This window comes from Marmota marmota, unplaced genomic scaffold (assembly GCF_001458135.2).
Source record: "Marmota marmota marmota unplaced genomic scaffold, marMar, whole genome shotgun sequence".
NCBI lineage: Eukaryota > Metazoa > Chordata > Mammalia > Rodentia > Sciuridae > Marmota > Marmota marmota.
In genome coordinates this window covers 628,349-696,419 of record NW_026000130.1, presented here as the reverse complement: position 1 = coordinate 696,419, position 68,071 = coordinate 628,349, and the positions used below count along the sequence as shown (strand labels likewise).

Here is a 68,071-nt window from a genome sequence, read left to right as displayed (position 1 = left end):
AAAAAAAAAAAAAAAAAAAAAGAAAAGAAAAATGACATCACCTCTCTATGCCTTGGTCTCCTCCTCTGTGAAACAGAGATATTAGAATTTCCTCACTATTCCCAAGGTCATCAACAATCAAGATTTGGGTACTCACCATTTATTTTGCACTGCAAAAAAAAAAAGGTTTTGGCTTTGGACTTCTGGTTTCAGACCTGGTTCGATTACTTATCAGTTGTGTGACCTTGGGCAAGTTACTTAACCTCTCTGTGCCTAATGAGGAAAACAGTGGTGTTGTGATCATAAAAGCAAGTTATTACGTGGGAGGTGCTTAGGATTGTCTGTTCCAGGTACACGGGAGCCATTAAGAGGAAGATGCTGACTAAATATGCTGGGAAGATGAACAAATGAGCAAATAGATTATCAAGGTTTTAATAGTCCCACACCCTCCTTGTAGATCCTGTGTGGGGGCCTGCTCTGGCCTCCCCTCCTCCTGCTCACCCCTGAGCTGAGATCCTGCAGATCACCTGGAGGCACCATCCCAGGTGCCGCACCACCACCACCACCTTGACTACAAATTGCCCTCCAGCAGCCAATTCCTCCCTGTCTGGACTGGACAGCCTCTGGGAACCAGGCTGGGAGATGTGGGGCCTGGCCTCAAAGGGAAGGAAGTAACTTAACTGTCACCTGTTAGAGCTCAGGTCTGACTCTCCCTAACTTATGGATGAGGACACAGAGCTTCGGAGATGGAGGCAGTGGCCCCAGGGGGAGGGAGGAGCCTGGACTCCCAAGCTGGGCTTCTCTACCACCCCCATGGCCCACTCCTGTCTTGCTTGCCTTGGCTGCCAAGGTCCTGGTACTCAGTGCCAACGCAACAGACTTGGGGGAGAAGGGAACTGAAGGGCAATTAGAAGCACGGTATCAGTGATGGCAGTTTCAAGGTCATTCACACTGTACAAATGGGGAAACTGAGGCCCAGAGAGGTCCCACAAGCTACTCCAGGCTGCCCAGCCTAACACTGCACTGCTAAGATGGATGCCTGTCCTTCTCACTCCACAACCTGCCCCGATGTCCCGAGTACCCGCTGTGGCCTGAGACAACCTGACTGCCTGCAAACAGGGACCCAGGCAGGAAGGGCCCAGAAGTGGTTTGTAGGCAGTTCTGCTGGAGAGAGCCCAGAGGGAGCCATAAATCAGGCACTGCGGCTGCTGGGCTGGAGCTGGGGAAGCAGGTCCCTATCCTCTGCCCCCGCGGCATAGTACAGATGCTGGAGAGCTGGGATGGCCCTGGCTGGGTTCTGGGCCAGCTGCAGCTCTGCAGAGGGAGGGATGCAGCAGGAGAGGCTGAGCTGGGCTCCCATCGAAGTGAGAGCAGAAGTCCAGCAAAGCCGGCTGGGCGGGCAGGGGTGGTGGTGGCCTGGTGACCTTCCCCTGTAGCTGGGTGGAAGGAGACAAAGAGGAGGCTTCAGTCCTTGCGGGACCCACGGGCTGTGTCTTCGGTGGCTGAACTTGGAGAAAGGGGCACAAAGAAGGAAGCCAGGGTCTCCTTGAGCTTCTCTTAGCCCCCTTAGGTTTGGAGGGAGCATCTCGGCCCTGTCATGGGGAACTTGACAGTCTGGGTAGCACTGGGGAGATGGAGCCTGTGTGAGAAGGTAGCTGGGGTGGGGTGATAAAAGGCATCTGCTGGATGATGACGGCAATCAAGAATAAGGATTGTTAAAAAAAAAAAAGCAATGTACTAAGTGCAGACGCCATGCCAGCCACAGTGAGCCTCAGCACAGCCCTAGGAAGGCCCTATTTCTTTATGCCCCATTTTACAGATGAGGTAACTGAGGCCCAGAGTGGTGACATGCTGGTCTCCACTCCAGCACCAGGAGAACCTTCTCTGGGGCTCTAAGCTCCAGGTGGCTTTGGACACTGGTTCCTGCTCTATTCCCTATGCAGTGTCCTGAATGAAAGCCACACTTAGGACATGAGGAGTGGCTGCATGAGGCCAGTCCCTTGAGGGGCAGATAAAAGGGGCACTACACCTTCCCCACTCCCTGCTCTTCCACATTCAACCTTGTTTCTGTATCTGTCAAAACCTATGGTCTCCTGGGAGCTTCCTGATGTCCCTAGAGGTGGCCAATGCCTGGAAAGTCACCCCCACGTTGCAGATGAGAAAAGTGAGCCTCAGGGAGGTTATGTGCCTTATGTACCTTGCTTGGAGACCCCAGCCAGCCCCTGGCCAGCCAGGCCCCTTCTCTTCCTCCCAAACCCTATCAGCCTTCCCTGGGGGCGGGTGGGACTGGCTGCAGGGAACACATAACACCAGGGGCAGCTAACATTTAAGGACACTTAAGAGTGTGTTAGGCATGTAGCCGCTCATCTGACCCTCCCAACAACTTGGGTTTTTTTGGGGGGTGAGGGGGAGGGAAACAGATTTATTGAGATATAATGAACACATCAATCATTCAAACCATTCAAAGCCTCACTCTTTAGCTATCATCCCACAACCCGCTCGCCCTACCCCCACAGCTCTGCATAACCACTCTAATCTACTTCCTGTCTCTCTAGATTTGCTTATTCTGGAGAGTTCATATAAATGGAGTCATGTCATAATCTGACAATCTTTTGAATAGGTATGTTTACTAAGCCCATTTCCCAGATGGAAATAATGAGGTGTGAGTAGGTGAAATCCTTACCCAGGGTCCCTGATGAAGCAAAGATGAGAGGGATTCAAACCCAGGTCCATCTAACCCCAGAGGCCCTGTTCTCTGTCATTACCTCACCAGTTAGTGAGTGTGGAGTAATGGAGCCATCCTCCCAGGACCCTACTTCCAACTTCCTCCATCACATCCAGAGGTTCTGCCAGGACTCCAGGTCCAGGGAGCCCACTCAGTTTTTGTGACCCCTGCTCAGTCCTCAGCTATGCCATCTCCTCTGGAAGCCCCCTGACTGCTCACCTGTCTTGGCACTTCCCCCACCTGAATGCATTTGCCCATGGCCGAATGGGCAGCCTGGTCCTTTCTGTGTAGTGGGAAACTTAAGCCCTTGGGAAGTGTCAGGGTCACTTGGTAAGTCCAGGTAGAGTGGGGACAAGGACCAGATCCCCAATTCCCACACCAGCGCTCTTTTCCCTGGAGCATTTTAAATGGGTGCCCTTCTGGCTCCAGGGAAGGGGAACGAGCATTGTGCTGAGCTGGGACCTGGGTGAGTCCCATATCCAGGGGTTCCAGCACAGTTCCTGGGCCAGGATCCAAGATAGACCCTCATCTCTTCCACTTTTTTTTTGGTACTGGGGATTGAACTCAGCAGCATTTAACGACTGAGCCACATCCCCAGCCCTTTGTATTTTTTGAGGTGCTGAGGCTGGCTTTGAACTCATGATCCTCCTGTCTCAGCCTCCTGAGCTGCTGGGGTTACAGGTGTGTGCCACTGCGCCCGGCTCATCTCTTCCACTCTTGCCCCCTCCTGAGAAGTAGTGCCATCAGCTCATGGGAAACAAAAGAACTGTGGCTCAGCAAGGCTGGAGTTCTTCCCAAGGTCATGGACACTGAGCTGAGACTCATCTGCTGACTTCCAACTTGCCTCCCACCATTTACTGGGTCAGGAGCTCCAGTTTGAGGCTCTTGTGGCCCCTGGAGTTGCCCTCTATCAGCTCTTATAAAATTGGCCTCGTACTTATTGGGGTTCTGGACAAGAGGCTATAGTCCCAATACAGGGAAGGGCTGGACGCAGGTCCCATCCTGTGCGTTGCATGATGACAGGAAGGGAAGAAGGGATAAATAAGGTCTGGAAGCCAGTTCTTCCGCCTAATAAATCAAGAATTCTTTTGATGTTTTGGGGTCTTATGCCCAAGGAGGATCACCCACACAATCCTGCAGTTTGGGGGGCTCCTGGTCCCTTGTAGCTCACCCACAGGTCCCTAGGAATTGGGTCCCCAATTACAGTCAAGACCCTGTCCCAGGCCACTCCTGGTGACACAGCATACCTCACAAGCCTGGAGCACATGGGCACTTCAGCCATCTCCTCTCAGCTGAGGCCACAGTAGGTGGCAGCCCCTGGCTCGCAGTGCGGCAGTCCTGGCACCATTCTTCCCCCTGTCCTCACAGGGCCACTGCCTCTCCCCACAGGCGGCTGCTGAACAAGGATGTGTGAGAATGCCTGGTAATGCCACCTGGGCTGAGCGGGGAGCTCCTCAAGTTTCAGGGGTAGGGGCTACTTGAGACCCAAATCGGGACCCTCCACTGTCTCAGCAGGACCCTGACTCTCCTCCCTCTCCCCAACACCATCTTGGTCCCAGGGGCTGGAGAGGAGACAGGGTCCAAGGTTCAGCAACTTCCCCAGGGCCCAGAATGGTAGTGTAGACACAACAGGGGTCACCTTTGTTTACTGAGAATTTTCCACACCTCCAATTTTTTCTGCATGTTTTCTCACTGATTCCCAAATGAAGCCCCTACAATTAGCACTCCATTTTACAGAAGAATAAACTGAGACACAGAAAGGAGAGGTCGCCTGCTTAAGGAGCCCAGCTGGGAGGCAGGAGTGCTGGCATTCAGCTTTGGGTTAGTCTGGCCTCAGAGGGAGGCTCTAGACCACGAGGGGAGTGAGCAATGCCCTCCAGAAGTCACTGCTGATGTTTGGAGGTGGCTGTTCCTCTTCACACATGGGGTGCCAAGGATCTTCTGAGTGGAGGCAGATTTATACTCATTAGAAATTCTCAGGGCTGGAGGTGTAGCTCAGCCGTAGAATACTTGTGTAGCATAAGTTTGATGGATGGATGGAAGGAAGGAAGGAAGGAAGGAAGGAAGGAAGGAAATTCTCAGAGGGCTGGACATAGTGATGCACATTTTTTTAAAAATGTTTTTTGATGCCAATGGACCTTTATTTATCTATCTATCTATTTACCTACCTATATATTTATTTATTTATATGTGATGCTGAGGATCAAACCCAGGGCCTCACACATGCCAGGCAACTGCTCTACCACTGAGCCACAACCCCAGCCCCCATGTACATCTTTTTTTTTTTTTTAATGTTTATTTATTTTTTAGTTGTAGTTGCACACAATACCTTTATTTATATGTGGTGCTGAGGATCAAACCCAGGGCTTTGCAGATGCTAGGCGAGCACTCTACCACTTAGCCACAACTCCAGCCCCCATGCACATCTTTAATGCCAGCATCTAGGGACACTCGAAAGAAGGGTACAAGTTCAAGGCAGCCTGGAAAATTTAGCGAGATCTTAAAAACGTAATGAGATCCTGTGTCAAAATAAAAAGAACTGGGAATGTAGTTCATTGGTTGAACCCCTGGGTTCAATCCCTAGTACTAAAGGAAAAAAAAAAAGATTGAAGACACCTTGGTGGTGCCTAGTTTCTATACTTTACTAGTGGGGAAACTGAGGCCTAGAAAACTTGGTCAAATCATGTCCAAGTCACTGATAAATGGGATCAGCTCTCCAACCCAGCTCTCCCAACATAAGTCAAGAGTGTCAAGAAGGTCAATTTGACTGGGCACAGTGGTGCACTCTTATAATCCAGTGACTTGGGAGAGGCTGAGGCAGGAGGATTATGAGTTCAAAGCCAGCCTCAGCAACTTAGTGAGGCCCTAAGTAACTTAGTGAGACCCTGTCTCAAAACAAAATATAAAAAGGGCTGGGGATGTGCCTCAGTGGTTAAACCCTGTTACAAAAAAAAGGGGGGGGGGAAACGTGGTGTCCTACTAAGATTGACATATAGGCAAGTACAACACACCACTGTTGAACCTAAGAGTTCTAGTTTTTTTAAAAATATATTTATTCTTAAGTTGTTTTTTTTTAGGTGGACCCAATAGCTTTATTTTACATTTATGTGGTACTGAGGATCGAACTCAGTGCCTCGCGCATGCTAGGTGAGCACTCTACCACTGAGCCACACCCCAGCCCCAAGAGTTCTAGGTTTTTTAGCTAACAGCATGTTAAGGCATATCAGAAGACCTTGCTCAGCCTCATCTTTGAAAATGATGGAAATAACAAAATGCAAATAACAGGAGTGTAAATGACGCATGGAATGCCCTTAGATCAGCACCCAGCAGTTAGTGGGTGTTCAGTTTGCAGTATCTAATATTCATTTATTTCTCCTTGCCATTTCTCCTCTCTAACATTCTGCCTTCCAGGTCAAGCACTTCTCAGTACAGTGCATTAGGTAATACTGGGGACTACTGCTTCAGCCACTTGTTAGCAGGGTGATCTTTTTTTTTTTTTTTCCTTTCGCTCCTTTATTTATTTGTCATTGGTACTTTTTGTATATACATAAAGGTGAGGTTCCCTTTCATACATTTACATATGGCAGGATTTTGTTAAACTCATTCCATGTTTCCTCCCCTTTCCATCCTTCCTCCCTCTTGTCTCCTACTCCACTGATCTTCCTGCATCTTCACGATATCCAATCCCCTCCCCAATCACCCTTCCTTTATTTTGCTCCAGTTGTCACACTTGAAAGAAAAGAGTTGACCCTTGATTTTTCTGATTCTGGCTTATTTCACTTGGCATGATTTTCTCCATTTCCCCATTTACAGGTAAATGCCATTATTTCATTCTTCTTTATGGCTGAGTTCAATTCTGTTGTCTATATATAACACCTTTTCTTGATCATCTTCACCTATTGACAGATATCTGGGTTGCTTCCATAACTTGGATATTGTGAATTGTTCTGCTGTAAACATTAAAGTGCCTATGTCACTATAGTAAGCTGATTTTGGTTCTTTGGGAAAAATACCAAGGAGTGGTTAGCTGGGTCATATGGTGGTTCCATTCCTAGCTTTTTGAGCAATCTCCATACTGCTTTCCAGAGTGGTTGCACTAATTTGCAGTTCCACCAACAATGTATGAGTGCACCCTTTCCCCAATATCCTCAACAGCATTTATTAAGCAGGGTTATCTTGCACCGGTTACTATTGAAAAATTCTGGGCTTCATCAGTAAATTGGGAATGTATTACCAGTATCTACCAAACAGTAGTGAGGTGGAAATAATGCACATGATGGATTTCATGTCCCTGTACTACAGTTGAGAACCCTATTCATGAGACACACCCTGTCCTGGGGACACAACTAACATGAATGTACTTCATAAAATTCACCAGTTAAGTGCTCAGTAAATGTGAGCTACTTCTGTTACCTGTTACTTCCACAGCTATGCCTCATCTATCACCAACACAGGCTGCAGAGCTCCTGACCCATCAGGAAGAGGCTGGTCCCCAACCATCAGCCAAGCAGCAAGGAAAGACATCAGCTCACCTGATCTAGCTCTGATTTTCAGGTGCCTGCTTGAAGTCAAGAATTCTGAAAATGATTTTTTTTTTTGTACTGTGGATTGAATCCAGGGGCACCTGACAACTGAGCCACATCCCCAGGCCTATTTTGTATTTTATTTAGAGACAGGGTCTCACTGATTTGCTTAGCGCCTCACTTTTGCTGAGGCTGGCCTTGAACTTGCAATCCTGCTGCCTCAGCCTCCTAAACCACAGGGATTATAGGCATGTGTCATCACACCCAGCTCTCAGCCCTTTTTTATATTTTATTGAGAGGCAGCATCTCACTGAGTTTCTTAAGGCCTTGTTAAGTTGCCGAGGCTGGCTTTGAACTCATGATCTTCCACCCTCAGCCTCCTAAACTGCTGGGATTACAGGCTTGTGCCACCATGCCCATCCTGAAAATGATTTTTGTAAGCATGGCAATGACCTGGAAGAGCCCCTGCTGCCCACAGACACAGAAATGTCAAGACACAAGCCCAGGATTGATTCACCCATGTCCATGCTTAAGGTACAGTTCTGCAGGAAGATCCCCTTCTTCAGCAACCTGTGCCTAAGGAAGCAGGCTGGCCAGTGCGCCCTGGTTCAGGTGGGAGGTAGGTCCTTTTAGGCATGAGGAGCTTCCCCGCCATTGCCCGCAGGGGGCGCTGTTGACATGGCAATTCTGTCAAGTGGAAAGCCAAGCCAGTTTCAGAGCCAGAGAAACAGGTTCTGTAGTTCCAGAACCTCGTTTTTGTCCTTTAGAAAGTGGTTTTGACAATAAATCTGTGAGGCTTCAATGGGACCCAGAGAAGTTTGTGAAAGAAAGCAAAACACACATTCACAAATTAACCTCTCTACATCTCAGTTTATTCATCTATGAAGGGAGATAACCATAGGTTCCTCCCTGTGGATATCCAAACATGTGGAAAAAAATAAAGTGTCTGGTACCTTGGAAGCACCAGCAGGTGGTGATAGGAGACAAAGTGCCCTGCAGATTCAGAACATCATATCCAGGTCTTGTCTCCTGCCTCTTGGAGCTCCAGCTGCAGAATCAGAAACAAGGCAACTGTTAGCTACACTGAAAGCCCAGGCTGCTTCAGACCTGCCACTGACCTCTCCAGCCTCAGTTTCTTTGTCTACACCACTGATGGGATCTCAGGTCCTCTAAGCCCAGAGAATGACTTACATCTAATCTATGACACGGAGTGCTGTCTATGGGAAGTCACTGCTGACTGATATTTACTCATTCAACACACTGTGCTAACACTCTGGATCTAAGCCCTAGGGATGCAACGTTGACTAACAGGACTCTTGACCTTGTGGAGCTCACAGTCCAGTTAGGAGATGAATACAGCATCAGGCTATAATGAAGGAAAAGCTGGGAGCTGGAAGAGCCCAAAGGAAGCAGCTGTCAGATCCCTGGGAGTCAGTGAAAACACCCTGGAGGAGGAGGAAATGTGGAACATCTAAGGAATGAAAAGGGGTTCTGTGAATATTGAGATGAAGAAAAGGATTTCAGACAGGAAGCCTAGGGTGCAAGTGGATGTGGCACAATCAAGACTTTCATAGCGGCAGGACTGGAGATTTGGACGGGGGGCCCACCAGTCCTCTCCATCCACCCCTGCCTCCTCCAAAGCTACCAAAAGGGAACATTCTTTTTTTTATTTTTAAAGATTTATTTTTTATTTTTTTAGTTGTAGTTAGACACAATACCTTTATTCCATTCATTTATTTTTATGTGGTGCTGAAGATCGAACCCAGGGCCCTGCGTATGCTAGCGAGTGCTCTACCGCTGAACCACAATCCATCCCAGCCCCCCTATCTATGTCCTCAAGTCCTTCCATTTGATCACCCACTGCCCAGGTAAAAGAACTACTTCTTGCTCTCATGGAGGGCTCTTTGTCTAGCAGGGGTCAGAAAGCACAGGCACCAGGAACTCCATTAGCTCAAGTCATGAGCTAGGTACTAGATGTGCACCTAGGTAATGAGCAGGGCACCCAGCACCAAATAGGAGTGATGGAGGATGAGGAAGGCATTCTAGGAGACAGCCAGTCCTCCAGTGGGACACAGTGGCATTTCAGAGCAAGTCTGTGATTTTCTTTTTTTTTTTTTTTTGGTACCGGATATTGAATGCAGGGGCACTTAACCACAGAGCCACATCCCCAGACTTATTTTGTATTTTATTTAAAGACAGGGTCTGTCCACTAAGTCCCCCTCACAGACAGTAAGGCCTTAAGATCAGCTTCTTCCTCCACCACTAACCTCTCCAGAAGCTAGAAGGCAGGAGCAGAGTGCCTGCTCTGGTGTGTGTGACTGGTCCCTGGTCCAGGCCCACTCTGAGTTCCTGCAATCTTCTGACCATAGCAAGTGACTGCCTTAGGGTTGAGAGAGGTTTCAGAAATTTTCTTGGTACATCTCTCCCATGATGGCATCTGCCACCTTTGGGTGATGGCAGGCCGCTGCCAGGCCCTATATGTCCTCACACAGCCTAACTACAGAGGGATGCGCCACAGTGTAGCTTGCCCTTCTCATGTCCATTGAGCCTGGAAATGGGCCCACTTTTTTTGTTGTTGTTCTGGGGATTGAACCAGGGGTGCTTTATCACTGAGCTGTACCCCCAGTCCTTTTTATTTTTTTGTTTTCAGACAGGGTCTTGCTAAATTGCTGAGGGCCTTGTTAAATAGCTGAGACTGGCCTTCAATTTGTGATCCTCCTGCCTCAACCTCCTGAGTCGCTGGGATGATAGTTGTATGCCACTATGCCTGGCTGGGTCCACTTACTTGTAAGAGCCTCTTTTAAAGCCCAGTCATGCCTTGTTGACCTGCCAACAATGACCATGAGGAATGAACTTTTATCTATTTGCTATTCATCTCAAGACCCAACATTTCAATCTAAATTCTTTGGCATAGAATCTTTCTAAAATGGACTATGATTTTCTTCTCTTCTAGCATAGAGATGAAACATCACTAGAACCTGGCCACAGAACCCTACCCTGTGACCTTGGAAGGTCACTTTCTCTGATCTCAAATGTCTTACTCCATAGAAAAGGGTGATCCTGCACACCTGGCAGAGCCACTAAGAAACCACATATGTAAGCAGAGAATGCAGTGGGCAGGTGCTCACCACATGGAGGCTGCCAAAACTGTTTTCTTGATGACTCAGGTTTACATTGTGACCATCAATCATCATTCCGTGACTACTTTCTATTTATCTGACTCCTCAGCCATGGATGTCCAGAAAGCTGAGTTGACCATCACTTCAATTTCCTGACTGTATTGCCTGGAAAGTCTCCTGCCTTTCTGCCCCAGCAGAACCACCCAGAGAAAAGATAAAAACCCAGAGCTAGTTCTCAACTCCGCATGCTTTCACCAATGTGCGAGAAGTAACCCTTAGAGCAAGGTTTCCAGTCAATTGTAGTGGAATTGGGAAAGTGTTGGACCCCAGTGAATGTGACACATGACTGCAAAATCTTATACTTGAGCTTACCTGCTGTGGAGCCCATCAGAACTAGGTTCAAATCCCAGCTGCTTTGTTTGCTAGCTGTGTGACCTGGGACAAGTTATTCAGTCTCTCAGTCTTCATTTCCCAATCCAGGAAGCGGGACTAGTAGTCATATCTATTAAATAGAGTTGCAATGGAAGAGAGACCAGGCATAAAAGCAGAGGCACTTTCTCTTTTTCTTAGATGACCGCCTTCATTCCTATTGCTACTTAGCCTCTTGGTCTGGATAACAAAAAAGTATTGACAGCCATAGAGCACGTGTGATCAGCAAGTCCCATGTGGTTACAAGACAAGGGTCCCTTAGGAAAGACCAATGAACTGTCTCATTCCCCTTCTTGGGAACCACAGGCCAAAAGTCATTCAACCATAGTTGCCCACAACAAATCCTGGAGCAGAGCTGTGAATCCGCCCACCAGTTCCTGGCCTTTGGGGCAGGATTCAGCTTCCCACACTGTATAGTCCAAGAGCAGCGGATGGGGGGGTTGGGCAGGCCTCCTGCAGGCTTCATGAGCTGCAGGCAGTCCCCAGTGGTTAGGTACGTGGGTGGAACCCAGGAGGGGAAGGTTTATGAAAAACAGCTCTTAGTTCAATCTTTGATGTTTGCTTCCTAAAGGGAGGAGGGGTAGGGAGGCTGTCTCTCCTTTACCACACATCGGACTCAAACCAAGCAAAAAGAGGGCAAGTCTAGTGGGGTGGGGCAGAGAGGAGGGTGGGGGGGAAGGGATAAGGAAGACAGAGAAACCGGGGAGAAAGGCACATGACGCAGCAGGAAAGGAGAGGAGAAAGGGAAAGAAGTGGAGAAAGGCAGAGGAAGGACTGGTAGAGAATATGAGGCACCATGACCACTAGAGGGAGAGAGGTGAAACCCCACTCAGCACTTCATGGAGAAGTAGAAAGAATCGCTAAACCCGAACAGGCAATTCTAGGAGTGGAGCGAGTTGCAATGCAGTGGCAGGGCTTGAGCCTCAGCAAAGGTGACTGCATAGCTGGGGCTAGGAGGCTTCAGTCTGGGGACTTTCAGGGCCCCCTTCCCCAATCACTCCTCTGGGAGCCTCCCTCCCAGGGCCAAGCAGGCTGGGAACTGTCCATGGCCCGGTGCTGAAATATCCAGGTGATCACCAGCCTCTCAGGCAGAACCTTGCAGTCATCCTACAAGTACCTGTTAAGCACCTGCTGTATGCCAGCCACTATTCCAAGCACCGAGGAAAGCAGCAGTGGATAAAACATACAAAAATCCCTGTCCTTATGAAACTTACCTTGTAATGGGAGGAGTCAAAGAGGAAAAAATAAAGTCAAGTCCTATGGAGAAAAAGCAGGAAAAGAAAATGAGGTTTAGCAAATGCACCCCAAGCAATGGTCAATGCTGTTCCTTATAAAGGATATAGTGGTGCAGGGAGTGGGCCCTCATATAGGATGTGTTGAGGAGCTGGGGTGCAGCTCAGTGGTAGAATGTATGCCTGGTATGCACAAGGTACTGGGTTCAATCCTCTAGCACCAAAACAAAAGAAAATACAGGATGTGCTGACACTGGATCATGGGTCAGAGAGAATCTCAGCTGAGCAACCTGTCAGAGGTCAGACTCCTTCCCCAATCTCACCCCCAGAAAGTTGCTCATTCTCTTTCTGGGGACTTCTCATTCCTCTACCCTCAGACTACCAAGGCCTCTACTGTACAAGAGAAATTGGTTTCCACACTGTGTGTCCAGCATTAGCTTAGACCTGGATGACCTGAGACACTGGGCTATCGCTAACCCAGATAACCCACTTCCTTACTCTGGCTTCAATTTACTTAAGTAGTACATAAAACAGGAACAGTGATCCCTGACAAGTGAGGAGGTTTGAAGAGGCACCAAAGAAAACATGGTGAGTCTTCTCTGTTGTATACAAGGGAGGTAAAGGATTCCATCTCACTGGAGTCTCAGTTTTCTAAGTTCACTGTGGGGTTTAATCCCATCTAGTGGAATGAATGAAGTGAGTGGCAGCAATGCCTTGCAGATGTTCACAGAGAGCTTTATGGCTTTATTGTTCTTTTTGGAGGTATACCTATTGCATTAGTCTCATTTCTGTTACTCTAATAAATATCTGAGACAATCAATTGATAAAGAGAAAAGGTTTATTTTGGCTCACAGTTCTGGAAGTTCCAGTTCACATCAGTTGGCTGCTTTGGGCCTGTGGTGAGGTAGCACATCATGGTGGGAGTACATGATGGAGCAAAACCATTCACCTCATGGCTAGGAGGCAAAGGAAAGAAAGAGGAAGGGACTGAGTCCCACAGTTCCCTTAGGAAACATTCCTAAAGGCCTTCCATTACCCCCTCCACCTCCCCTCCCCCAGATTGGGGATTGAACCCAAGGGCACTTGACCCCTGAGCTGGTCCCGACTTCTTAAAATTTTTTTGAGGCAGGGTCTCACTAAGTTGCTGAGGCTGGTCTTGAACTTGTAGCCCAGAGTAGCAGGACTATCTGGCATTGCAATTAGGCCACACCTCCCAACAGCACCACCCTGAAAACCAAGTCTTTAACACATGGGCCTTTCAGGGGTATTCAAGATCCAGACTATAGCACTTATCTTGAAAGTGCCTTAGGAAATGATGAGTTGGGATTTGGGAAGAACTTGAGAATCCAGAGACAATTTTAGAAGCTTGTGGGATATTATAATCTCAACATTTAGTGTGTGTCTATAGCATAACAGGTGCTCAATAAGCAATGGAGGGAGGGAGGGAGGGAGAGATGGATGGATGGAGGCATGGAAGGATGAAGGATGGATGAAATAATAAGTTGTTCCATTCAATTCCAAGTGGTAAGAACCATAGGAAAGAAGGTGAAAGTGATTTGAGGCACAGATTCAGGGCAGAATCATTCTTAGTTCCTTCTAGACCGAAAGTTTGTCTGGAGGACTAATGGAATTCATTCTTTCATTCACTCATCATTCATTCACACAATGACACAGAGTGAATGTACTGCTAAGACTTAACACTGGGGACCATGGAACATTCAGGAGGGGACAATTACCTAAATGTGGGGAGGGGCAGGAGGCCAAGGATGGCTTTCTAGTAAGCCTGAAGGGTCTTTTGGGGGAATGACCTCAGGGTTCCAGATCTTGTGCCAATTTTCCAGCTATAAAAAAATCCTACTTTGGATTTCTGGAATCTGTAGCAAGCTGTAATCTGATGGGTGAGGTCTCTGGCCCTAACAAATCTATCTTGCCCCCTCCTATTTTACTCCCATCCCTCCTATCAGCCTTCCCACACCCAGAGCAAGTATCTGCATTGTGCAGAGGACTGATGAGACTCAAAGTAAGAAGGATCAAATGGCAAAATTCCAAGCAGAATGAAAAATAATTGGGGAGCCATGTGACAGCAAGAGGGTCCTGCCCAAGCACCCCTCTACCCCATGCCTTTCTCCAGTACCTCAGACCAGCCACTCACCTCATTCTCCCAGCATCACCTGCAAACCAGCCCCTCTGCCCCCTGCAAACCAAAGCATGACTGGACCTTTAAGTGGGGGAAAAATGCTTCATCATGTTCTGCTTCTCCATGCAAAGCCAGAAACTCCCTTCCCCCTCTTCCCTGCTCCCCAGCGCACTCTCCTTCCAGTAAAACATGGTTAAAGGAACAGCACCATCACTTCCCCAGCTCTCAGGGTCTGCCTAACACCAGTTGTCTGGGCATGAGAGAGGGCAAAGAGAAAGGGATTGGCAGGGATCTTTTTCTGGAGGGTCTGTCAGTCTCTGTCCTGGGGATCCTAAAAGAAGGAAAAAGAGGATAAGCTGGGGGTGCAGTGGGGGTTGAAATAACTGCCTTGGGGAGATTCAGATCTGGGAGGGGAGTCTATTCTGATTTCCAGAGGATGTCAGGGTATCCCTGGGGGTCCTTTCAGCTCCCAATGGAAAAGGAGTACAGGCCAGGTTTGCATGGAGAACTTCCCAGAAAATAGATCCCTAGTGAAACATCCAGGAGTGGGTCCCTGGCCCACTGTGACTTTCTGGACCACTCACCCACCCTGTCATCAGTTCTTATCCGCATAGCACAGGGCCCGGGCAAGAGACAGCTTGCACCCCTCCCCTCTCCAAGGTAAAGGCAAAGGCAGAGATTAACCCCTATGTCCCCAACAAGAAGCAGGCTCTGTCACTGATGAAATGCCAGCCGCAGTGCCACCCCCACTCCCAATGCATCTGACATGAAGCAAAGCCAAGAAAGAGCCCCATAACAAAGCAGTTGCAGAGTCCCCAAACCCAAGGAACCCCTTTTTCTGCCTGACTCCCCACTAGGGCTCATGGGGATGAGGGACTTGAGTAGTAAGAAAGCATCCCACCACTTCCTTGGGAGTGAGAAGGGATGCCTGTGGAGGTGTCAGTTTGTCTGTTGTGGGGTTGGGCTGTGAAAAGTTGAGACTGAGGAGATGAAAAAGAGAAGGAGAAAGATAGATATTCTAGTTGTGGGAAAACGGTTGTCATACCCATAGGCAATATGTGGGCTCCCCTCTAATTCAGCTGGAGACCTTCCTCCACAATGGTCCTGGGTTCTGGAGTTGCAGCTGGTCCCTAGGGCAAGACCCCCTCACTGTACAAAAGGAAAAGCTAGAACTGGACGACAGAACTTGTCCAAGGTCATTCTGCAAGCAAACTACAGAGCTGACCCCAGCATACAGAACTCTGCCCCTCAAACACAGCCCACCTCCCGGCGGTTCAGGAGACCCCTCTGTCCCTTCATTTAGAGGCCCTATTGCTGAGGTCAGCTGCTACCTCCCACTTCCAATCTTGGGCACCACTGCAGACTTTTTAAAGAATACTCTTTCCTCACCACCACCCAGGGGTCCCTCTCTCCATTTTCTGCAGTGTCTCCCATACCCCAATTCAGGGTAGCCTTACTGTCCTTTTCAACTCCAGGTCCTCCTTCCCTATTCCAGAGCCAGCTGCAGAGTTTCTTAAGTCCTCTCCCAGTGGCTGCTCTAGCAATTAGGGGAACACGGTAGGAGTCCCCTATCTATTCTCTACAGCGTACACCGTGCCCCCATTCAACTGCCTGGCTCCCTCATTATTTCGGACCCGCTACAGATTCTCTGCATCTCCTATCACCAAGGCCTAACTATTAGGAAAATCTTGTGCTCCATCCCATGCAAGGGTCCCCTCATTCTAATGATCACAGCATATCTCAACGCTCCACCCCGAAGGCACCCACCCCCGATTCCTACCAAGTCTAATTGTTCTCCCCTATATCAGGTCCCCTCTTTTATTCTAAACACACTAGCAGGGTCTTCCTGCCCGCACTGAGGGTCCCCATTAGTACTCTCCGGAAGTCCTCCACCTCTTGCCCTGACCTCGGGAGACTCCTCAGTCGCTGCGACGATTCCCCTTCACTCCTTGCTCCCCCTGCCCCGCCCCTCTCACTGCGGCTAAGCCGGTCGGCCCCGGGCCGCGGGGGAGGAGGTGGAGAGGGCGGGGCCCGACTCCCCAGCCCCCCACTGCCAAGGGGCTGGACCCGGCCAAGGCGGCTATAAAAGAGCTGGCGTCCCGGAGCTGTCGCAGTGCCGCCCACCCCGTCCCGGCCCCGCGTTCCGGCTCTGCCGGCGGCCCGCACCTGCCTGGCCATGATGAGCTTCGGCGGCGCGGACGCGCTGCTGGGCGCCCCGTTCGCGCCGCTGCACGGAGGCGGCAGCCTGCATTATGCGCTGGCCCGGAAGGGCGGCTCGCGNGAGCTGCTCGGTCTGATCCAGGGTTGCGGCGCCGCGCAGGCGCAGGCGCAGGCCGAGGCGCGCGACGCCCTGAAGTGCGACGTGACGTCGGCGCTGCGTGAGATCCGCGCGCAACTCGAAGGCCATGCTGTGCAGAGCACGCTGCAGTCAGAGGAGTGGTTTCGAGGTGCGCAGGCGCGTGGGGGTTGGGGAGGGGTGCCCCTGCAGCTAGCTGCCCCCTGGGTTGACCCTAGGGCGTGCTGTTGGATTCCTTGTAGCAGAATCAGAGGGCTCACAACTCGGCTTCCCTCGCAAAGTGCATGCCCCCTACTTAAGTAACTTTCACAGGTTTCTTGTAGGACGCCACCAACTCTGGGTTCTCTTTTGGTTGCTCTCCTCCAGATTCTTTGTGCTTCCACTCTGGGGCCCCCTGGTCTGAGATTTTTGCCCATTAGGAACAAAACAAATTGTCTCTAGTTCCAAAGTAGCGCTGGCTTCTGGTCATTAGTGCATACCCTGTAAGTGCCGCCCATCTCCCTTTCCTGCACTCTGCTGGGTCTCCATTCTTCTGCCCCTACCCTAGTAGGCTCCGCCCCACTACCTGCTCCGTGCCTAATGCCCCCACCTTAATCTGCAGTGCGGGTTGAAATGGGTGGGGCATTTTCACATCCTCTCTCCCCAGGTGCGTCACCACAACCAATGACCAAGAATGGCTGAGGCTGGCCTCTTCACTATTTTAAATCCCCTCTCTTAAGCAACCTGGAACCTTCCCAAATCCCCACCACCACCCAACTCCACGTAGTCCTGAGTCAGCTGGACTGCAGCTATCCTAAAGCTGTGCCCAGCAGCTGCAGGGTGACCTTGACCAACATTAGCCCTCTCTGGTTTTCATTTCTTTTTGATTGAAAGAGCTGGGTGGACCAAATGACCTTCTCAGTCTGGAGACTTATATGATCCCAGCTGAAACTGTTTGTAAAACTGCTTTGTTCTAGGGAGAGTGCAGAGGCTTCAATGATTTTCAAATGAGTTTGCAATCCACAATAGGTTAGAATTCTCACCCACCTGGACAGATTTCTAAGTCTTTGCCAGTACTGGCAGGGAAAGCCAGGAATGCTCATTTGGATGCTTGGAATATCCCATTCCTTTTCTACCCATCTGCAGTGGCAGAACCCCTCCCCCATCTCTGCAGCAAGGCCACTCCCAGAGGGGAATTCTGTTCTCTTGAATTTGCCCTTCACTCAGGCAAACCATCCCAGGGCTTGTGGTCCAGACAGCTGGCTTCTCTCCACCAAGACTCAGGCTCTCAGTGCTGTTATGTGGGGATTCAGGATGTTCATTTTCAGGGGATGTAAACCAATCTAAAGGCCTCCACTGGCCCCCTCAAGGTCTTCTGAGAACTAGGAGCCTGTGGGTGGCAGGGGCCAGGGTGTGGCTGCCATCAACTGGGAGGTTCCTGTGCTATGCAATGCGCAGCCAAGTTGAGGACGGAATAGAAGGGCTGACACCCAGGACCTTGGACTTGCAGTGATCTTGGACTCTGCCCAGAAGTCTGTAAGGAAGGTACCATGGCTGCATGATGACTTGATTGCTCAGAACTCTCATGCCTTCAAAGGTCACAGGCTCATTAACAAGTTCAGCCACAAGCCTCCAGCATTCAGCTCAGTTAAACCTCATGGGCAAAATTTCACATCTGAGTCTCCAGCAGTGCCGGCCCCTTGCTGGGGAGCTGGACCTGGTACTGGGACCAGAAATGAGAGCTTCCTGTCCCCTGAAGGTTGATATAAATTTCTAGGTTGAGGGAGACTGAGTCTAGTCTTTGGAACCAGATATAATCACTAGATTTGAATCCTACTCTGCCACTTACTAGCTAGGTGGCTTTAGGCTGGATCACTTGCCTTTCTCATAGCATAGAGTGAGGTAAGCATCCACCATGGTGCCTGGCACCCACTAACTCCCCAACCCATGTGTGTCACCTTCCAGATCTAGGCATTGGAACCCAAATCTAGGTGTGTCTAACCCTGTGCCCTGCTCCCTTCTCTACCTAGTGAGGCTGGACCGACTGTCAGAGGCAGCTAAAGTGAATACAGATGCCATGCGCTCAGCCCAGGAGGAGATAACTGAGTACCGACGTCAGCTGCAGGCCAGGACCACAGAGTTGGAGGCTCTGAAAAGCACCAAGGATTCCCTGGAGAGGCAGCGCTCTGAGCTAGAGGACCGTCATCAGGCTGACATTGCATCCTACCAGGTAGACATAGGGACAAACTGCCTCTCCTGGTTGAGTGACCTGTACAAGTCACTCCCCTTCCCTGAGCAGGATGCAGTGGTTAAGACCATGGTTCTTGGAGTTAGACATACCAGGACTTTGTAGCTGTGTGACCCAGGAGAGTTTTCGGCCTGTCTGAACTTAAATTTCTTCTCCGCAGTGACAAGGTAAAGAAAGAAAAACAAAAACTAACACTTGCTTTACAGAACTTTGAAGATTAAAAAGAGAGACAGACTTTGAAGTGCTCAGTAGGACATCCAATTAATAGTAACCTGTGTGTAGCCTGGGGAGGGCCTTGGCAGATTCCTCCAATTAAAGATAACTTTCAAAAAACAGCATGTAAGTAATATATAGTGATCGTAGAGTTTTAGGAAGCAGAGAAACAAATAAGAGAAAATAAAAAGTGATAATAGTTCTCTTTAAGCTGTGGCTGCAGTGGGCCTAGGGTGAGATGACAAGTTTTATCTTGTATTTAATATGCTTTTGTGTATTGTCCCTGTCATTAGATCATCAAGAACAGATGTTTTCAAGCCTTGATGATGTGGCAGGCAGGCTCTTTGGGGCACTGGGGAAGCAGTAAGGAGAAAATGCAGATAAGGCTCTGGTTCCACTGAGCATTTGCTTTTTTTTTTTTTTAATATATATATTTTTAGTTGTAGATGGACACAATATTTTTATTTTATTTATCTTTTTGTGGTACTGAGGATCGAACCCAGGGCCTCACACATGCGAGACGAGCACTCTACTGCTGAGCCATGACCCCAGCCCCCCCACTGAGCATTTTCTAATTTTAAGAGATCTGTGAAAATTCACACATCATCTCATGACCAGGCTAGCATCTGAGACATTTCATTCTAGACCTTTCCTCAAGCTGAGATTTTTGCTTCAGATTTTTCCATGTCCACAAATGAGGACCCTGAAGCTTTGATAGGATGGGGTTTGGTCCCACTTGAGCCTTACTGGGAAGGGCAGCTTGGGCTTACACAGCCAGCCCCAGATATCCTGGTGATAAGGGATAGGCATTAACTAGAGAGTGACACATATGATCTGTCATCCCCAGGAAGCCATTCAGCAGCTGGACACTGAGCTGAGGAACACCAAGTGGGAGATGGCAGCCCAGCTCCGAGAATACCAGGACCTGCTGAATGTCAAGATGGCTCTGGATATTGAGATTGCTGCTTATAGGTGAGTTGGGCCAGGAGCTGCTGAATGGCAGAAAGCCCTTGTGTTTTAGGTGAAACCTTGGGTTTCAAGTTCTATTTAGGCAACATGGCTGTTTAAAGACAGAAGCCATTTTTTAAAAATTTTGATAATATGAATGACATAATATTTGCCAATTAACCATCTTAAATATCAGTTGTATTAAGTACATTTGCACTGTTGTATAACCCTATCACTATCCATCTCCAAAACTGTTTTTTATCATCTTGAACTCAAACTTCATCCCCTGTTCTCTCCTTTCCTTAGCCCCTAGTAACCCTAGTAACCCCTAGTACCACCAGTCTACCCCTCTGAGAGGCAGAAATCTTTTTTTTTTTTTTTTTTGTGGTACTGGGGATTGAGTCCAGGGGCGCTTAACTACTGAGCCACATCTCCAGTCCTTTTTTATATATTTTATCTAAAGGTCTCTCTGAGTTGCTTAAGGCCTCTTTAAGTTGCTGTGGTTGGCTTTGAATTTGAGATTTTCCTGCCTCAGCCTCCCGCCGCTGTGATTACAGGTGTGTGCCACCATGTCTGGCAAAGGCAGAAATCCCGACAGTGACTTAAGGAGTTAAAACTCTTCTTTTCTTCAAATCCAGTCAGCCAGAGGCCTGCTCTGGAGAGAAATAGATACTTAAATTGTCAGAGGCTTTTACAACTCTATCCTTTAGAATTTCTTTCTTTCTTTTTCTCTTTTTGGTACTACAAATTGAATCCAGGGTACTTTACCACTGAACCACACCCCCAGCCTTTTAAAATTTTTTATTTTGAGACAGGGTCTCACTAAGTTACTTAGAGCCTCATTAATACTAAGTCTGGCTTTGAATTTACAACCCTCCTGTCTCAGCCTCCTGAGTCTCTGGGATTGTAGGCACATGCAACTACACCTAGTTCCTTTAGAGTTCCTTTGGTTTCTAAGCGTTCATTTCTTGGGGAAGTAAAATGGAGATGATAATAACAGGATCCATATCATGGGTTGTTGGGTGAGCTAATCCTATTAAACTAATCGAAGTAATACATGTACATGGTAATCACCCTTACTTAGTAAGGGTGGCTCTGAGAAAGCCAGTCCCCCTGGATGAGCCCTTCTGGTTTAGCAGGTCTGAGGAACAGGGCTGACCCCCATGAGGACCTTTCCTAGTTGCAGACTGATGACTTTTGACTTTCCATCTGTTGACTTTACTTTTTTTTCCCCTGAGGTGCTGGGGATTGACCTAGGGCCTTGTGCATGTGAGGCAAGCACTCTTCCGACTGAGCTATATCCCCTCAACCCCCACCTGTTGACTTTATTTAGTCTATAATTCGCCCTCCATGCTAGGGATTGAATCTAAAGTTACATTACCACTAAGCTACACCCCCAACCCTTTTTTATTTTGAAACAGGGTCTTGCTAAGTTGCCCAGGTTTGGCCTCAAACTTGTGATCCTCCTGCTTCAGCCTCTCCAGTAGCTGGGATTACAGACATGTGCCACAACCCCTGGCTCTAATCTCTAATCTTGTTATTCAAAGTGTGGTTCATGAATTAGCAGAATCAATGTTGTCTAGTACCTAGTTAGACTTAGGCCTTGTCCTTGGCTACTGGATCAGGATTTGCATTTGGCTCCTAGGTGATTTGTGTGCTGTTAACTTTGGGAAGTACCAGGGGCTAGGGTTGTGACTCAGTGGTAGAGCGCTTGCCTAGCATGTGCAAGGCCCTGGGTTCAAGTCTCAGCACTATATAAATAAATAAAATAAAGGTCCATTTACAACTAAAATAAATACATGTTTTTTAAAAATTGGGAAGCACCAGTCTGTAGGGGTTACCCCTGCATTCACTGTAAGGCAAGCACTCTGCTAAATCCTTTTTATTCACTGTTTGAATGAAACAACCCTCTGAAGTAGGAACTCTTATGATCCTTTTTTTTTTTTTTTTTTTGGTTAATTATGTATTTTTTAGTTGTTGATAGACCTTTATTTTATTTATTTATACATGGTGCTGAGAATCGAACCCAGTGCCTCATTCATGCCAGGCAAGTGCGCTACTGCTGAGCCCCAGCCCCAGCCCAAATGATCGTCTTTTTATCAATAAGGAAATTGAACCCTTAAGAGCTTGAATGACTTGGCCAACGTCACTATCTAGTTAGTAGCAAAGCCAACAGGAGGAACTGTTTCTACTACCCTCTTTCTAAAACCTAAAGGATAATGATAAAGAGTGACAGGAAAAATTCAAATGACAATATTGTAAGACCTCTTAAACTAAATTTATCAATGTGGAATTGCTTGCTTCCTGCTCTCTCTTTCTCTCTCTGTCCTTTATTTATTATTATTATTATCATCATTATTTTTGCAGTACTGGTGATCAAACCCAGGACTAGGCAAGTATTCTGTTGCTGAGATCCACCAGTTTTACCACTTTTGTTTATGTAGGAGCTCTCTATTATGGACCATTCTTCAGGTGTGGAAAGGGGAGTTGTTTAATTTCACAAATTGCAGTGTCCACTGCATTAAGTAAGAACAACCCCATAGGAGTATAGGTCTAGAGGTCACTTGGATGATGTGCTGAATGACTTTCTCCATTCTCCAAAGTGTTTATTTCTGGAGGTGTCACTCAGGGGTAGAGTGCATGCTAAGTATGTGCAAGGCTCTGGGTTTGATCCCTAGCACCTAAATAAATAAACTAACTACTAATAAAAAGGAATAAAAATGTCAAGCACAGTGGCACACACTGATAAGCCCAGCAACTTGGAAGGCTGAGGCAGGAGGATTTCAAATTCAAAGTCAGTGTGGATAACTTAGTGAGACCTTGTCTCAAAATAAAGCTGAAATGTAGATGTAGCTGAGTGGTAAAGCAGCCACAGACTCAATCCTTATTACCGTGCCCCCACCCCCCTCAAAAAAACTATCATTCATTCATGTTCCTTCCCTCACCAAAGTTCATGTCATTGGATGCCATGGAGCTTCAGGATACCCTAGGAAGACCCCAAACCAACAAATCTGCTCTGAGTTAATAGAGTAATATGTTCCACTATCCATTTTGCAGAAAACTTCTGGAAGGTGAAGAGTGTCGGATCGGCTTTGGCCCAAGTCCTTTCTCTCTTCCAGAGGCACTCCCGAAAATTCCCTCCATATCCACTCACATAAAAGTCAAAAGTGAAGAGAAGATCAAGGTGGTAGAAAAGTCAGAGAAGGAAACTGTGATTGTGGAGGAACAGACAGAAGAGATCCAAGTAACTGAAGAAGTGACGGAAGAAGAGGAGAAAGAGGCCAAAGAGGAGGAAGGCAAGGAAGAAAAAGAGGGAGAAGAGGAAGAAGCAGAAGAGGGAAAAGAAAAAGCAGAGTCTCCCTCAGCAGAAGAGGCTGCATCCCCAGAAAAGGAAACCAAGTCCCCTGTGAAGGAAGAAGCCAAGTCACCAGCTGAGGCCAAGTCCCCAGTGAAAGACGAGGCCAAGTCACCAGCTGAGGCCAAGTCCCCAGCCAAGGAAGAGGCTAAGTCACCAATCGAGGCCAAGTCTCCAGAGAAGGCCAAGTCCCCTGTGAAAGACGAAGCAAAATCACCAGCTGAGGCCAAGTCTCCTGAGAAGGCCAAGTCCCCGGTGAAGGAAGAAGCAAAATCACCAGCTGAGGCCAAGTCTCCTGAGAAGGCCAAGTCCCCAGTAAAAGAAGAGGCAAAATCACCAGCTGAGGTCAAGTCTCCTGAGAAGGCCAAGTCCCCAGTGAAGGAAGAAGCGAAGTCCCCAGAGAAAGCCAAGTCCCCAGTGAAGGAAGAAACAAAGTCCCCTGAGAAGGCCAAGTCGCCAGTGAAGGAAGAGGCCAAGTCTCCAGTTGAGGTAAAATCCCCTGAAAAGGCCAAGTCCCCAGTGAAAGAAGAAGCAAAGTCCCCAGAGAAAGCCAAGTCACCAGTGAAGGAGGAGGTGAAGTCCCCAGAGAAAGCCAAGTCCCCAGCGAAGGAAGAAGCAAAGTCCCCAGAGAAAGCCAAGTCCCCAGTGAAGGAAGAAGCAAAGTCCCCAGAGAAAGCCAAGTCCCCAGTGAAGGAAGAAGCAAAGTCCCCAGAGAAGGCCAAGACTCTAGATGTAAAGTCTCCAGAAGCCAAGACTCCAGTGAAGGAGGAAGCACAGTCCCCTCCAGACACCAGATCCCCTGACAAGGCCAAAAGCCCTGTCAAGGAGGAGGCCAAATCCCCAGAGAAGGTCAAATCCCCTGAGAAGGAGGTCCCAAAGAAAGAAGAGGTGAAATCACCCGTGAAGGAGGAGGAGAAACCCAAAGAGTCCCCAAAGAAGGCAGAAGAGAAGGCTCCAGCCACACCCAAAACTGAGGAGAAGGACAGCAAGAAAGGCGAGGCTCTCAAGAAGGAGGCTCCAAAGCCCGAGGTGGAGGCCAAGAAGGAAGCTGCTGTCGAGAAGCCCAAAGAATCCAAAGTTGAGGCCAAGAAGGAAGAGACAGAGGATAAGAAGAAAGCAGCGACCCCGGAGAAGGAGGCTCCTGCCAAGGCGGAGGTGAAGGAAGAAGCTAAACCCAAAGACAAGACTGAGGTACCCAAGAAGGAAGCCGAACCCAGCAAACCAGCAGAGAAGGAACCAGAAAAGCCAAAGAAAGAAGAGGCAGCAGCAGTACCCGAAAAGAAAGACACCAAGGAGGAGAAGGCCGCAGAGGCCAAGAAGCCAGAGGAGAAACCCAAAACGGAGGCCAAGGCCAAGGAGGACGACAAGGGTGTCTCCAAGGAGCCCAGCAAGGAGGCCCCCACACCCAGCAAACCCAAGACGGAAAAGGCTGAAAAATCCTCTAGCACGGACCAAAAAGACAGCAAGCCTGCAGAGAAGGCCACAGAGGACAAGGCCACCAAGGGGGAAAAGTAAGGCAGTAAGAAAGGAACCCCAGAGCAGCCAAAGAAACTCAGGAGGGTCCCAGAACTCAAGGGTCAGTCTAATGAATTTTCATTTTTTTCCTCCCTTTTTGTTCTATAAGAAAAAAAACATGCTTTGATGTCGGGCCTTCCTTCACCAAACAGGATTTTCTGTTAACAATATGGTAGCAAGAGAGGGCACTCCCAGTTCCTGACCCCCTCCCCACCCCATGTCCCAAACCCTCTCCAGGCGATGGACAACTATGTTATGATAGCTTATGTAGCCGAATGTGATAATATGCCGAATGCTACACGTAAACACTTGACTACAAAAACTGCCCCCCTCCTCTCCAAATAAGTGCATTTACTTCCTGTATGTACTGACAGATGACCGCAATAATGAATGAGCAGTTAGAAACACATTATGCTTGAGATGTCTTAACCTATTCCCGAATGCCTTCTGTTTTCCAAAGGAGTGGTCAAGCCCTTGCCCAGCACTCTCTTATTCTGCAAGAGCGGGAGCCCATGAGGCTGGGCACTGGCCACTGAATCACAACAGGGCGCACTTTCCACTGGAGTCCACTTTCAATTGCTTCTGTGCAATAAAACCAAGTGCTTCTAAAATGAAAATGTGGTTGTTGTTATTTATTTTGTTCACCTGGGAAGGCTCAGGGCAGGACATGGGAGGTCCAGGTGCACACTTAACTCTGCATGGGGACTGAATGAGCATCAGAATTCTCTTGTGACTCTGGGGTGATTTGCACTGCCCTCTCTGGGGCTATTTCCTGGGCACAAACCACATACCACATACCACATATATATGCTGGGTGCTTTATTTTTATGATTTGTGGACTGGTAGCCTGGGGAATATTTTTTTTTTTTTGTGGGGTGGGTACTGGGGATTGAATTCAGGGGCACTCTACCACTGAGCGACAGCCTCAGCCCTATTTTGTATTTATTTAGAGACAGGGTCTCACTGAGTTGCTTAGTGCCTTGCTTTTGCTGAGGCTGGCTTTGAATTTGCAATCCTCCTGCCTCAGCCTCCTGAGCCGCTGGGATTATAGGTGTGCGCCACTACACCTGGCCTGGGACATGGTTTCTGAGCATAGTCCATAGACCATCTTTAGCAGCATCACCTGGGAACTCTGTAAACTTGGAGATGCTTTGACTCCATCCTAGGCTATTGAATCACAATTTGAGAGGAAAGCCTGGGAAAGTGCCTATTTACCAACTCCCAGTTGATTCCAGTACATACCAATGTGGGTCTAGGAAGACTGGACTGTTTATAGGCTCTGCATGCTAGGTGGGAGGAACCTTACCATGCGGGGCTATATGTAGGTATGTAGTGCAAACTACAGTGACCACTTCTTTAGGAATAATTTATCAATAGTCATCTAATTGACCTCCAATGTGCTTCTCTGGACATGAATTTGTGGTCCTCTTCTAGATTCACAGGTGTCTTTTTACTGTTAAATCATTGTGCAGTTTTTAATTTCAGGCCTTTTTACTAGACACCTTTCCAGGAATTGCTTCTGCCCCTTCCTCAGCCAGTTGGTTTTTAGGGAGCCTCTATATTTCAAATTTCTCTGTATCACTGGTCACTGATGATTGATCCAAGGATGGCCACCTGAGCCAATGAGAGCTCTTTCTTGGGGTTTTGAACTTGGGATCAGAGTAGCTGGGAGTCGTCTGGTTGTGGAAGGCAGTCAATTGGGAATCAGGAGCTGTGAGTAGCCATGTTTCTAGCCTTGTGGTAAAGCTAGTCAAAGCAAGTTAGAGACAAGGTTCCTAGAAAGCCATAGTAGGTTTCATGACCTTTCCATAGATTGTTGGCCATTACTTGTGCCAAGAAATCTCCCTCTGCCAAATCATTTGAGTTATAGCTCTGTCATTTGCAACCATAAGAGTTCTGAATAGGATAGTGACTAAAAGGAATGGTTGTTGGTACGCTAGAAACCAGGGGTGATCTCTCAGGGAACAAGCAAATAACCTCTTTAAAATACTATCCATGGTCAACTCTTTGTATCAGGGTCCACATGTCACCTTTGGTACCCATTTTCCATCTGTGAAAAGGTCTGAAGTGCACTTTAGACAGTTTAGGGTGGTCACATTTAAACAAAGGGGTGCTTAAATGTTTAAATGCCACTTTAGAAGTGGTTTTGATTTGCTTTTGCTCCAAGTTACCAAACATGCCCAAGCACTCCACAAAACCCTAAGCATTAATTAAAAAAAATTTTTTTTTGTAGTTGTAGATGGACAGAATGCCTTAATTTTACTTATCTTTATGTGGTGCTAAGGATCAAACCTAGTGGTTCACATGTGCTAGGCCAGTGCTCTGCCACTGAGCTACAGCCCCAGCCCCTAAGCATTAATTTTTTGAGCAGCTCTGTCCTAGAGAAATCAAACAGACCTCCTTAGGTCCTAGCCCATAGCTATAGCATCTGAATATCAAGCTGGTATCCTGGAACCCAGGAAATATCTTCACGTGTCTTATCTGAAAAATGTTACAGTTGTCTGAGTACCCACAATTGCTTATAATAACAAGTTATCATTTTTTGAGATAACCATGTTTTTACATAAATTCTCTCTAATCCACATGGGCAGTTTCCAAGATAGATTTTCTTTAATTTTTTTAGTTGTCAGTGGGCTTTTATTTTGTTTATTTATATGTGACTCTGAGAATCAAACCCAGTGTCTCACACATGCTAAGCAAGCACTCTGCTACTGAGCCACAACCTCAGCCCCTCCAAGGTAGATATTTTGATGCCTATTATAAAAGTAAGAAAACAGGTGAGGTGGTTTGCCCAAAGCTTGTAAGTGGAGCCAGGATTTGAACCCAAACTCTCCCAGTTTGCCTGGGATAGAGCAGTTTCCTAGGACATACAATTTTTAATGTTAAATCCAGGAATGTCTTAGACAAACGGGGATGAGTCTTCCCACCCCAATGTTTGGGCAACCACTTCAGCACATTTCAAAATATTGCCAGTGACAAAACCTGACATCTGGATTCAAGAGCTGCAGGGAAGTCAGTGGGTCACCATCTTGGTTCTTGGCTCTGTTTATCTCAATGTTGGCTTCTGTGATAGGCATCTTCTAAAATAGCTCCAGTGATCCCCATCTCATGGTATTCATGCTCTTGTCATCCTCTCCCCTCGAATGTGAGCCTGACTTTGTGACTTGCCTCTAATGGTGAGACAGTATCAAAGGATGGGATGTCATTTCTGAGAGTAGGTTACAAAAGCATTCTGGCTTTTTTTTTTTTAATAGAATTTTTTAAAAATATTTTTAGTTGTTGATGGACTTTATTGTCTTTATTTTTATGTGTTGCTGAGGATCAAACCCAGTGCCTCATGCATGCTAGGTGAGCACACTACCACTGAGCCACAACCCCAGCCCGCATTCTGGCTTGTTTTTGTCTTTTTTTGGAACTGGGGGTCGAACCCAGGGCTTTGTGAATGCAAGGCAGACGCTTTGCCACTGAACTACATCCCAGATCTCTGGCTTATTTTGAAGGCTTTTTCATTTGATCCTTCTGATGGAAATCAACTTCCTTGTTGTGAGCTGCTCCAAGGAGAGGCCCACATGGCAAGGAATTGAAAGAAGTCTTGGCCAAAAGTCAGTGAGGACCTGAAGGTCTCTGTCCAACAAGGAACTAAATTCTACTAGAAACCATGTGAAGCCAGGTACAGTGGTGCATACCTGTAATTCTAGTGGCTTGGGAGGCTCAGGCAGGAGGATTGTGAGTTCAAAGCCAGCTTCAGTAATTTAGCAAGGACCTAAGTAACTTAGTGAGAACCTGTCTCTAAATACAGAAAAAGGGGGCTGGGATTATAGCTCAGTAGTAGAGGCTTGCCTAGCATGTGTGAGGCACTGTGTTCAGCACTATGTAAAAATAAATATATAAATAAAGTTTAAAAATATATATTCATATACATATACATATATACATATATATACACATATATATGTGTGTGTGTATATATATATATATGGGCTGGGGATGTGACTCAGTGGTTAAGTGCCTCTGGGTTCAATCCCTGGTACCCCACCCCCAAAAAAAGGAAAAGAAAAAAAAAGAAAATGTAAGTGTAGAAGCAGATCCTCCCCAATTGACTCATGAGACTGCAGCCCTAGAAACCACCCTGATTGCAGCCATGTGAGACATTAAGGATGAGCCACCCAGCTAAGCTGCATTTGAGTAAATAAATGTTTATTATTTTGAAGTCACCAAGCCTTGGGATAATTTGTTACACAAAAATAGGTAATATAGCTTCTCTCTCAGGGAGGCCTTCTCTACATGAAGATTCTCAGTACCTAGGGGCTTGCACCATTCTAGGTACAAATCAGAGGAGAGAGATTCTGCACCCACCAGTTGAAACCATAGTCTGGGGCTGCCGTTGTGGTTCAGCGGTAGAGCGCTCACCTCACGTGCAAGGCCTTGGGTTCAATCCTCAGCCCCACATAAAAATAAATAAATAAAGGTATTATGTTCAACTACAACTAAATAATAAAAAAGAAAAAAGAAACCATAATCTGAGAAGTGATCTGATTGTATGACTGGGTCATATGCCCAAACTGAAATTAATCACTGTGGCCAGGGAGGATGGAACACACTGATTGAACTTCATAGGTCACATGCCAAGCTGTAGACCCAAGGATGGAGTCAGCCCATCTAAATCACATAAACAGGACCTGATATTTCAAAACCTAGGGTAAGAGAGGATCCTGAAAGCTTCCAGAGAGACAGAGTGGGTTGTTAGGGTGGACCATTTAGAAATCTGTACTAATAAGCTACTGTGGTACATGCCTGTAATTCCAGCGGCCCAGGAGGCTGAGACAGGAGAATGGAAAATTCAAAGTCAGTGTCAGCAACTTAGTGAGGTGTGCTGAGCAACTCAGTGAGACCCTGTCTCTAAATAAAATATAGAGTAGGGCAGGGGATGTGGCTCAGTGGTAAAATGCCCCTAAGTTCAATCCCCAATACCCACCCCCCAAAATAAGTAGTAGTCTATACTGATAAACAAAGTGTAAGAGTAGAAAAAGGATAATTTCAGGCATACAAAGTCTCAAAAATTTACTTCCTATAAATTACTTGGGGACGTGCTCCAACAAAAGAACATAAATCATAGGCTGGGAATGTAGCTTTGTAGTAGTAGAGTGCTTCCCCAGCAGGTGTGATGCCCTGCATTCAATATCCAGAACTATGAAAAAAAACAAAAACAACAACAAAAAAAACAAAAACCCACATACCAAGAAACAGAATCTCTAGCAATACAGAAAACAAGGACAGTAGTCTGGGAATGTAGCTCAGTAGTAAAGTGCTTGCTTAGCATGCATGAGGCCCTGGGCTTGATCCACGGCTATACACATACACAGACTACAACTAAGAAGAGAGAGGTAGGGACTCTCTGACTCTCTGGAATAATAACAAAGAAGTGTTGAAGGACAAGAGCTGTGCAGTTCCTATTTATCCAGACTAGGGTGGGTGTATAGGAAGAAGGAGAGTTCCAAGGGGAAAAAAAATTGAACTGATAAATTATTTGACTTGATTGACTAGGTGCAAAATTGAATTGAAAGCCTTTCACTGAAGCTTTTGGAGATTTTAGGAAGATTTAGTCAAGTTCAAAAACAAAACAGACAATAAAAGCAAGGCAATTATCAACTTCAGGACAATCAAAAAACCATGTATAAAAGGAAGTATAATTATGATACACTAGCCAATTTAAAGATCACAACATTTACATAATACATCATGAAAGCAATTAATTTGGATTAAACAAAAAAGTACGATAAATATATAAGAAGTATGAGTAAAGGAGAAGGGGTGTAAGTGATTGATCAAAAATATTTCTGTGTGAGTCCCTGAGTTTAATCCCCCAACACCACCACCATGACAACAACAAATCACTCGTCTCTCCTAATAGAAAGTTTAGGGGAAAAGCTCAAATTAATAAATCAAAGAAAAGATGTAGAACCAGGCACAATGGTGCTGCCTGTAATCCCAGCTACTAGGGAGGCTGAGACAAGAAGATCCTAAGTGTAAGGTCAGCCTGGGCAACTTTGCAAAACCCTGTCTCAAAATAAAAAAGGTCTGAGGATAGAGCCCAATGGTAAAGAATTTGCCTTTACATGTGCAATGCCCTGGGTTCAATCCCCAGTACTGGGGGAAAAAAAAACAAACAAACTAGGAATAAATTTTTTTAAAGTATTTGTTTTTTAGTTGTTAATGGACCTTTATTTTATTCATTTATTTATACACAGTGCTGAGAATTGACCCAGTGCCTCACACATGGAAGGCAAGTGCTCTACCACTGAGCCACAACCCCAGCCCCAAAACTAGGAATAAATTTAACAAAGGAGGCAAAAGACTCCTTGTTTTCAGTTTTATTCAGAGACATTAAAGAATTAAAAAAATTTTAGGGTGCAGTGATTGCATACCTGTAATCCCAGTGACTCAGGAGACTGAGGCATGATAAAAAGGACTGGGGATGAAGTTCAGTGGTAAAGGCCCCTAGGTTCAATTCCCAGTACAAAAAAGGAAAATAGATAGATAGACAGATAAAGTAAATAAAAAGACATCCGTATTTATGGGTTGGAAGACTTCATAGTGTTTAGATGGCAATACTGCTGAAGGTGATTTGCATATTTACTGCAACCCCTAACAAAATTCCCATGGCTTTTTTCCTCCAATAATGGAAAAGCTCATTTTCAAATTTATATGGAAATTACCAAACTTACCAGTTACCCCAAATTACCAAAACAAAGTGAAAAAGAATAACACAATTGGAACAACCATACTTACTAATTTTACTTTCTGAAAACATACTACAAATCCACAGTAATCACAACATTGTGGTACTGACATAAGGATAGACATATAGACCAAGGGAATAGAACTGGGAGTCCAGAGCTAAACCTATTCATCTGTAGTCAATTGAACCTAGGAGTACTTTACAACTGACCTACATTCCTGGCATCTTTTTTTTTTTTTTTTCAATTTTTGTGTTTTTGTTTTTTAAACAGGGTGAGATGAAAGTCAAAAGATAAAAGCACATATTGATAAAGCAGGATCAGGATATTTATTTTTTATATATACTTAATGAGTACTAAGAGGCCTCCATAATTTTTAAAGGAAGTATAGGATTTTATTTGCAAAGCGTATAGCACATTTTCAAAGAACAATATTTTCTCCTTTTTGATTAATTGAATGATTCATTCATTCATTGAAAAAGGAGAATCTAAAGTGGATATTTTAAGGCTATTTTAAAATGCTAAAATCATACAGCAGTGAAGACAATGAATCCAGAAGTAGGAGGCAGTGAAGGAGGAGATTCAGTGAGGACTTGGGAGTGTAGGCGTNCCCCTCCCTTTCCTCCCACCCCTCTGCCCTATCTAGATTTTGTCTATTCCTCCCATGCTCCCCCTCCCTACCCTACATGAGTCAGCATCCTTACATCTGAGAAAACATTCAGCATTTGGTTTTTTGGGATTGGCTAACTTCACTTAGCATTATCTTCTCTAACTCCATCCCTTTACACAATGGTATATTACTCAGCAATAAAAAAGTTAACTCTTGATGGATCAATGATCTAAGTATAAGAATTACAACTATAGCTGGGCATGGTGGCACATACCTGTAATCTCAACAAATCAGGAGGCTAAGGCAGGATGATCATAAATTTGAAGCTAGCCTGGATATGGCACCAAAAGCATGAGCAACAGATTAGAAAATTGATACACTGAGCTTCATGAAAAGTTTTAGATTTTGTGTACCAAAAGACTTTGTTAAGAGAGTGAAAAGGAGAATGAGAGCATAACTCAATGGTAGAGAGCTTGGCTAGCATGCTGGAGGCCCACTTTGATCCCCACCTCTGCAAAACATTTAAAAAATAAAAATGAAGACCTACAAAATAGAAGAAAACATTCAAAAGTCATATACCTGATAAGGGCCTAGTATCTAGAATATTTAAAGAGTTTAATCCAAAAACAGGCAAAGGATTTATGATAGCCATTTTATCTTAATCTCCTAACAGACTAAATTGTCACTGAGTTGTTCACTTCAGAATGATTAATTTTATGTTATGTGAATTTCACCTCAATAAGTTATTTTGAAACATTTTTTAAAAAATTTTCTCTTTAGTTGTAGGTGGACACAATATCTTTCATTTTGTGTGGTGCTGAGGCTCAAACACAGCGACTCACGTGCACTACCCGAGTGGTCTACCACTGAGCCTCAATCCCAGCCCCTGAAACTTTTTTATTGTGGCAAAATACACATAACAAAATTTACAAGTGACAACATTTAGTACATATACCATGTTGTGCGACCATCACTTTTTGTTCCAAAATATTTTTATCGTTTTCTCAAAAAGAAAACCCAGTACCCATTAGCATTCAGTCATTCCGTTTTCCTCTCCTCCAGTCCCTTGCAGTCTCTAAGGTCCCTTGCAGTCTCTAATCAGTCCACTTTCTGTCTCTATGCCTTTGCCTATTCTAGACATTTCAGAGAAATGAGATCATAAAATATGTGATCCTTTTTGTTTGTCTGCTTATTTTGTCTATTTCCTTCTTCTACCAAGAAAATATGGGAGGAGGGAGGTATTTTTGTTGTTGATATGACTTTTGCAAAACAATAGTCAAATATGAATGTCAGCTTTATGTAGTACATGAATGATTATAAAAAAAATAATAAAAAGGTCTGGAGGATGTGGTTTAGTAGTAAAGCACCCTTGGTTTCTATCCCCAGTAATAAAAAACACAAAGAAAAAAAAAAAAGAAATACTTATTGATTTCTTTGTGCACCAATCTGTGTAAGGTCTGAGAGCTCTAGAGGTAAACAAAACACAAGTGGGTTTTCTGCCCATTCTGAAGCCTACAATTTAATGGGAAAACAAATAATAAATAGTAGTACAGCTGGGTGAGGTGGCACATGCCTGTAATCCCTGAGGCAGAAGGATTGAGAGTTCGAAGCCAGCCTCAGCAATGGTGAGGTGCTAGGCAACTCAGAGAGACCCTGTCTCTCAAAAAAATACAACACAGGGCTGGGGATGTGGCTCAGTGGTTGAGTACCCCTGAGTTCAATCCCTGGTACCAAAAAGAAAAAAAAAAAGAGCACACAAATTATTATGTAATTAAATGTGTTATGTTTTATTCTAGGACCTCTGTGGGTTTTTGCTCCTAGCCTCTGTCTCCTTTTTTCTAACAATCCTTTTTTCTATTTGGGAAACCATACCTCCTCACTCTCAGGCCATATAGTAGACTAAATAATGGTCCCCTAAAGATATCCAGGTTGTAATTTCCAAAACCTATGTGCATGTTATCACATAAGGTATATGGGACTTTGCAGAAATGATTAGGTTAAGGATCTTAAGATGTGGAGATAGTCCTGGATTATCTGGGGAGACCCAGTACCAACCAGTCCTTGGAGGATCAGCCAAAGGAGGTGATATGCTAATGGATGCCCAGATTGGAGTGACTTCACAGATGAAGCAAAAAGCTACAAGCCAAGAAGGCCTATAAAAGCTGGAAAAGCAGAAAACAGATTCATCCCTAGAGCCTACAGAAGGAACCAGATTTTTACTGTAGTCCAATGAATCTAATTTTGGACATATATGTGTTCCAGAATTTGAAGAGAATAAATCTGTTATCTCATCAAGTTTGAGGTGTTTTGTTACAGCATCCATATGACCCTAATATAGGCCATGTGCTGGCAAGGAGGGACCAAAGCTTCCAGAGTTGGAATCCCTTGGCAGAGGAAGGAAGTATCCAGTGCAAAAGGCCTTCCTCATCCAAGAGGCCCCTTCTCTAGGTTGAAACCTGGAGGGCAGGGATGAGTCTCCTGTCTGCTGAGCAATCCTAAATACTGGTTATGGTACCAAGAGTTGATACTACCTACCTGTGAGAAAGGTTTTGTGGCTACTCCCAGTAGCAGGGGAGGACCCCCAAGGCTTAAAGTGAGTCAAATAACCAGGGTTATGCAGCTGCTCAGGTTGGAATGAGGACCTAGATGAGTCAGTTGGACACCAAGCTGTTAGCTCCTGATGACTGTGTTACTCTGGGTGTATTGAAACGTACAATTTCTGTTGCTGAAATGAATATATGGCCCAGCAAGTGTGCCAGCCTGAATGAACACTGAGCCTGAAGTAAAGAGGGGCTGCAGTTTGGAATGTGCCCCAGCAGGGGAACTATGGAAATGTCATGGACAATTTCAGCTGAGTAGATTCTAGGTGCTCCCTTCCCTTTAGGCCCCTTTCCTCAATCTGCCCACCCTTGTCATGAATGGCTCAATTGAGTAGTTCAAAGGGGTCTTTGTCCTGGATTTCTCATTTGCTTTAAGACCCTTCTTAGCAGGGCACAATGGCTTACACTTGTAATCCCAGCCACTCAGGAGGCTAAGGCAGGAGGATCTTGAGTTCAAAGCCAACCTAGCAAAAGTGAGGTGCTAAATAACTCAAGTGAGACCCTGTCTCTAAATAAAATATAGTGTAGGGCTGGGGATGTGGCTCAGAGGTCGAGTGCCCAGGATACACACACACACAAAAGAACCACTTCTTAAAGCCAAGGGATTCTTTTGTTCAGCCTGCTCCTTTTAAAAGAGAAAAATCTCCTTGGGAGGGTGACAGGCTGCAATGAGCCCTGCCTAGGAAAAAGAGCCTCCTCCTAGTCCTCACAAGTCCCTATTTCCTTTGGAGGAGAGCTTTTGTGCTGAGTCAGACTGGCCGTCTTCCAGCCAAGAACAGAAGTGGAAGCTGCAATGCAGGAGCCAGTAAAGAAACTATTTTTAGGTTCCATTTTAATCGTATTCAGCACAGGCAGTGAGATACAAGGACTGAAGGTGGCCAAACCAAGAGGATGCCTGCAGGGACAAAGTCCCAGGTAAGTAGGTCAGGAAAAAAGACAAGATTTTGCTATGGGGAAGGAAAGAAGTGCCTAGAGGCTCGAGACAAAATTTTATTTTTTGGGATATTCCCAGTAAAACTTTCTCCTTTCGGGGCTGGGGCTCAGTGATAGGATGCTCGCCTCACACGTGTGGGACACTGGATTTGATCCTCAGCACCACATAAAAATAAAGGTATTGTGTCCATCTACAACTAAAACATTAAAAAAATTTGTTCCTTTTACAACAATAAACAAACTTTGGTCTCCATTACAAGCACATTTGGTAAAAGTGGGTTTATTGACTGTTTCTCCTGCCTGCTCAGCTGATCACTGAGCATCCCAAGATTAAGATTTTTCTGAAGGAGAGGCCTATCACTGAGCTCCTAAGACAAGAGACTAGGTGCAAAAGACAGAAGAGGGGAGCTGCTCAGAGAATTGAATAAGGGAAAAATAAGGGAGGAAAGTACAGCACCTTCCAAAAAAAGACTAGGGCACACTGCACCTGGGGAGCTTGTTAAAAATATACTTCCTTGGCCCATCTCAGGTCAACTGAGTCAGAATAGTGGGAGTGGAGCTTGGAATGTGCACTTCAGTTCAGTTCCCAGGATAGGTGATACAGGTGCAGTTTGAGGGCCTTTGGGCAGGAAAGCACCTGTCTGTGTTGGGCACTCAAAGGAATTATTAAGGCCAAGGTGAAGGAGAGGCTCAGGTAGTGGTGGTCATTTGGTGGCTACTTAAGGTACCATTTTCCTCTCTGGCTGGGGTCCAGTTTCCATATATAAAACAAAGGGCCCTAATAGGCCTTTCCTGTATTGATTTTTTTTTTTTGGGGGGGGGGTGGAGGGCAGATATAGTTTTTCTGACAAAACTATCCAAGAATACTCTGTGTCATCCTTCACTTTGTCTTCTAATGGAGGATCATGAAGGAGGTAAGCTTAGAAACATTTTCCCAGGACTTCTCCTAATCCCAAGAATCAAATCATTTTTTAGGGGGACATTTATCATGTTATTTACATGAAGATTCTCCACAAATGTCATCTGGTCTCATTTTGCCATTGTCTCACTGGCCAGCAACTTTGCACATGATTCTCTAACATCACTCTCACTGACTTCATGAAATCTTGCAAGATTTAGAATTATGCTGTATGATGTATTTGTCTTCTATTTATACTGTCAAATATTTATTTATTTATTTTTCATTATTTATTTTTTAGGTGTAGATGGACACAACACAATGCCTTTATTTTTATGTGGTGCTGAGGATCGAACCCAGGTCCCGGACATGCTAGGCGAGTGCTCTACCACTGAGCCATAATCCCAGCCCCTGCAGTGTCAAATATTTAAAGCACCCATCAGAGAGAATCCAGCCATCATGGATAATGAAAGTAGTAGTGAAGAGTTGGGGCAGGAGGAACAGGAACTTGTGCTTTTTGGCTCTGCCTTTGGCTTCTCCACCTAACAGCTGAGACCTAGGAAAATAAATATGAAGATGATAAGAAACGCTCTGCCCCAAGCCAGGCGCAGTGACACATGCCTGTAATCCCAGCAGCTCAGGCAGTTTTGAGACAAGAGGACTGCAAGTTCAACGACAGCCTCAGCAATGGCGAGAAGCAACTCACTGAGACCCTGTCTCTAAATAAAATACAAAATAGGGCTGGGGATGTGGCTCAGTGGTTGAGTGCCCCTGAGTTCAATCCTTGGGACCCCCCTCCCCGCAAAAAAGGTATCTGCATACTAGAGGATGGCATCTCTTTACAGAATCAGAATCTCTTGTTTGCTTTTCTTGGCCACCTTTTAAAACGCTCTTTCACACTGTATCATGGCTCCCAGCTGCCCTCAAATCATAAAACCACCTCCTCAAGGAGGCACAAACAAAGGCTGTTTGGTCAGGTGACACTTTAATAACCTAGTATCTCCAGAAACTATCAAGAGCCACATGTGGCCAAAGCAGAAAGCAGAGGCCTACTACTCCGGGCAGCAACAGGCAGAGTAGCAGGTCAGCGATGGCTGAAGAATCCTTGAGGATGGTTATATTTAAACGGCTTCATCCTGCTTGGACCCCTAGAGAAACAGGAGAAGGAAAAGCAGTTAATACCATGCCTCCCAGACTGATAAGTTACAGTTCACTCACAGAGGGAATATCATGTAGCTGTTAGAAAAAAAGAAAGGGGGACAGAGATACATGGCACAGGACATTGTGAGAAAAACAGACTGTAATACAGTAAGGTGTGACACTATTTTTGTAAAAAGTCTCTATGTGCTTGCAAATGTGTACACAAAACCTGGAAGGGCCCTAAAGAAGATGGGCACTGAGGGGACAGGGATTAGGCACCCTCACTTTTTAGATAATTATTGTTTATATAACAAACATGCCTTGTTTCTATAATTTACATCATGTAAAGAAAAAAATTAAATATTCCTTGTAGGGAGATTCCCATGCAAGCAAGAGTCTGGGACTAAAAAGAATCTGCACTACTGCGTTCGGTGGCACACACCTGTAATCCCAGCAGCTTGGGAGGCGGAGGCAGGAAGATCACGAGTTCAAAGCCAGCCTCAGCAAAAATGAGGCCCTAAGCAACTCAGTAAGATCCTGTCTCTAAATAAAATACAATACAGGGCAGGGGATGTGGCTCAGCAGTTGAGTGCCCTGAGTTCAATCCCTGGTACCAAAAAAAGATCTGCACTATCTGCCAAGAGCTATGGGTTTATACTTATTACCTCTTAGGTGCCACTTCTATCATTGTACAAATTTTACAGATGAAGAAACAGGTTGGGGGTGGGGTTAAATTATCTGCTAACACTGTATGGCCAGGAAGAAACAGAGCCAAAATTTGATAACAGGTCTGATGCCAAGCCTGTTTGCCCCAGGAAGGCTGAGAGTCATGGCTGGGCAGGGCAGGATCTGAATCCAAAGCCTTGATCCTGTGAAACGTAGGTGCTTCAGCTGTAATTCCGGGTGCCCTAACAAAACTTCACATGGGGCCTCTTCCCCACAACTCCACAAGCAGTGGATGCCCAGCAATAAAAGACTCCTTCCCCATTTCTGTCTGTCTATGATTGAAATTCAATGGTAACCAAAGGTGATGTCCTGCGTCTTGTTTGTGTGCATGTGCGTGTACGAATGTGTGGCAGGGATTATAAAGAGGGGAGAAAGATTTTTATTCCACCACCAGTGGCTGAGGGTGTACTCAGCTTGCAGTACTTGGCACTTGACACCCTCCATCTCATTTAATTTCATCCTCCCAGTAACACCTGAGGCAGGTGCTGTTACAGATGAAGAAACTAAAGCTCAGAGGGGCTAAGCATGGGCTTAGCCTAATCACACAGTCAGAAGCTGGAATTTGAACCTTCCAGAGCCTCTTTCTGGCACTGGAGTTCTGGCTCACATCTATGACATCACTTGTCTCCCAACACTATAAGAGCACAGAGTCACCAGGTCTAGGTACAGTGCTGATGGAGAAGCCTTAGCCTGGCAGTCCCTGGCCAGGGGCTAAGTTGCATCTTAGGTCTCCTGCTGCTCACACCAGCACTCTGAACTTGGTCCCTTGGTTCAGTCCCAATCCCAGTGATCATCTGGACTCTGGGCCAAAAGCTTCACATCTCCCATCTGCCAGTCATGGAGTTAATTAGATCTGAGTCATCAAAGCAGCACCTTTCCACAGTGTAGACAGAGGAGTTAACACTTCAGGAAATGGGTCCTTTGGGAGAGATCTGAGAAGAGGAAATAAGCACAGGGCATATGGGGGTTCCTATCCTGGAAATGTGCTACAGTGAGCTGGGAGGGTGGGAAGAGCTGAAGTCTCACACTGACCCACAAGGGATAGCAGATCCTAGAAGGTTCTACAAGAGTCACCAGCTTTGCCTCCCTGCAGCCACATGGGGGTTTATTATTAGTCAACACAATAAACCAACCCAGTGGAGGTGCTGGGACTGCTTCCTGGGGATGGAACTGCATCTGAGAACAAGATGAGGGCAAGGTATAGCACCATTCAAACTGACAGGGACAAGAAGGGTGGCCCAACTAGAAAGAGTTAGCTCGAACTCCACTTGGAAAGGAGGCCTGAGCAGTAAATTCAGTTTTAAAATGTATAAAAATAGGAATTAGTGGATGAAAAGAAAACAAACTAATGCCAAAGAGAAAGGAAAAACAGCCAGAACTGACGTGAGCCCAGATACTAAACATCAAGGTAAGGTACTAGGATCTGCTGGCATATTCTGAGGAGCTGTCTTATGCCAGGAACCACCTGGAAACTACATGAATCATCTTGGATTCACAATGAGCTAGAAAGGTATGCTTTTACCACTTCGGCCGTAGGGAAAGAGGCTCAGGGCTGAGTAGTTGCAATGACTCTTCTGTGGTCTCTGCACTCGTCTGTCTCACTTGGGAGCTGGTTCCTCTGTGCTGCTGACTATGCACAACCAGAATCTCCAGACAGGGAGCACTCTAGAAGACTACAGAAGACTACCCGGGGACTATGGCGTGCACATCACTTAAAATACTTATTCAGATAGTTAAAAGCAAACAGACCCTACTGTTTTCCATAGAAAGTTCTGGAAGTTCAGCCACATCCTCTTGGTTTGTGGCCTGGCACTGTTTCCTTGGTTGGCTGTTCATGGAGAACAGGTAAATCAGGCTGCAGGACTCAGGAAGGAGGGCATAGCTCTCCCCAAGGAAATCTGGCAGTAGGATTTTAATTTCTGCTCTGAACAGAGGTAAACGCACCTCAAAAAGCACATACCCTCCATGTCTGGCCCTGAGAGAATTGGTCTCCTGCAAGACTCTGATCTCTGCTCCATCTCCCTTCAAGAGGTCACCAGAAGGTTGAGGCTTGGGCCCTCCCTCACCTGAAAAGCCGCAAACACATCTTCTCCTGAGGAAATTCCTTGGGCCCCTCCACACTGTCATCGTGACTCTCTGTCTCCAGGTAGACATCCAACAGCACGCACAGCCGCTGCAGTTGGTTGGTTAAGAGCTGGTGGCTGGGCCGGGGACCGCACAGCTCCTTGTAGCACACATTGACCTCGCTCTCCATGGCCTGTGTGGGTGGGAAAGCCAGCACCTTAGCACTACCTTCCTGAGGGTGGCTCACTACATTGGCCAGCCTTTTGTCCCAGGGTGGGTGTGAGGGTGCCACAGGAACTGTGGCTGTGCCTCAACACGAGCTACGCCTGCAGATAAAGCCAGACTGCCTCCTATTGAGGTCTCCTTTTCCTCTATACAATAAGGTTTTCCTGATCCTGACCCATAACTTTCCCTGCCTCAAATACCCACAGCCAGGAACACATGTATGGAGAGAAAGAATCTTGAGACAATAGGCAAGTCAGAAGGTACTAGTATTAAAGACATCCTTTATAGCAATAAGGGTACTACCAAGTCATATCAGCAGGTGTAACCCTAATTAAACAGAGTGATTTCGTCAGTTTCTCATTCCAGAGCTTCTGTAATACTTCTGAGTTTACTCATGTCTTCACAGAAGTCCAAAACAACAAACTTTCAAGGCAAGCATTCCTATTTTATAAAAGGGGAAACCCATGAGCCCCAAGGTAGGTGAGCAAGAGAGATGAGCCTAAGCCTTCTCATATTATAGGCTTTGGCATACTTAGTGCCCATGACCTCAGCTGAGACAGGTTGTGACTGCCCACCTCTCCACAAGGCTTTTCTTGTTCCTCCTGTCACCCCTCACCTCCTACCCTCACCCAATGGGCCTCACCCGAATGTTGTCATCATTGCTGTTGGTTTTCTCCCCTTTCCAGTTCAGACAGAGCTGGAAAATGGGTGGGATGGAAGAGTAGCCAGGGTTCAACACCACAGCAGCCTGGAGTTTGGCTGGGAAGAAAGGAGAGGAAAAATTAGTTCTACCACCCAGTTTCCCAGTATGGCAGCCTTCCCACAGTACCCAAGGCCAGCTCAGATGTCTCCTATTAATCCAAGTGCTGCAGAGTACATACACTCTGGCACTAATTGTTCTAGAATCTCCTAAGTGGAATTGCAGAATGTGAGGTCTGGTAACTCTGGTCCCTTCAAGGACTTTGTTCTAGTTGGTGTGCCACAGAGCTATGAACCCTCCAGCATCTGGCCTACCTTGGGTTTACCCACAGGCTCAATTTGCCATTCTAAGAGAATTTTTATTGTTATTTCTTCATATGCCAGGTTAAGGTGTGGTACTGTTTTGTTTTGGGAATTGAACCCAGTGCCATTTTACCATTGAGCTTCATCCCCAGCCCTTTTTATTTTTTCTTTGGAGACAGGGTCTAAGTTGCTTAGGGCCTTACTGAGGGTCTAAATTGCTGACGCTGGCCTCAAGTTTGTGATGGTCCTATCGCCTTCCAAGTGGCTGGGATTACAAGTGTGCATCACCATGCCAGACCCCCTAGCCCTTTTTATTTTGAGACAGGATCTCACCTAAGTTGTTGAGGATTTTTCATATGAAACTTATTCTATTGTTTTTTCTTTTCAACAATATTGTTATAGGGGCTGGGATTGTAGCTCAGTGGTAGAGTGCTCACCTAACACGTGGGAAGCCCTGGGTTCGATCCTTAGCACCACATATAAATAAAAATAAAATAAAGGTCTAACTACAATTAAAAAAATAAAAAATAATAATATTGTTATATAATACCAGCAGTTATATAAAACATTTTGTCTATTCTCTTTCTTTTGTTTTATATTTTGTTATATAAAATTCTTTCTTTTCTCTTGTCCTTTCTCCAGTTCTGGGACTGAACTCAGGGCTTATGCTAGGTAAGCACTCTATCACAGAGCTATGCCCCCAGCCCTGAAATTCTTTTAAACAGCCAACATTTGTTGAGTCCTTACTGTATTCTAGGCTCTACTAAACACATTTTATTCCATCCTAACTATGATTCTATGAGATGGGTACAATAATCCTGATATACAGTTTATTATGTGGCAACTGGGGCTGACAGAAACTACCTCACCACCAAAGAGTTGCAAAGCAGTAATGCTGAGTTGAACCAGAACTGCCTGATGTCAGAGTTGCACCCATAATTTTTAAACAAAATATCTGTATTTCTAACTATATTCATTTTTCCTCTGATGACAGCCTTTGTCTTTTTACAGGATGACATTTATCCTCTCTACCCATGGGCACTGTCTTAGAACTTGCTGTGATTTGCATATGGTTTGAGTGTGTCCCCTGAAGGTTTATGTGCTAGAAGGTTGGTTCCCTGTGTGGCAGTGTTGAGATGGGGTAGAACCTTTGAGAGGCAGGCCTAATGGAAGATGATTAGGTCTTGGAGTTGGACACTGCCCTCGGAAGGGATTAACATAGTTCTGGTGGGATTCTGGTTAGTTCCCATATAAGTTGCTATAAAAAGAGCAAGCCTGGTCCATCCATCTCTCTGGCTTCCTGTTTCACCATGAGCTCTCTTCCACAAATGCTCCTGTCCTTGTGATACCATTGATAATATTAAGTCCTTACCAGAGATCAAACAGATGGGCCACCTAATCTTGGAATCTCAGCCTACAAAAATGTGAGCTAAAAAAAAAAAAATCTCTCTTCTTTATAAAGTATCCAGCCTTAGGAATTTTGTCACAGAGTCCCCAAACAGACTAGTACAGAAGTAAAAACAACTTCTATAGCTTGGTGATTATAGCAGCAAACCTAGGAAGTGAGATCTTGTGAACAGGGCCAGGCTTGCTGAGGCTGGGGTGAGACAAATTCCTTGAGCACAGGATCTGAGTAGCTCCAGCAGGAAGCCTCAGAGCCAGATGCTGGAAGAGGTGTGAGGAATCACAGCTTTTGATGTCTCCAAGGGGAATACAGGAGTGGAGAAAAGGAAGGGGATCCAGGGCCCTGCTCTTTTTTTTTTTTTTTTTTAATTTTTTTTAATATTTATTTTTTTTGTTTTCGGCAGACACAACATCTTTATTTGTATGTGGTGCTGAGGATCGAACCTGGGCCGCACGCATGCCAGGCGAGCGCGCTACCACTTGAGCCACATCCCCAGCCCTATTTAAATAATCTTATTGTGTGTTTTTTTCTGTAGCATCCTGACTTTGAGAGACTATGTACTTGATTTGGGTCACCCCTATTTGTGGGTACAGAAGCTGGGTGGCCTCCACTTCCCCAAAGAGCAGCCCCAGGTATGTACACTAACCCTGTCTCTTTGGACAAAGGGCTCTATGTCTCCTCTCCTGTATAGATTCCAGAAAGGCTTCTGGTGGCCTTGTGGGCTTATTTTAGCAGAATGTCTTTATTTGGGACTGTGATCTGTNCTTTGTTTTATTTATTTATTTTTACGTGGTGCTGAGGATCGAACCCAGGGCCCCGCGTGTGCTAGGTGAGCGCTCTACTGCTGAGCCACAATCCCAGCCCGGACCTGGTCTTTATAACCTGAGAGTGACACCTCTGCCCTTCTGAGGAGAGGATGGGGGTCTGATGCTTGACAATGGTTAAGCAAAGGGTAGAGGGCTCAGGCTTTGAGGTCATCCCAGGTGACCTATAAAATGGGAAAGATCCTATCATCCCCAAGACTATCGTGAGGATTAAATGAGATAAAGGGTAGATGTGAATGCATTACAGAACAAGTCCTTGCTGAGAGTAGCTCTCACAATCACTATTTGCTAAGTCTCTGCTGGCAGGATTCCAGGATCTTTTGCTTCCTTTAGGCCACCCCCAGGCATGTTTGATTCTTGGTGGCTCCCCTTACCTAGAACCATTGTCAAGAGCACAGAAATCACCTACCTGTGCCCCTTTCAACAAGCGCCATGTAGTAGAGATTGGTGTCCCCAGCCAGTCCTGCCTCTACAATGTCTTTGGTAAAATGCAGATCCTAGAATAAGCACCATGGACAAAGACTCAGTTGTTGTCTTCTCTAGTTAAGCTCCTTGCACTTCTAGGATGGGCAGGAGCTAAAAGGTGACATGATCAGTATTTGTGACCTGTCACTCCTCCACTTACCATGTAATCCTCATGAGCAATTGTCACCCACTTCACCAGGCGAGACACAACCTTGGCAGGGAAGAGATACTGGCAATCGCTGGTAACTGGCACAATGCCATGTTCTAAATGATAGCAAGATAGGTGATGTCATGTGTGGAAATCATGTACCATAGCTAGCATCTGTTCAGGGCTGTCTGGAGGGCTATGGTGGCCCTCCATCTGTCCACATACACCTGGCACTCAAGAGATACAGGCATACCAACCTGACCTTCACTCAGAACTATGTGCATATGCACAGACCCAGCACCAGCATTCACAGTGCTTTCTCCTTAATGCAAATGTTGGCCAGCAAAACAAACCCTGAGGCCAGAACCAGTTTCTGGGCCTCTGCAGCAATGACTGTTAATTAGATCAAATAGCTGAGAGGGCTGCATTTTCACAGCTGACCTTGACAGAGGAAGCCAGTGAAGTGTTCTGTGTCAGTTCCTCTAAGGGAGAAGAGCTGGAGAACTGCTCCAGGGTAAATTCCTGCTGGCAATTCAATAAGCAAATATGCCAACACAGTAAATGCTGTCCTGGATGACAATCATTCAACCTTGGGACAAAACAAATTCAGCAATGCTGATAGGGAGCAAGGTCTAATGGACAGGCAATGCTGCCCTGCAGAGAACAGGGTCCATGTGGAACTAGTGAAATAGCCTGGGAGGTGGGGTCTCTTAATGGGTTAAGGAAAAACAATGCTTTTCCTGACAGTGACTCAGAAAGATCTGACACTCCCACCCTGCAAGTGCTGTACACTCCGTAAACCAGTTAAGTATTTACCAAATGAATAAATTAAAAGCCCCAGATGGCTACTACCTAGGTCAGAAGTTCATCAGAATCACCTAAGAGCCTAGGAGAAAACACAAGGACTCATACCACCTTAGGGAGTATCAGATCAGTAGGTCTTGAAAAAGAGATGAGGGTGTAGATCCACAGTACAACGGTATTCAAATGAGCTGCATGTGAGCGCCATGAAGGCAGGGGCTCTACTGTTCTTTCCCCTTCATTATGCTTGGCACCTGGCATGAACTAGATTCTCATTAAATACTTGTCAGATCACATCATCATCTGTGATGAATGGATCTAGGATGAACTGCCCTGATCAGCCCATGAACTTGTGACACCCAAAGGTTTGGGGCCTCTTCTGAGAAGGCAGGACAGCCCTCATGATTCTGCAGGGAGCTCAGAACTCTGCCTGGATGGGTCTGCAGCTCTCCCTAATGGCCCTGACAACATCCCTGCTCAGTAAAGCCATAAATCCAGGTCTCTTTGATTAGAATTAGGAAAAGCTTGTCATTTTTGTCCTGTGTTGTCTGAGTGGCTGTTAAGTCCCAGCCCCAACAGTGACTTACCCAGGGATGCAAACTGTTTGTGGAGGGCCAAACGGGACTGTACCCTGGTCTTCAGCAGTTTCATCGTGGTTTCCATGTGGCTGGCACTCAGTGAGTGGTCAGCGATCACCGTGTGCTGTGAATGACAATGAGAGGCACATACCTGACAGCTCCCCCACTTCCTCCAGGGAACACGACTCTCCAGGGATTTGCCAGCCTGCATAGCCTGAATCATCCATGCCCTAAGGTGCATGCCACTTAGGAATGGCAGGGTTTACCCACTATGAATGGCCACACAGGAACAACATAAGTTGCTGGGTTCTCAAGAGACTGTGGCTAGCTCCTGAGAAAAAGCAGGCTTCTGCTAAGATGCCTGGTCCTCTGGGATTTTGTTCATACCTCATTTTTGGCATCCTTGCTCACAAAACTGAGGGTGGCAGAACCTGAAGCCATGTTGCACCCAGAGGAAGAATCCAAGTTACCTTGGTCTAGAAAGCCACTAGGCTTACAGAGAAGGCAAAAGGCACATTAATACTCATAGCCCCAGACATCTGAGTGTACTGAGTGGATGGACAGAGAACAGATCACAGTCCCAAATAAAGACATTCTGCTAAAATAAGCCCACAAGGCCACCAGAAGCCTTTCTGGAATCTATACAGGAGAGGAGACATAGAGCCCTTTGTCCAAAGAGACAGGGTTAGTGTACATACCTGGGGCTGCTCTTTGGGGAAGTGGAGGCCACCCAGCTTCTGTACCCACAAATAGGGGTGACCCAAATCAAGTACATAGTCTCTCAAAGTCAGGATGCTACAGAAAAAAACACACAATAAGATTATTTAAATAGGGCTGGGGATGTGGCTCAAGTGGTAGCGCGCTCGCCTGGCATGCGTGCGGCCTGGGTTTGATCCTCAGCACCACATACAAATAAAGATGTTGTGTCTGCCGAAAACAAAAAAAATAAATATTAAAAAAAATTAAAAAAAAAAAAAAAAAAAAGATTATTTAAATAATGTCTGCTATAGTCCCTGGATACAGCCTTCTCCCATCCTCCCATGTCCTATAGACAGGAGGGTTCACAGACTCAACCATGTTCACAAACAGGCAGCCCACAAAGCCCCTTCACTTCATCAGGTCCTTACTGGGAATTTCATCTCTCCCACAATTGCTTTCTTCTTTTCCCCCCTGCAGCCCCAAGTCAAAAGCAAATAAAAACCAAAAAGGCAAAGGGTGCACTGATGTCTTCATTGGCCTACCAATTTATAAAATGCTGGGGCTGGGGATTTGGCTCAGTGGTAGAATGCTTACCTAGCATGTGCAAGGTCCTGGGTTCAATCCCAAGCACCATGAAAAAAAAGAAAATGTTACATATGGGCTGGGGGTATGGCTCAGTGGCAGAATACTTGTTAGCATGTGTAAGGACTTGAGTGTGATCCCCCAGCACACTGAAAAACCAAAACAAAACAAAAATGCTACATATTTTTAATATGTTTTTTTTGTTGTTGTTGCTAGGTTTTTTTAAAAAATGGTACTGGGGATTAAACCTAGTGGTTCTTAACCATTCAGCCACATCTTCAGTCCTTTTTTGAATTTTTTTTAGTTGTAGAAGGACACAATATCTTTACTTATTTATTTTTATGTGGTGCTGAGGATCGAACCCAGTGCTTCACACATGCGAGGTACGCATTCTTACCACTGAGCTACAACCCCAGTTGCCCACCCCCGCCCCACCTTTTTTTATTTTGAAATAGGATCTCACTCAGTTGCTTAAGGCCTCACTACATTGCTGAGACTGGCATTGAACTTGTGATGCTCCTTCCTCAGCCTCCCAAGTTGCTGTGATTACAGGTGTAAGCCACCAAACCTGGCTATATATGTGTTCTTTCAGTTTTTGTTTTTGTGGTGTCAGGTACTGAACTGAGGGCCTTGTGCATATTAAGCAATCATGGGAAGCTACAACCCCTGCTCTTATCATAACATACTTTTCAACTTTTCTATAGCATTCCTTTGCCTTGAAAACAAGAAAAGTGCTGCCTCCTGTCCTGGGGTCTCCCTTGTCCCCTGGGTGGCCACTGGCCCTAACAAATCTCCACCTTGGGCTTGAGCCACCAGAGATACTCAAAAGCATAGAGGTTGGGAGAGAACAAGACGCAGCAGACTCACCCAACTTTATCAAACTGATACTGATTGGCTGGATTTGGAGTTTTCTTTCCATGATCTCCAGGATACAAACAGCTCAGGACGGAGTCAGGAGATAGCAAGTCCCTGAAAAAGGGAGAAGAGGCCACAGTGAGAATGCCAGCCAGAAATCTTGCCTTGAGGTAGACCTGTGCATCTGAAGGTGAGTGCTTTCTATGGGCCAAACCTTTTTTTTTTTTTTTTAATATTTATTTTTTAGTTTTCAGCGGACACAACATCTTTGTTTGTATGTGGTGCTGAGGATCGAACCCGGGCCGCACGCATGCCAGGCGAGCGTGTTACTGCTTGAGCCACATCCCCAGTCCATATGGGCCAAACCTTTTATGTGCTGAAGTTACTGGATTGTGACAACCATGAGGTAAGGAGAAATATTATTTCCGTTTTGAAATACATGGCTTCTCCAAGCTTACACTGCTGGTAAGTGCTGGAGCAGGGTTTGCACAGTCTGATAAAAAGGAGTAATAATTTATATAGATATTTTGTGGGGGTACCAGGGGTTAAATCCAAGGGTGCTTAACCACTGAGCCACATCCCCAGCTCTTTAAACTTTTTTTTTTTTTTGAGACAGGGTCTCACTAGGTTGCTTAAAGTCTTGCAAAGTAGGTGAGGCTGGCTTCAAATCTATGATCCTCCTGCCTCAGCCTTCTAGGCTGCTAGGATTACAGGAGTATATCACCACACCTGGCTAAGAATAGTATTTTTAATCACCAAGTCTTTTTTTTTTTTTTTTTAAATATTTATTTTTTAGTTTTCGGCGGACACAACATCTTTGTTTGTATGTGGTGCTGAGGATCGAACCTGGGCCGCACGCATGCCAGGCGAGCGCGCTACCACTTGAGCCACATCCCCAGCCCATCACCAAGTCTTTTATAAAACCTACCCCTTCACCAGGCACAGTGGTGCACACCTGTAATCCTAGTGGTTCAGGAGGCTGAGGCAGGAGGAGCCCAAGTTCAAAGCTAGTCTCAGCAAAAGCGAGGTGCTAAGCAACTCTATCTTTAAATAAAATACAAAATAGGGCCGGGGATGTGGCTCAGTGGTTGAGTGCCCCTGAGTTCAAACCCTAAAAAAAGCAAACCAAAACAAAAAAACCCTACCTCTTCACTTCAAGAATTGTATGGTGGCCAGGGCCTTACCCTGGAGGAGCAAACCTGCATCACGCTAGCAATAATTATAGTAATAATTTATTTTGTTTAAATGTGAAGTTAGGTTTTCTGCTTGTTTTTTGTGTTTTTGTGAGCACCCAAGGCCTCACTCATGTCAGGCAATCATTCTAACACTGAGCTACATCCCAGACCTACGTTTTTATTTATATAAACTGCATGTATTTATGGTGTTCAGTGTGATAATTTGATATATACATACAATGTGTAATGATCAAATCAGGGTACTTAGCATTTCTATCTCCTGAAATGTTTATCATTTCTTTATGTTGGGAACCCTTAAGCTCCTCTCTTCTAGTTCTTTAGTCCTTCATAACGTACAGTAAGTTATCATTCTACTATGCTGTAGAACATTAGAACTTATTCCTCCTATTTTGGACCTGTTATCCAATTTCCCACCATACTTCCTTCCCAATAAATATTATTTTCACAAAGCACAACACATCCCTTTCCATTTCAAAGAGAAAAAGTATAGAGCTTTGACTTAATCTCATGATAATCACAGAAAAAGCCCTCCTTTATAATCCTAGAAAAAGATAACATTACAAGTGCTAGAGACAAGGTGACCCAATGCTATAAGCAGAGAAAGACAGTTTCACTGTTGCCACCCACCTAGAATGGTTAGGGGACAGCATGTAATTAAATGTGACAAGCAAGAAGAGATGGTGCGGGGATAATGTAGTAATTTTTATCACAAAGGACAACAAGGCCATTCTTTTCTTGAACCAACAGGGGTTCTCCTTCATCTTTCTAAGGAGAGCATCAGGAGCTGTTCATCAGGACATGAAAAATGTGCTACTGAGTCACAGGAATGCCTTTAGGAACTTAACATTAGGACAGTGGTAGCTGCTGGCTCTTCCCTGTTCTGTCTCAGAGTCTCTCTGCTGCCCCTGGGCCTCTGCCCTTTTCTCTGTCTCACACAGAGAACTGGCCAGAAAACTTAAGTTTTTCGGTCTTTCAGTCTTCCAGCATGTCACACATGCTAAGCTAGCAAGCTACCACTGAGCTACAACTCCAGCCCCATCTTTTAGTCATTTTTTGGGGGGTATTGGGAATTGAACCCAGGGGTGCTTAATCACTGAGCCACATCTCTAATCCTTTTTTATTGAGATAGGGGCTTGCCAAGTTGCTTAGGGCCTCATTAAATTGCTAAGGCTGGCTATAATTTGCTATCCTCCTGCCTCAGCCTCCTAAGCTGCTGGTCTTACAGGCATGCACCACTGAACCCAGCTAAGTTTTTCAGTCTTTTAGCCAGATTGAATCAACCCTAATAAAAGAAAACAGATAAAGTACATGACAAAAAGTTTTAAACCTGGGTCCTCAAACATCTCATATGTGCTATTACACAAGTGCTCTACCACTGACCAACACACCTAACCTTTTTTATTTTATTTTGAGAGAGTGTCTAAATTTCCTGAGCTGGCTTTGAATCTGCAATCCTCCTGTTTCAGTCTCCTGAGTACTTGGATCATAGATATGCACCACCATGTCTGCAACAACAAGGGTTATTTTTTTTACAGTTTTTTTTTTAACAGTACTAGAGATTGAATTCAAGGGTGCTCTACCACTGAGTTACAACTCCAGCCCTTTTTAAACACAGTCTTACTAAGTTGCTCAGGCTACTTTCAAACTTACAATCCTCCTGCCTCAGCCTCCTGAGTCACTGGAATTATAAGTAAATGCCACTGTGTTAGGCTATTGTAAAATTTTGATGAAAAGGTATTAAAAAACCTTAGAAAGGGGCTGGGGCTGTAGCTCAGTGGCAGAGCACTTGCCTAGCATGCACGAGGTACTGGGTTCAAACCTTAGCATCACATAAAAATAAACAAATAAAAGGGCTGGGTTTTGGCTCAGTGGTAGAATGCTTGCCTAGCATGTGTGAGGTACTGGGTTTGATTCTCAGCACCACATTTAAATAAATAAATAAATAATAAAGTTCCATCAACATCTCAACATCTAAAAAATATTTTTAAAAAGATAAAGGCATTTTGTCCATCTACAACTACCAAAAAACAAAACAAAACTTAGAAAGTTGGTGTGGTGGCACATGCCTATAATCCCAGAAACTTGGGAGGCTGAGGCCAGAGGATCATGAGTGCAAACCCAGACTCAGCATCGTAGTGAGGCTCTAAGCAACTCAGTGAGACCCTGTTTCTATTAAAATATAAAAAAGGGCTAGGGGGGGCTGGGGATGTGGCTCAAGCGGTAGTGTGCTCGCCTGGCATGCGTGCAGCCTGGGTTCAATCCTCAACACCACATACAAACAAAGATGTTGTGTCCGCCGAAAACTAAAAAATAAATATTAAAATTCTCTCTCTTAAAAAAAAAGGGGGGGGCTACAGTGTGGCTAGGTGGTTAAGTACCCCTGGGTTCAACCCTGGTACCAAAAATAAAATGAAAATAAAAACCTTAGAAAAGTAAAATGATTAAGAAAAGTTTAGTAGGGCTGGGGTTGTAGCTTAGAAGTAGAGTCAATGCTTAGCACACAGGAGGCCCTGAGTTCAATCCCCAACATCCAAAACATCAACAATAACAACAACAACAACAACAACCAAAAAAAAAAAAACCAGAAAAGGAAAAGAAGAAAGAGTGGATAATGAGAAACCAGCTGTCATTTACCAAATGCCTCATCTATGCTAAACACATGACCTGCCTCTTCATTAGGGCCCTAGTGGAGGGGATATTACAATTAATGAACAGAGTGAGGAAATAGACTTTGAGGTTAGACATACAGCTTACTGAGGAACTGGTATAAAGCATTAAATTAAGCCAGACAGCAGCCCTGTCATTAGCATAAATCAAGCAGACTTCTCCTAACAAGACAGCAATGGTGAGCTGGGTGCAGTGATGCACGCCTGTAATTCTAGTGGCTTGAGAGGCTGAGACTGCAGGATTTCGAGTTCAAAATCAGCCTCAGCAAAAGCAAGGCGCTAAGCAACTCAGTGAGACCCTGTCTCTAAATAAAATGCAAAACAGGGTTGGAGATGTGGCTCAGTGGTTGAGTGCCCCTGAGTTCAATCCTCGGTACCCATCCACCCCCACCCCCACCCCCCAAAAAAGAGAGAGAGAGAGAACAATGGTGACATACCTGTAACCCCAACGACTGGGGAGGCTAAGGCAGGAGTTTGAGGCCAGTCTCCGCACCTTAGTGAGACCCTGTCTCAAGCTAAAAATAAAAAATGCTGGGGATATAGCTCAATGGTAGAATGCCCCTGGGTTAAATCTCCAGTTCCACATACTAAAAGAGCTTCATCCCATACAGGGAGCACTAGAGTTACTCACTAAACCAAGAGCCCTGGCTGAGCAGTGTAACTGGGCACTCAGAAGCAAGTCCTGGGCTCCCTCTGCTGGGAACAGGGTAGATTTCATCCAGTGTCCCCTGGTAATCAAGCACTTTTTTTTTTTTGGTACCAGGGATTGAACCCAGGGGCACTTAACCACTGAACTGCAGCCCAACCCTTTTATTTTTTGAGACAGGGTCTTACTAAGTTGCTGGGGCTATCTTTGAACTTGCAATCCTCCTGCCTCAGACTCCTGGGTCGCTGGGACTACAGGAATGCACTACCGTGCCCAGCCCTACAACACTCTATTTTTTTATTCTGTATTTTATTTATTTTTATGTGGTGCAAACCAAGTGCCTCACATGTACGAGGCAAGTGCTCTGCCACTGAGCCACAATCCCAGCCCCTCTACAGCACTCTTAATGTAGAGAATACTGATGCCAAAAGGGGACTAAAGAAGACACCTGAAAAGAATAAAATTAAATGCATATACAAACAAATAATAAAGGAGTCACTCTATTGTCAAGCTGAATGAGAAGGGGTGGGAAGAGCCCCACTCTACCTGTGTACCAAACCTGTGCCCCCCTGATCTGGGCAGGGCCTGGAGAACTGGGCTGGGGTGGTATTCTTTTTCAGTGAAAGCTAGTCCATCCCTAGGCTGGCCCTCTTTGTCTTCCCTTTTTCCTACACCTGGCTGCAGAGCGAGACTGACAAGGTCAGGTGAGTCCTGGGGATGCTATGGCAGTCATTCTCATGCCTCTGCTTACCCTCCTCAAAATCTCCACTGGGATGCTTCAGTCCTCCACCTACCACCCAGGTAAGGACAAACCTGGGGATTGAGTGAGATGGAGAGCAAAAATCCCAGCACCTTGGGACAGAAAGAGAAAGAGTGGCCTCATTTGTCAACCTCGTCATGTCTGCCAAATCTCATTTTTGTATTCACATGCTTTCCACTGGTTTCAAGAGTTTGGTGGCTCTGCCCTACTCACTCAATTTGTATATATGCTGCTGGATTTATCATCTGCTGTGTAATAAGAGGACTTCACTAATACATGTCAGAGAACATTTCTAAAACCCAATGAGGTGCCAGGACTTCTAGGCCACAGGGACAGGACAACAGAAAACAAAGTGGCAGTGGGCTCCCTTAGGGCCTGAGGGAGGAATCAGGAGTAGCCTCCAGGCTGTCATCACAACCCCTCTCACATCCCATACCCATAGTGACTGCCTCATACCCTGCACTGATGGGGGTGATCAGCTCTGTGGCAGTTGTCACTTTGGCTTTCACTGTCATGATGTTGAGGTTCATGAGGTAGTAGAAAGTCAGGTGAAGCACACTGTCATCTGGAGGGGAGGAGGAAAAGAAGGGATCATTTCTGGGTCTAACAAAGTCAAAGTCTATAGTATTACAGAAAGGAAATTCAAACAGACTTTACGATCTTCTACCATGAAAACAAAAATGCAATTGCAATAATGTTGAACAAAAAAGAACAGTGGTTTACAAATTCTTTGCTACTCTTCCCCATAAAAGGAGGAGGAGCTTCATTTCCTGACCCTTGAGTATGGGTTGAACTTGGTTATTCTGCTTCTAACAAATACAATATAGAGACATAGCCAAGGTGTTAAGGTTGAAATCATTCGTAACACAATGATATCATGTACTCCCGATGTGAGGTGATGATGACCACATATTTGCTACTCTTCTCCCAATTCTATAATCTCAATCTAATCAAGATCATAAAAGAAGAAAGAATGAGAAACCATCACTGCCCAAAGGAGGTTAAGGAGTATGACAACTAAATGTAATGTGGCATCCTGGCTTGGGTCCTGAAACAGAAAAAGGACACAATTTACAATAACGTTATAATAATAATATTGTAGTTAATAGTATTAGGCCAATGAAATTAACACTGGCTTTGATCACTATACTGTGGTTAATTAAGAATGTTAACATCAGAGGAAGCTGGATAAAGAGTATATGGGAAGGCTGCGGGTATAGCTCATGGCAGAGTACATGCTTAGCATGCATAAGACTCTGGGTTCAAACCCCAGTATCCCAAAAACCCTAAACCAAAAGCATACGGCGATGTTCTCTATTACCTTTACAACACTTCAACAAGTCTATAATTACCCCAAAATAAAAAATTTTTTAAATGAAGGGCAAAGGAAGGACCAGTGTGTAGAGCCTGTCATTTTTGTACAAAATAAAGAGGCAGAGGATAAATACACAGTTGCATAAAAGCTTCTAGATGTATAGAATACTTTTAGAAAATGGATAAGAAATCTGTATCAATGGTTGTCCTTGGAAATAAGACCAGGACTAGCATCTGAAAGTCTGGGTAAGAAGCAAACATTTTACTGTTAACTCTTACACTGCCAGAATACTTTATCATGTTCTACTTTTTCCTTAAAAAAACAGTTTCCAAATATATTCTCTGTGGAATTCCAAGCTTTAAATATATATTTACTAAATTAAAGATGTTAATTGTATTCAAAATCTGCATACTCTTGCGACTTATTCTTTGGATTTAACATGTCAAATTCAGAAAGAAGTATAGTTTTTTTATCTTGCCTCTCTTATATGTTTGGAATTTTGTTGGCTACATTATTATGGTTAAGACTTTAAAAAAATCAAAGAATGAAAGAATATTAAAGAGGAAAAACAGAAATAGGAGATCAAAATAATTTTGGGGGCAGAGAGGCTTCTGGCCTGCTGGACCCCCTCCATCTATAGTAGGCCAAAAAATTATGGGAGAATGAGATGAGTGCAGTCAGACCTTTGCACTTGAGGTCAAGCAGGACGGACAGCGGGTGTCTCTTTAGCATCTCCTTGCGCTTGTCATCCAACTGAACCCCCAATGTGGGTCGACGCCGTTTCTGGACAAAGGAATGAACCAAGATGGTAATCACTGATCATGGCAATCTCTCCCCTTCTGCTCCCTCCGGACCTGCTGCCTCAACTCCCCAGGCTGCCCAGCTCCCCTCCCAGAAGCCCTGTCTTCAATCATCTTTCTTTTGCTTCTAGGGAGAATGACACCCCTACAAGATAAAAGGATACTCACCGTGGTCTGCTCCTCCTCAGCATCCGAGTCACTCTCGTCATCTGCAGTCATACAGAGAAGGCAGTGAGAGATGAGAGGCCTCCAGAGGCTCCCTGAAGCCCCTCAACCAAGAGGGACCAAGAGGCCCAGACTCTGTTTCTTTAGAATAAATATTAATATTCTGCTTCTTATTCAGTATAAAAAACATGGCGATGGAAAAAAAGAAAAAAAGAATGGCTCATAATCTCACCACCCCTGATCTCTACAGGGCTTTTAAATATCACTTCTATGGAGCAGAAGCATATTTCCATGAGCCAGTAATAGTGATATGAATAATAATAATAATAATTACTCAAATAATTAAGAGTGGCTGCTATGTGCCAAGGATGATACTAAGGGCCTTGCAACCATTATTACCTCATCTAATCTGCATACCTACATGAGGCTACTGTAAGTAAATTATGGCTCGAAAAATGTTGAATACCTTCCCTAGGGTCAGTGGACTAGTGAGTGGCAGGGCTGAAATCCAAAGGCAAGGACTGTTAACTCCAGGGACTGAGAGCTCTGCTCTTGTCTACCCCAAACACTGACACTAATATCAAGCTTCCTACTACAAAGAACCAGTCCAGCTAATTCTCAAAGGACAAGGAATGCCCTTGGGTGGTGACTAGGGTATCCCTGGAGGAGGTATCCCAACCACTATGTTACCTTGGGAGTCCTCAGGAGGCTTGAATAGAGCCTTGGCTTCGTCCACACTGCCTTCGATAGCCACAGACAATGTCTTATCTGGGGGTAAGAAAAGTTTCATGGGAAAGCTGCTGGGAAGGGCACCAGGCAATGCAGGCAAGCCAGCTCAGGGGCTGCATATCTTCTGCTTCTGCCCCATCTTCTCACTGACTCGGGTGGAGGGCAAAAGCCCTTTCTCCACATGGACAGGAACAAAATTGGAAACTTAAATCTTTTCCCCATCACTTACTGAGTACACCAAATTCAATGTGCAGATTCCCAGACAATAATCCCCTGAGGCTAATGGTGAATGCTTCTCTGTTTAGGCTCACACCAAGGCACAGATATTCAAACCCAGGGCTAAAGCCCCACGGAACTCTTCAGTTAGCTGTGCTATAAGTTCTCATCAAAAAGTCCACACCTGCCGGGTGGGTGCAGTGGAACATGCCTGTAATCCCAGCGGCTCAGGAGGTTGAGGTAGAAGGATCTCGAGTTCAAACCCAGCCTCAGCAAATGAGTGAGGCCCTAAGCAACTCAGCGAGATCCCGTCTCTAAATAAAATATTAAAAAAGGGCTTGGGATGTGGCTCAGTGGTTGAATGCCCTGGTTTCAATCCCCAGTACCCGCTGCCCCTGGCAAAAAAAAAACAATAAAAATAAATGAAACCAGTCTACACCTGTCTACCACCCTGAAACAACAGCTCTCACCTAAGTGCTTACTCTCTTCTGCATGACACCAAGCACCTGGCTGGCATCATCTCATTTAGTAGGGATTTGGATGCTATAGTCCAGTCCCAGACCTAAGTCCCTCTTTCCTACTTTGCCTGAGCACATGGCCTGCAAAGTTAAATCACTACTCTGAGGGTCCACTGGTCTCAGGTTCCACATCTACGAAATGGAGATTAAATAAGTAGTAGCTGCCCTGTTGAGTGGTAAGAACTGAATGATGTTTATATAATTTTAATTATAAAATTATTTTTAAGCTGGGAATGGTGGCGCAGGCCTATAATCCCAGTGATTTAGGAAGCTGAGGCAGGAGGATCACAAGTTCAAAGGCAGCCTCAGCAACTTTGTGAGGCCCTAAAGCAACTCAGCAAACCCTATCACTAAATAAAATATTAAAAAGAGCTGGGGATGTGGCTTAATGGTTAAGCACCCCAGGACTTAATCCCTGGGACCAAAAACAAAAGAAAAGTAAAATATTTTTTAAGAACTTGGGTAATTTTTTGTTTGTTTGTACCAGGGATTGAACTCAGGGGCACTCAATCACTGAGCCACATCCCCAGCCCTATTTTGCACTCTATTTAGAGACAGGGTCTCACTGAGCTGCTTAGTGTCTCGATTTTGCTGAGGCTGGACTCAGCCTCTCTAGCTGCTGGGATTACAGGCGTGGGCCACCTCCCTGGACTTAAAACTAAATTTTGAGGCTGGGGATATAGTTTTGTAGTACAGGGCTCATTTAGCATATGTGAGGCCCAGGTTCTATCACAACATGGACAACAAATAACAACAACAACAACAACAAAAAACCCAAAAACCAAAAAACAAACACACACAAAAAAACTTTTTTTTTTGATGAAACTGAGGATCTGAGGAAAGGATTAAAAAAAAAAAAGAAATAAACTTTTTAATCTTCATAACAATCTTGTAGGAGGTTGTTATTCAACCCTATTATAGAAGGAATAATATTATTCTAACTATTTAGATATGAAAAACTTAAGGCTCAGAGAAGTTGGAAACTACAGCCAGGAAGTAGATAAACCAGGATTCAAGTACAGGTCTGTGCAACCTGAGCTTACTCTCTCAAAACTGAGTTAACAGCCTGTTTCACATACCTGGCTTGAAGACACACTGAGTGACTCCTTGGGTCCTTCTTTGTGGAACTCTGGGGGCCTAGTGCTACAAAGTCAGGCACCTCTCCTTTTTTTTTTTTTTTTTTTGTGGTGCTGGGGATGAGACCCAGAGCTTGAGCTATAGCCCCAGACCCTCCTCTATCCTTAAGGGTATAGAAAGTCACATACGCCTGAAATAGTCTCCCAGCTGCATTAAGGAAGAAAGGCAAAGTCCCTCAATGTAGCTGACTACTGCCTTATCTCCCACAACCATACACAAACCATCACAGCCCGCCCCCAAATCAACTGGATCACCCCCATCAAGCAATGGCAAATTACAGAGCATTCTCTTTTAAAAATGTTTATAGAGATTGAACCCAGGGCCTCACGCAAGCTAGGCAAGTGCTCCACCACTGAGTCCCATCCCAAGCTCCACACTGGTTGTTAATGCTTGAATTCTGTAGGGGCAAAATGGGAGTAAAAACAAATAAATTTTAAACACAAAAAGAAAAGAAAATTACTCACCCTGTCTAGGGGGCTGGGAGGAGGATTTCATATGAGCTGATGATGGAAACAGGAGGGAGAACAAAGGGGAGGGAGATGAGAAGGACCAGGAAGACACAAGAAGAGAGATAGTAATGTGTTGGTGCCCGTGGCTGGGAGGAGAGCATGCACTGGCTCAATATAAGTCTGTCTGATGCAATGCAGTGGGATGGGGTGAGATAGAAAAGTTTAGGTGCTGGGTGGAGCTGCATTAGGACAAAAGCAAAAATTTCTCAAAACCTTAGCAGAGTCCCTTAAGCATAATGAGGACACATCTTCTCACATGGTAATTCACTGTAACGACATGCAGCCTGTTTTGAAGCATCCTGAAAGCCTGGGAGAGCTGGCCAGGACCTGTCTTCACAAGCACCACCCTCCACCCCCCACCCAAAGCAGATTAGGAAGCACTGACTACCTGCCAAGCGTGCCTTGATAGAGTGAGCACCTGGGAGCCCAAAGGGGCTTCCTGGACACTGCACCCATGGGCCATCCAGACAGGCTTAAGAAAGTTTCAAAGCCATCCATTCTGAAATACCCATTAGGTGAGTCCAGCCTCAGGTCAGCTGGTCAAAGCAGCCATGCTGGGTGTGGTGCAGAGGGAAGGTAGCATCCGTCACCTGAAAGCTTCTGGCAAGGCTGGGGAGCTCCTTGGTAGGCAATACTTCCAAATGACTCAGTAGGTCATGGCTGCTCCTCCCATAGCCCTCCTCCTCATCCAGCCCCCATACTCACCACAGGCCTGCCCATATGCAGTAGCCTGGACAAAGAGCACGTAGAGGGGAGGTGGCAAGTGCCTAGCTGTCTCGTATTGCTTGTGAGCCTGATCAAATGGCATGAACAAGTACTCCTGCACCGGAAGGGAAGCCTATGCAATAAAAAAGAGTGTTTTTGTTTTTTCTTTTTCAACCGATCCCACATAAGAACATGCAGTTACTTTGCGATTGTATGTAGCTGGGGTACCAGGGTCTGAACCCAGGAATGCTCCACCACTGAGCTACATCCCCATTTCTTTTTGAGACGAAGTCTTGCTAAATCACCCAGGCTGGGCTTGAACTTTGGAATCCTCCTGCCTCAGCTTCCCAAGAAGCTGGGATTACAGGATGCAACACTGTGCCCACTGTATGTAGTTTTTATTTTTTTGTACTAGGGATCAAAAACCAAGAAACTTGACCACTAAGTTACAGCCCCAGCCCTTTCTTATTTTGAAACAGAGTCTCACTAAGTTGCTTAGGGCCTCACTATGTTGTTAATGCTGACCTTGAACTTTTGATTCTCCTGCCTCAGCCTCCCAAGTCACTGGGATTACAGGTGTGTGCCACTATGCCTGGCCTGTATACAGTTTTTTATTCACAAAGTGATACATGACTAAAAGAATGTATAGGTGGAAAAAGGCCAAATAAATGAATCCATTGTATTTTTTATACCAGTCAGAGAGAAAGAAAATGAAATTATGAAAATATACCATTTCCAACAGCATCAAGTAAACATCAAGGGTCTGGGGATAAAGCTCAGTGGTAGAGTGCTTGCCTAGCATAAGTAAGGTCCTGGATTTGAGACTAAGCACCACCAAAAAAAAAAAAAAAAAAAACCAGAAAAAGAAAAAGACTTGTCATGCTCAACATCACTAGTTCCCAGAGAAAGGAAAATTAAAACCATAATGAGATACCCTCCAGAATAATATCAAAGTGTTGGCAAGGATATGGAACAATCAGACCTTTCATATGGTGCTGGTGGGAATTACCATAAATCAGTATGATCATTTTAGAAAACTGATTCTGTGTCTACCAAAGCTAAATATATGCACAGCATATTCTATATGACTCAACAATTTCATTCCTCTGTATATCCAACAGAAATGTACATACAGGTTCACCAAAGGACACAGGTAAGAATGCTCACAGCAGCATTACTTACAATAGCCCCAAACTGAAACTAACTAAAATCAAATACTAAACATCAATAAAAAGAAATGAATTGGTACTCAAAGTAGCACAACTACTATGAGTACTACTTAGCTTTTTTTTCGGGGGGGGGGATGGGCGGGCGGTACTAGGATGAACTCAGAGGCACTCGACCACTGAGCCCCATCCCCAGTTCTATTTGTACTTGCATTCCTTCTGCCTCAGCCTCCTGAGCTGCTGGGATTATAGATGTGCGTCACCATGCCCAGCACTACTGATCTTTTAAAAGATAAATTCCACAAACATACCATTGAGCAACAAAAGTCAGACACATAAGAGTATATACAATTCTATTTGCATGAAACTCAAAAGTAGACAAAACTAGGGGCTGGGGTTGTGGCTCAGTGGTAGAACACTCACCTAGCACATGCAAGGCCCTGGGTTCGATCCTCAGCACAACATAAAAATAAATAAATAAAATAAAGGTATTGTGTCCAACTACAACTAAAAAGTAAATATTAAAAAAAAAGTAGACAAAACTAGCTATGTAAGAAGTTGGGATAATGGTTATGAGTGGTAAATAGTTTCTGAGAGTGGTAATAAAGAACTCTAGAAAATTGGTAATGCTCTCTCTTGATTTTGGAGTGGCAATACAGATGTGTTTGCTCAGTAAATATTCATTCAGCTGTACACCTGTATGCTTTTCTGTTATTTTGGTGCTAGGGAATAAACCCATGGCATTGTGAATGCTAAGCATTCACTCTACCACTAATCTAAACCCCCAGCCCTATAAGATTACTATTATTATATTTTGAGATGTGGGGCTCACTATACTGCCAGGTTGGTCTCAAACTCATGGGCTTAAGTGATCCTTCTGCCTCAGCCTCCCAAATAGCAAGGACTACAGACATGCATCACTGCACCCAACTATTGTTTAAATTAATATATGTATGTTGTATCAGAAAGTTGTAGGCAACTTTATAAAGTAAAATCTCTCAGTTTATAGCCCCACAAAGGTAACTGGTAATGGTTTTGTGTAAATATAGATTCTTCTAAGCACACACACAAAACACACACACGTAAATCCACACAGCTTCTTTGTAGATCAAAACATAAAAATGAGACCATACTATACACTCTACAATTTATATCTGTTTCCCTTAATACTATTAATAGGTTTCCTTCCTGTCCAGTTATTCTACCAGTAGTATGCCATTCCATACTTCCATCACAGCTATAAGGCCATATTACACGCCAGGTATTGTAGCACATGTCTGTAATTCCTGCAACTTGGGAGGCAGAGGCAGGAGGATCACAAGTTTGAGGCTAGCCTCAGCAAGGTGTTAAGCAACTTACTGAGACCCCGTCTAAAAAGAAAGGGTGGAGGGCTGGGAATGTGGCTCTGTAGTTAAGTGGCCCTGGGTTCTAATCACCAGTATTTAAAAAAGAAAGGCTATACTACACAAAAAGTTTATTTAACCTAGATCCTATTTACTGTGTCCAGTTAACTGAAGAAAATTTAACCATGCAGAGGATTTGGAGTGTTGAGTACAACCAAACCTTTTCATTTCCATTTTCTTTTTCTCTGGTTATTTAGTGCTACTGGAAAATATCTTTGTTAACAATTCTAATTCTATGCCTACAGTTGAAGAGAGGAAATGCAGGTCTTGCCAAGTCCGGGAAAAGTGAATTTATAATTTCTCTAGGGTCCTTTTACAAAGCTCCTCCATATTACCATTTATCCTGCTTCATAAAACCATAACAATTTTTAGAACAAATCTAGCTTTACAAAGCAAACAAAAATCAGGTCACCTATATAGAAAGACAATCTATTTCATAGGTAATGTGGGAACTTTTCCTCCTAAGGAACATAATGGATTTCAAATGCGTCAAGTTCTTTACAAAGTAAGCAGATCTGCTGAACAGTCTGCCCTGAGCTCTCCTCAGTGGGATGTAACAGACATCCACAGGAAGCATGTTTAGATAACCTGAGACGGGATAGGGATGTAGTTCAGTGGTAGCGCACTTGCCTAGTATAATGTGAGACCCTAGGTTTAAAAAAAAAAAAAGGCGCCTAGAGACTATAGGGCTAGTGGGGACCATGAAGGGGGTTAACTGAATTTATATAATCTGAAAAAGTATGACACAGTGCAGAGGGGGCTCTAGATATAAAGAAAATGCCCATTACATGTGTATATATGTTTCTAAAACCACCTGGCCAGAATTTATTTATTTATTTCCTTCCTTCCTCCCTCCCTTCCTTCATTTCTTTTATTGCAGTGCTGGGGATTAAACCCAGTGTCTCATGCATGTGAGGCAATGCTCTACTACTGAGCTACCCTTTAACCCCTGGCCAGAATTTCTTTCTCTTCCCTTTTTTTTTTCCCTAAATGTTTTTTTTAGTTGTAGATAAACACAATACTTTGTTTATTTTTATGTGGTGCTGAGGATTGAACCCAGTGCCTCACATACTAGTCAAGTATTCAACCACTGAGCTACAATCCTAGCTCTAAGCATTTCTTTACTGCAGGACACAAGCTTATTGTACAATCAGGTAGGACTTCACATAAGACATTCCTATTATGTACTCAGATTAGCGTAAGACCTGGCAAAGCCTAAAGGGCGATGTAGCTTCTGGTGGCCTCTGGGCAGTGGTAAAAGCAAAAGCAAGACTGGCAGGCCTCACCTGCATGATGCTGTTGAGGCGAGGCTGGAGGCTGCTCAGGTATTCCTTCTTCACCTCAATCTCCTTAAGGATTTTCTCCTTGTTGGACAGGCACTCTCGGTACTTCTCTGCCAGCCTGAGAGGGTGAACAGAGCTCTGTCACCTGATGTCTTGAAGGGACATCTCAACAATTAATGTAGGTATAAAAATACAGTATATATATTTTTTCATACTGGAATTTTCATGGTTGCTTCTCTCCTGTTAGAGTAATTTTTTATATTTGTTCAAGAATTCTAGGGCTTTTGAATGGTACATCTGTTTTTTTACATAAGCAGCATTTTCTACACTTGCCTTTTTCTGTAATAAGAGAGAAGAACAGGTCAGACTCTACCTATAATAGCAGCTACAATTAAATGCTAATGTTTGGGGCTGGGGTTGTGGCTCAGTGGTAGAGTGCTTGCCTTGTATGTGTGAGGCCCTGGGTTTGAGCCCCAGTACTGCATATAAATAAATAAAATAAAAAATTCATTGATAATTTAAAAAAAAAATTTTTAAATGCTAATGTTTGCCAACATTTGCCATGTGCAAGACCCTTAGGGAACTCTTTATAAGAACTATCACATTTAGTCCTTATACAAACACAGGAAGATCTTATCCCTAAAGGAGAAAACTAAGGTTCCAGGAGGCATTAACTTGCCCAAAGACATCTAGTTAAGAGCAAACAAATGAATCCATCCCTGTTTCTCTCTAGAAGTTCCACCTGTAACCACTAGAGAATACCTCTGAACTTCCATAAACCTGGATCAAGCAGTTATGGACATTCTATAAAAGCTCTTCATTAATACAAAGCCCATAGACTGGCCTGAGTGAGGCAGGATGGGAATGGATTCTGGATCAGTGCCACAGGTATGCAGCACTCATGGTTCAGCCTATGCCTGGGTCAAAGAGTCAACTTAACAGGGGAGTGACAGTCCAGGTCCCTCTGCTCAAACACAGACGTAAATTCCCTAAGAACCAGACTCAGTGCAAAGTGTCTAACATGGACCAACGGGACAGAATATCTCCTATTATAGAAAAAGGCAAGTATAGAAAAGTGCTGCTTATGTAAGGAAAAACAGGACAGATGTGCCAATCAAAAACCCTAGAATTCTTGTACAAATAGGCAACAGGAGAGAAGCAACCACGAAAATTCCAGTATGGAAAAACATATATATTGTATTCTTTGACCTAGATTAAAAACATTCTATTACAGATTAAAAACATTCCATTACAGATTAAAAACATTCTATTTATGGTTAATAAAGAAAAGCTCTTTATTAGTACAGAAAAATTTAATATGTAAACAGCATTATTTATGGTAGCAAAAATGGAAATAACCTAAAAGTTCAACAAGGGGAAAGGACTTTTTAAGTTACATTTTTCTATACACTAAAATGTTGTACAACTTTCTAAAATAACAGAAAGCATATGATGCTGCAGGATTATGCTTAAAGATGGGGGAAAAGGCAAAACAAAAATTAGATTTATGGTACAAAAGACATTTAGGTCTCAGGTATTGAATTTTTTTTTTTAATATTTTTTTAGTTGTAGTTGGACACAATATCTTTTATTTTTTTATTTTTATGTGGTGCTGAGGATGGAACTCAGGGCCTCACACATGCTAGGCGAGCACTTTGCCGCTGAGCCACAATCCCAGCCCCTCAGGTATTGAAATTTTAAAGAAAAAAGGTTACTTTGCTGTGTATGATGGTGCATGCCTGTAATCCCAGCAGCTCAGGAGGCTGAGGCAGGAGGATCACAAGTTTGAGGCCAGTCTCAGGAACTTAGCAAGGCCCTAAGCAACTCATCAAGACTCTACCTCGAAATAAAATAAATAAAAAGGGCAGGCTGGAATTGTGGCTCAGTGGTAGAGCACTTACAGAGCATGTGTGAGGCACTGAGTTTGATCCCAGCACCATATAAAAGTAAATAAATAAACAAAATAAAGGTATTGTGTCTGCCTACAACTAAAAAAAATTTAAAAAAAAATAAACAAATAAAAAGTGGGGGACTGGGGCTATAGCTCAATGATAGAGAGCTTGCCTCACACGTGTGAGGCACTGGGTTCAATCCTCAGCATCACATAAAAATAAATGAATAAAGATATTGTGTACATCTACAACTAAAAAAAAAATATTTAAAAAAATAAATAAAAGGGTATATAGCTTAGCAGCAAAATGTCTCTGGATTCAATCCTCACTACCCCCCTAAAAAAAGTTACTTTAATGGCCAGGTGTGGTGGCTCCTGCCTATACTCCTAGTTAATCAGAGGACTGGGGCAGGAGGATCACTTGAGTCCACAACGTGGTGGCCAGCCTGAAAAACACAGTGAGACTCCATCTCAAAAACAAAACCCAAAAACCAAAAAAAACAACAAAAAAAAAACAAAACACCACTCCAACTTTCTATTAATAACCTTAAGCAAATACAATCCCACCCATGATGAGGTTGGTCAGGTTTGGTCTCAAAATAAAATAAAAAGGGCCGGGAATGTAGGTCAATGGAAGAGTGTTAGCCTAGAGGTCCTGGGTTCAGTCACCAACTCCACAAAAAAAAAAAAAAAAAAATGTCTTGGAGATTATTCTACTAATTGCACAGTACTTGGCTGTCTGATCCTGGATCATGACAAAGCACTATCACTCTATGGTTAGGAAGATCAGGAAGGAGAAGCCAAGCATGGTGGTAAACACCTGTAATCCCAGCAATTCAGGAGGCTGAGGCAGGAGAATCAAAAGTTCAAGGTCAGCTTCAGAAATCTAGTGAGGTCCCAAGCAACTGGCAAGACCCTGACTCAAAATAAAAAAATAAAAACTGGCTGGGGATGTGGCTCAGAGGTTAAGTGCCCCTGGGTGTAACCCTCAGCAACAAACAAACAAACAAAGCAGCAGCAGAAGCCAAGAAAAAGTAAATTCTACCTTTTCCGTTGCTCCAATTCCCAGTCCAGTCGTGCTAAGGTCTGCTGATGAGGGTCTCCCATGGTGACTTCAGCTTTGCTGATGTCTGGTGGAGCCTCCTTATAAAATTCCTCTAAACTGACCAGATCTATTTCTTCATGCTTTGACCTACAGGAAGAAAACAGATGTCAAGCTGCTGTTCTCAAGAACCCAAACTGTGGCTTAAGTTGGGAGTCCCTTCAACTGCACTCACTCAGCCCTAATCCACAATTACTCAAGATACTGGAATCCAATTTCAGAATATGCTCATTAGCAGATGTTTCAGTATGATGAGAGGTCACTGGTGACATGCGATAGGATCCTTGTCCATGCTGTCCAACCTTTTTATCTATGAATTAGCTAAAGGCCTGGAAAGGATACTTACTGAATTTACAAATATCTCCCAGTTGAGCAGGAGAGCTAAGAGTCAAAATCAATACAGCCTAGACCTAAACTGTCAGGTTGAAAGCAGGACATGTCATGGAACAAGAATAAACGTAAGAGTCTGAATGTAAGTTCAAAACACTAAGTATAAGTATAGGAGGGAGGGAGATCCAACATGCCAGAACCAGATGTAAAAAAGACAAAAGCTTTTAATTGTTACATGAACAGTGACATACTGGTATAAAAGAAAATAAATCCAATACTTTTTGATGCATTAACAAAGTTGAGTGCTCAGATCAGGCCACATTATCATGGCCATGGTCAGCAACTACTACGTATTAATTAGTACCCACCAGCTGGGCGCAGTGGTGCACTCCTGTTCTTTGTTTTTTGTTTTGGTACCAGGGTAAACCCAGGGGCACTCAACCACTGAGCCACATCCCCAGCCCTATTTTGCATTTTATTTAGAGACAGGGTCTCACTGAGTTGCTTAGTGCCTGGCTGTTGCTGACTGGGATTACAGGCATAAACTACAACACCCAGCTAGTGGTATACTCCTGTAATCCCAGGGACTTAGAAGGCTATGGCAGAGGGGAACACAAGTTTGAGGCCAGCCTCAGCAATTTAGCAAGGCCCTAGGCAAATTAGCAATACCCTGTCTCAAAATGAAAAATAAAAAAGGACTGAAGATGTGGCTCAGTAAGTAGTAAAATACCTCTAAGTTTAATCCCTAATACCGCATCAACCACCCCCCAGAAAAAAAAATAATTAGCACCCTATATATGTGTCTTCACTTAATTTAATCTTATAACAATTCTAGGATGTGAGGATTTTTATCTCCATTTTTCAAGTGAGATGGAGGCTTTTATTCAGTGCATAGTAGAGCTCAGACATGGACCCAGGCTATCTAACTACAGCTCTTTTCACATGGCTGCCTACTGCCCCACAGGCCCGAATTCCACCGCATTCTGAGTTTGTCAGCTTCCATCTGAGCAATGATTATGGAATGGTGCATTGTATTCTTTTATTTTGTTTTCATACTTTTTAAATTCTGATAAAGTTTAAGATTCACAAGAAGTTTCTAACATAGTACTGAGAGGGGAGAGGAAGAGGTTGATCAATAGGTACAATGTTATTGTTCAATAGGAAGAAAAAATTCTAGTGTTCTAAAAGTATAGCAGGGTTAAGTACAATGAACTTTTAAGTTTCTCAAATTGTTGGAAGACAGAAGTATGAATGTATTTACCATAAACAAATGATGAAAGTTTAAAGTCATGGGTGCCAATTATTCTGAGTTGATTATTACTCAATGTATACATGAATCAAAACACCATATTGTATCTCATAAACATGTACAAATATTATGTGTCAAACTACTGAGAGTTTATTTTCTGTGTACTCTTTGTCCAGGTTCCCCCAATGATAATAAATATAGTACACTATCAAAACCAAGAAACTGACGATGGTACAATAGTATTAACTGACACAATTTTTTTTTTTTTTTTTTTGAGAGAGAGAGAGAGAAAGAA

The 68,071-nt window shown here is 44.6% G+C and overlaps 2 protein-coding genes and 1 long non-coding RNA gene across 6 annotated transcripts in view; 1 reads left to right on the top strand and 2 right to left on the bottom strand.

Moving 5' to 3' along the window:
* Window positions 1-8,077: 8,077 nt before the first annotated feature.
* Window positions 8,078-16,071, bottom strand: LOC125611106. Its single transcript, XR_007341223.1, has 5 exons — window positions 14,160-16,071; window positions 12,860-12,963; window positions 11,990-12,032; window positions 10,719-10,848; window positions 8,078-8,275 (listed from the first exon to the last, which is right to left on the bottom strand). It is a non-coding gene; the product is annotated as an uncharacterized LOC125611106 (long non-coding RNA).
* Window positions 16,072-16,204: 133 nt separating this feature from the next.
* Nefh (neurofilament heavy chain) lies at window positions 16,205-25,315 on the top strand. Of its 4 annotated transcripts, XM_048784915.1 has the most exons (6): window positions 16,205-16,591; window positions 18,450-18,649; window positions 19,728-19,852; window positions 22,886-23,330; window positions 23,427-23,450; window positions 23,547-25,315. In XM_048784915.1, exons 1-6 carry the CDS (start codon window positions 16,321-16,323, stop codon window positions 24,696-24,698), a joined length of 2,217 nt encoding a protein of 738 aa, XP_048640872.1. In that variant the 5' UTR covers window positions 16,205-16,320; the 3' UTR covers window positions 24,699-25,315. The 4 variants fall into 4 exon arrangements, with proteins under 4 accessions (XP_048640872.1, XP_048640871.1, XP_048640873.1 ...); XM_048784914.1 differs by having other exon boundaries at window positions 22,886-23,450; XM_048784916.1 differs by lacking the exon at window positions 23,427-23,450 and having other exon boundaries at window positions 16,206-16,591; window positions 22,886-23,264; window positions 23,487-25,315.
* Window positions 25,316-37,442: 12,127 nt separating this feature from the next.
* The window catches only part of Thoc5 (THO complex 5), a 34,240-nt gene continuing 3,611 nt past the window's right edge, over window positions 37,443-68,071 (bottom strand). Inside the window, exons 5-20 of the mRNA XM_048784879.1 lie at window positions 66,141-66,287; window positions 63,208-63,322; window positions 59,353-59,485; window positions 58,603-58,638; window positions 56,229-56,306; window positions 55,542-55,582; window positions 55,257-55,356; window positions 53,715-53,823; window positions 48,003-48,104; window positions 46,553-46,649; window positions 45,864-45,978; window positions 44,488-44,591; window positions 44,272-44,359; window positions 41,275-41,390; window positions 40,409-40,599; window positions 37,443-37,624 (exon numbers count right to left, since the gene is read on the bottom strand). Coding sequence (XP_048640836.1) covers window positions 37,561-37,624; window positions 40,409-40,599; window positions 41,275-41,390; window positions 44,272-44,359; window positions 44,488-44,591; window positions 45,864-45,978; window positions 46,553-46,649; window positions 48,003-48,104; window positions 53,715-53,823; window positions 55,257-55,356; window positions 55,542-55,582; window positions 56,229-56,306; window positions 58,603-58,638; window positions 59,353-59,485; window positions 63,208-63,322; window positions 66,141-66,287 — 1,636 coding nt within the window. The 3' untranslated portion in view covers window positions 37,443-37,560. The remainder of the gene's footprint in view (window positions 37,625-40,408; window positions 40,600-41,274; window positions 41,391-44,271; window positions 44,360-44,487; window positions 44,592-45,863; window positions 45,979-46,552; window positions 46,650-48,002; window positions 48,105-53,714; window positions 53,824-55,256; window positions 55,357-55,541; window positions 55,583-56,228; window positions 56,307-58,602; window positions 58,639-59,352; window positions 59,486-63,207; window positions 63,323-66,140; window positions 66,288-68,071) is intronic.